The sequence below is a fragment of the Cyprinus carpio genome, chromosome A18, assembly GCF_018340385.1.
Source record: "Cyprinus carpio isolate SPL01 chromosome A18, ASM1834038v1, whole genome shotgun sequence".
NCBI classification, from domain to species: domain Eukaryota; kingdom Metazoa; phylum Chordata; class Actinopteri; order Cypriniformes; family Cyprinidae; genus Cyprinus; species Cyprinus carpio.
The window spans coordinates 7,583,252-7,655,340 of record NC_056589.1 but is presented as its reverse complement, the minus strand read 5'-3'; the positions used below and the strand labels follow the sequence as shown (position 1 = coordinate 7,655,340).

Genomic DNA, 72,089 nt, shown 5'->3' with positions numbered 1-72,089 from the left:
TTTGTTAGTCACTCAGGTTTTAGCATTGCATATAAAAAGAAATCAATTTAATGGTATCACAGCTTTAGGAGTACAATTCAAACTTAGCCAGTTTGCCGATGACACTGCAGAGTTTTTGAAAAACAAATTTGAAGTACCAAAAATAATTAGATACATTGAGGAATTCACTGGTGTTTCAGGCCTTAAAATTAATTTAGATAATTCTGTATTATTTCCCCTTAAAGATTGCTCCTCTTCAGAATTTGAGAATATTCCAGTTAAACATAAATTAACATATTTAGGTGTAATAATTTGTAAACATGAAAAACAAAGGAGTCAGTTAAACTTTGAACCAATTATTGAAAAAAACTAAAAAGAAATTTAATTTGTGGTTATTGAGGGACATCTCGATATTTGAGAGGGTTTTATTGTCAAAGGGGGAAGGTTTATCTAGATCCGTTTATACATCATTGTCGTTAGATGTGCCTCCCAAGATTATTAAAGATCCAGATCAGATTCTTTATTTGGAGGAAAAAACACAATATTTAAAAAAGTAGGTCATTTGTAATCCTAAAGAGCAAGGGGGACTGGAGGTCTTAGATTATAATACTCTCAATGACACTTTTAAAATTAAATGGTTGATAGAGTTTATGAAGAATAGAGATAGTCATTGGAATGTATTTCCTCATTATATATTTAATACTCTTGGAGGCATAGACTTTTTGTTGAAATGTAATTTTTCTGTTGACAAAATTCCTGTTAAATTGTCTGGTTTTCACAGACAAGCCCTGTTAGCATGGAAATTGGTCTATAAGCTAAATTTTTCACCCCACAGCTATTTCATATGGAATAATAAGGACATATTATTTAAAAACAAATCTTTATTCTATCATACTTGGTTCAAGGAAGGTATTCTTTTAGTAAGACAGTTAGTTAATTCCCATGGGTACTTGTTATTGTATACTGAATTTCTTCAGAAATTCCAATTGCCAGTTAAACCAAGAGAATTTGCTATTGTTTTTGATGCAATTCCAAAGAGTGTGATGTTACTTTTAAAAAACTGTAACTTAGAAGAAATCAGCATGGTTAATCCTTTTGGTAACATTTTCATCGAAAATGTTGATGTTTTAAAACAACAGTGTAGCAATAAGATTATAAGGAATGCTCTTTTTGTGTCCTTACCTGCAGCAAGATTTTTTTGGTCTTCTTTATTTGGTAATATCTCTTGGGTTAAAGCATGGAAACTGCCAAATAAGTTTTGTATCAATAACAAAATTAAGGAAGTGTCTTACAAAATAGTACTCCATAATTTATCCTGCTAAGCATGTTTTGGAAAGATTTAAGCTTAATATTTCATATACCTGTGAATTTTGTGGTCAAGAAAAAGAAAATATTTTCCATTTTTTTTTTTTTTTTCATTGTATTTATTCAAGATTATTTTTGAAAGGTTTGGAATTCTATATGAAACTCAGAGATGATTGGCCTCCCAAGTGAGACCCCATGTCGTTCGACATAACGTTTCCGTTACCTCCATCAGGGAACGAGGGTCACATACGTAACCGAGATGTTCTTGTGGCACTGAATTAATAAAGCATAAAAAAAGATGTTTATCGATATGAAATCACATTCAAGAAGTCTCATTCAGCACACATCGTGATATTTGCCATCAGTTTACATGTGCCACAGGTTGGGTGAGTAGTCATAAATACGCTCTTTTAATGCCTGTTATCAAATGTATTCTGCCTTCTTTATTAATCAGATTAGCGCCGTATGTTTAATCGCTTTATTATATCGGTTATCCAAGGATGTCTTTGAGTTTCATTGCATTTAACTAAATGAACACACCTGCTTACTAGGGTGATTAAACACTAACTTATCTGTCACGTGATGTGCTATAGACCTTAGATCAGTTTTATATTCATATCAGGTTCAAAGATGTAAATTGTATTTGTAGTAAAATCATGGTGACCACGACACTTACAATAGTAGGCTAACAAATGAAATTTGAAGTAAAAACCCAGATAACAGGACATTTACCATGCTTTTACCACAGTAACTGTAGTTTTCCTATGGTATAGTAATAGCCCGGTAATCACCAAACTAACTATGGTTGTACCACTGTAATGGTATTTTGTAATGGTTTTGATGTGCTTTTATATGACAGATACCCCAATAATCCCATTTACTGTACCATGCTTGTAATACCTTTTGATGCAAACCCCCCCCACCCCAAAAAAAAGTAAAAAAAAAAAAAAAAAAAAAAAAAATTTTTCCATCTTGCAGTTCATACATATCAGTTTATATCTTAAATATTTTACTCACAGATAATTATTAACATTCTGTATATAATTCTATTTTATAATTTGCACAGCATTTGTTGTTTCTTAAACTTTTGCACTTTCCAAATACCCACACTTGCAGTCTTTGCACTTGACCACTTGATTACTTATTTGATGTATTTCCTGTATTTGTCCCAAGTGTTCAAGTGAGCATGAAGACCACAAGTGTGTGTAGAACTTTTCATTACCTGATGGGACACACTTATAGTGTTGTAAAAATGCAAGTGTTTACAGAGATTTTTTTAGTTTGCATTTTAAAATAAACTTCTAAATGTCTGTTCAATAGTCCCTATAACAGATGACAATTTAAGTTGTGGTGCTTATCATTAAGTGATAAAAAGCAGTTGCAAATGGTGTACAAAATAAATATACTTTTCTGTGCAACACTTTGTTTTACCACCAAATTATTCTTAATATCTAATTATTATTATTAATATTTCATGTATATTGGAAAGATCTCTGCAAAAAGTCTAACGATTTATTCCAAAACATGATGCATGATGGGATACACTAAGCACTGAATAGCGCTCCGGAGCGGTATTGGAGATAGTGTGGGTTTAGTGTGCATTAAGGGCACTGCATTTTGGCATTATTAAGACCGGGGACCGTGTCACGTACACACGCTCTCAAGTGGCCAAGACTGCAAGTGTGGGTATTTGACAGGGTCAAAGTCCCATAATAAATAACTATGCATGTTCATTATGCTTTGACATAAAGCATAATGAACATGCATAGTTATGTAAGCATTTCCCAGTATTTATTGATATGTCAAACTCATTTATTCTATGAAGAATAAAAAGGCAGTTATGCTGTAAACGTTAACGATTTTCAGTATGCAAATGCTTTTATTAAAAACAAAACAGTAAAAACATTATATGTCTTTCAGAGAACACTGGCAAAAGATCAATTGTCTTAAAAATTAAATTGACCAAAAAGTGATACAACACATAATGCAAATGACAAAATAACACCATGACGACATGCATGTCAAGTGTACAGTATCATCTATAAAACTCTATCAGCACAGCATTAAATAAACATTGATTATTCAAACAATGGAAGACAGAAAAAAAGTGTTCAGGAAAAACAAACACCTGCTACATAAAAATGCAAAAATATACCTTTGACAATAGCATCATGAATGCTTCATGACTGGAACTAGGGGATGGCTGTGCATGAATGTGTCCTTTACTAAAACTCCTGATGAGAACTGATGCTTTTTATAATAAAAGCATTAGGAAGACACCAACTAAAGTTTACTGTATGAAGCTTGAAAAAGAGAACACAATGTTTTATCAAAAAAAAAAAAAACTTTTTAAAAAATTAAAAAAAATTTAACTAGTGTTTTCATTACTGGTTCTGTTTACAGTATATGGGTTGCTGGAAGGTCAAAATGTATTCATTGTAAGCTTATAATTAAAACAAAGTTACATCTTCTGCAAAAATCAAACCACTGCAAAGTCTAAACACTGATCCAGGGACCATTTCTGTGTGGGGGGGATAAAGAGTTAAAGAGGTGAGTCCTTGTGCAGGATGGAGAAGGACAGCGTTATCTGCAAGCAATCCTGTAAGACAGAAAGGAAGGAAATTTTATTACATTACATGCAACTTATACTGTGTGTTTTTTTGTTTTGTTTTGTTTTTTTACCATAAAAGCAGCCTCTGTAAAGATGCTGTATAATTAAATGTTAAATGTATCCATTATTAAAAGCAAGTGATTAATAGCAATCTATATTTATTTGAATTCTTTTAAAAATGATTACACGCTAACAGGACTGGTTCTGACAAATTAATCAAAGATTTGATATATCACGTGACACATCAAACTAGCATTTCCACTCTTGGAAACAGATAAATTACGAGGTGCAGAGAAATATTATGTATAGTTGGAACATGAACTGATGGGGCCTATTTGAAGCAATTTATTAAGAAGCAAATGGACAATATAAACTTTCTGACTTTGTGGGGCATCTGACTGCTTTTCAAGAAGAGCGCAACTGATTTAGCAATATTTTGATAGTGTCAGATGAGACTGTTCAGGGGCTTGTACAATATCATCCAAGTGTTAAATTAAATTACTGAATTATTAAGACTTTGATGTGAGAATGTGTTTAGGGTTTTTACTAACGGGGCATTTTTAAGACATTGACCCTGTCCAAATACCCACACTTGTGGTCTTGGCCACTTGAGAGCGTGTGTACATGACACGGTCCCCGGTCTTAATAATGCCAAAGCACAGTGCCCTTAATGCACACTAAACCCACACTATCTCCAATACTGCTCCAGAGCGCTATTCAATGCTTGGTGTATCCCATCATGCATCATGTTTTGGAATAAATCGTTAGACTTTTTGCCGAGATCTCATGAGAGGTCACGGAAACCTTTCCAATGTATGTGAAATATGAATAATAATAATTAGATATTAAGAATAATTTGTTAGTAAAACAAAGTGTTGCACAGAAAAGTATATTTATTTTGTACATCATTTGCAACTGCTTTATATCACTTAATTATAAGCACCACAAATTAAATTGTCATCTGTTATAGGGACTATTGAACAGACATTTAGAAGTTTATTTTAAAATGCAAAGTTGAAACTAAAAAAAATCTCTGTAAACACTTGCATTTTTACAACACTATAAGTGTGTCCCATCAGGTAATGAAAAGTTCTACACACACTTGTGGTCTTCATGCTCACTTGAACACGTGGGACAAATACAGGAAATACATTAAATAAGTAATCAAGTGGTCAAGTGTAAAGACTGCAAGTGTGGGTATTTGGACAGTGCGAAAGTTTAAGAAACAACAAATGCTGTCCAAATTATAACAGCAATGTTTGATAAAAGGGTAAAACTAACACAGATCTACCGCTGCAAACATGTGCCTCCACAGCTTTCTGTCTTGTCCATTTCTGAAGTAATACCTCTCCACAAACACGACTGGACTGACTGCTTCCATTACGTCTTTTCAGCTAAAAAATAAATAAATAAATAAAAAAGGGGAGAGAAAATAAAATAGAATTATATACAGAATGTTAATAATGATCTGTGAGTAAAATATTTAAGATACAAACTGATATGAATGAACTGCAAGATGGAAAAAATAAGGTTTTATTTATTTTATTTATCTATTTATTTTTACATTTTTTGGATTTTACATCAAAAGATATTACAAGCATGGTACAGTAAATGTGATTACTGAGGTATCTGTCATATAAAAGCACATCAAAACTACCATTACAGTGGTACAACCATAGTTAGTTTGGTGATTATTGTGCTATTACTATACCATAGTAAAACTACAGTTACTTTGGTAAAAACATGGTAAATCTCCTGTTTACTGGGTTTTAACTTCAAATTTCATTTGTTCCTATTGTAAGTGTCGTGGTCACCATGATTTTACTACAAATACCATTACAAATACCATTACACTTCCAGCGTTGCTGCTACGATGGCGTTGCTGACGAGCGCTCTGTGCAAACTTTGTTGTTTTTTGTGTTATTTTGTGTTATTCGTGTTACTTCTTATACATACTTTTGCTCAGACAGTACAGACTCTCATACAGTATGATTGACAAACACTACTGGACATCCGATCTAATTTAAACTTCGGTTCGGAAACAACGCCGCCTCGGAACTCCAGCTTCAGCGTCTAGGCGCTCCCACTGTTGCCGGCCTGCGTCCTAAGACAACATCGGAAAAGGAGGAAAGGCAAGCGTGCTGGAATTCCATGCAGATTGTGGAAAATAAGTTTTAATCCTCCTCTCCCTACCATCTTGTTAGCCAACATACAGTCTCTGGATAACAAACTTGACGAACTTAATGCGAGAATCACATACCAGCGGGACATTCGTAACTGCTGCGTTCTGGCTTTCTGTGAGACGTAGTTACACTCAGAAGTACCCGATACGGCCATTACACCGCCTGGATTCTGAGTTTTTCGTCATGACAGATGGCTAAACTCCGGTAAGAGCAGAGGTGGAGGTGTGTGCTTTATGATTAACACTCGTTGAGGCACTTATGTTACAGTTTTATCTACACACTGCTCCCCTGAGATCGAACTGCTCTCCATTAAAGTGTGCCCCTTCTATCTACCGCGGGAGTTTAATTCAATCATTCTCACAGTTGTTTACATCCCGCCTCACGTGGACAAAACTAAAGCATTGGACGAACTGTACAGCGCACCATAAATGGATTAGAAATTGCTCATCCTGACTCTGCTTTCATCGTTGTTGGGGATTTTAACAGGGTTAATATGAGGAAAGTTCTTCCCAAATTCTACCAGCACATAAATTTCCCCACACAAGGTGATCAGACATTAGATCACTGCTATTCAACACTAAAGGACTGTTACAAACCCCTCCCCCGTCCAGCATTCGGCAAAGGTGACCACATTAGCATACTGCTGTTACCAGCCTACTGACAATGCCTCAAACAGGAAAAAACAGTTTCTAAAACAGTTCATAAATGGAGTTAAGATGCCATCTCCACACTGCAGGACTGCTTTGAATCCACAGATTGGCAGATGTTTCAAGATGCAGCAGGAGACAACATACAGGAATACACAGATTCTGAGATATGCTACATTAACAAATGCACAGAGGATGTTGTTCCACCCATTAATGTTATATCATTTCCAAACCAGAAACCATGGGTCAATGGTGAGGTGCGTGCCAAATTAAGAGCACAATCTGCTGCCTTCAACTCTGGGGATCTAACTGCTTACAAGAAGTCCAGGTATGACCTTCAGAGAACCATCAAATCAGCCAAAAGAGACTTTAGGGACAGAGTGGAGTCAGAATATCATGGCTCTGACCCCAAACGCATGTGGAGCAGTTTGCGCTATATCACTAGCCCCTTTCACACTGCACGTCGGAACCGGCAAATTGCCGGAACATTGCCGGGTCGACTTCTGTGTGAAAGCAAACACGTTCCGAGATTGATTCCGTGATTGATCCCGGGTCGGGGACCTAGTAACATTGCCAGGTTCAGTCCCGGAATGAGCGCTGTGTGAACAAAAGCCAGAACTAATGCCGTGTTGTAGTGATGACGCACGTTATCGTACGATTCTTTTAGCGTGTTTTGAAGGCAGATCAACGTTCGCGATGAAACAAATATGTGCAAACTGTAACGAAGCAGAGACCAGTTAGTTCCTTACTTTCCGCGCTGAAGCTGAGATCGTTCACCAGCTTCAGTGAAAGTTAACGTGCCTAGCATTTTCGACTCGTACATTACACGTCACACCCTGATATCATGTGTTTTTACGGGACCTTTACGGGTTGTGTGTGAACGCGCGCACATATTCCGGGTAATCACTGGCAGTGTGAAAGTGCAAAATCTAGCGACCCGGGTACAAATGCCGGGACACATTACCCGTGTATTTGCCGGAATCACAGTGTGAAAGGGGCTACTGACTACAAAGCAAGGAAAAGCAGTGGTGTGTCTTTGTCTGCCTCCTTACCGGATGAGCTCAATACATTCTATGCTCGCTTTGAGACAGAAAACACATTCCCTGCTGTGAAAATACCTGCTGACATTGACACCTGCCCTATGATTCTAACCACACTCGAAGTGAGTAAGGCCTTCGAGAGAGTAAATGGCCGGAAAGCTCCAGGTCCAGATGGCATACACGGACGTGTCGTGTCGTGAGGGCCTGTGCTGTCCAGTTAGCAGATGTCTTCACCAACATCTTCAACCTCTCCTTGAGACTAACAGTGATCCCCACATGCTTCAAACAAACCATCATCATCCCTGTTCCCAAAAAAACAACTGTCTCTTGCCTGAATGACTACCGCCCTGTAGCACTGACATCAGTCATCATGAAGTGCTTTGAACGGCTAGTCAAATCCCACATCTGCTCCTCCCTGCCTGACACCTTGGACCCATTACAATTTGCTTACCGCTCAAATAGATCCACTGATGACGCCATTGCAATAGCCATACACTCTGCCCTGGAACACTTGGAGGGAAGAGACACCTATGTGCGGATGCTTTTCATTGATTACAGCTCTGCATTTAACAGCAGCATCCCTACCAAACTTATAGCCAAACTGAAAGATCTGGGTCTTAACAGTCACTTATGTAACTGGGTCCTGGATTTCCTGACCAGCAGACCCCAGGTGGTTAGAATTGGCAATCACACATCCTCCTCACTTACACTCAGCACTGGCGCCCAACAGGGATGTGTACTCAGTCCTCTCTTGTACTCCCTGTTCACTTATGACTGCTCTGCTAAGCACAGCTCCAACATCATCCTCAAATTTGCTACTCTCACAGCATGGTGTGCTGATAACAATCCCTCTCTAAACGTCAGCAAGACCAAGGAGATGATCATGGACTACAGGAAGTCACAGAGAGAGAGGGTCATGTTCCCATTTACATCAGTGGAGAGGTAGTAGACAGTTAAGAGCTACAAGTTCCTTGGCATTCACATCTCTGAGGATCTTTCCTCACTCTACAATGACATTTTAGACACCGCTCTACCCAAATAATCATATTAGTACCTCAGGACTACTTATGAATACTTATAACTCTTAACACTGTCTAACTTTATTGTATCTGTTACTGCCACTTATTTGTATATAATGCTCTGTCCGTGTCTTTTCTGCCTATGGTCACTGAAGTCACTCAAAATCTCAGTGCCCTCCATGTACGTCTATGTCTTTTATGTCTTGTTATTGTCACTGTATGTCTGAGCCTCGTCACAGGCATTTCAATGCCCAGTTTTCCCCAGTGTTAACTATGCAAATGACAAATAAATGCCTCTTGACTCTTGACTCTTGAAATACAACTTACATCTTTGAACCTGATATGAATATAAAACTGATCCAAGGTCTATAGCACGTCACGTGACAGATAGCGTTTAATCACTCTAGTTAGCAGGTGTGTTCATTTAGTTAAATGCAATGAAACTCAAAGACAGCCTCGGATGACGATATAATACAGCGATTAAACATACAGCGCTAATCTGATTAATAAAGAAGGCAGAATACATTTTATAACAGGAATTAAAAGAGCGTATTTACGACTACTCACCCAACCTGTGGCACATGTAAACTGATGGCAAATATCGCGATGTGTGCTGAATGAGACTTCTTGAACGTGATTTCATAGTGATAAAAATCTCATGCCCTTCGTGTCTGAGTATTGACGCCAAAAGTTTCCCACTGAAAGCAATGTAGAGCTACACATCCCTACTGTGATGCCAAGGGGCACCTTTGGCGTCTTCATTGTGACGCTAGAGGCACTTGACCATGCTTCAGTTTTTGATGCCTTGGGAGTGAGAATGGGTTGTACGAGACATCTCTTCTCTTTATAAAAACATCAACACATGTCTTTTTCTGAAAGTAGTAAGCAGCATTTATATATAGCTTGTGTAAAGTCCAGATTTTGTGAATATTTAAAAAATAAGACAGACACAAAATGGTGGAGTTATCTTTCAGTTCCAGATGTACAACTGTCTTCATGGCATTTGTTTATTAAAAGAAAGGGACAGGGTCTGCCTCATGCACGCCCCGCTGCTGCCTTCTGGCCTGTTCGGCGACACTGAATCAGCTCAATCTTCGACAGGTACCAGGAGGCGCATAAGCAAGCGGTGGCATTCCAAAAGTTCCTCCCTCGTCATTTTGTGGGGCATCTGGATGGGAGATTGCTCCTCCGAATACCAGCTCTTCGTACCACGAGACTCAACAACAGAGCTCTGGGCCAGGGACCAAAACAGATCTTAGGGCAGTTATTGAAGCCAAGAAGTCCTCGGCCAAGAAGTCTTGACACAAGCCTCTTTTGACAGCCTCTATTGGGGTAGAGTGGTGTACACCGCATCACACGGTGCCCGTCTCGCCTCAGTGCCCTTGGGAAGTCAGTCTGCCAACCCTGCCAGAGCTCCAGGGTGCAGCAGATTCCAGTTAATGCTGCTACTTCCGGTTGGCACCGCAGATGGCAGCCATGGTTTGTTGGTACTTGTACTCTTTTTGTTTGTTTGGCCTGTCTTAAGCAATATTTTCCCGACCAGGTTTACTAGGAACAAACTCCTGGACATCAGAAATAGCACACCAGATAACTTTCTGCTGACATTTGAGCATTTAGATGTTTTACTGGACATTTCAGTCAGAGGAGCTGCGTTCCTATACAAGCACTCCAAGAGAGGGAAGCGGACCACTCGTTAAATTCCGACTGCGCTGATTTAGGACGCCGCTGCCGAGCATTCATTTGGCGAATCTCCACTCCCTAGCAAATAAATCAGACAAACTATGACTCCTCACACGCACAAACAAGGACTTTTTAAACTCCGCTGCACTCTGCTTCACAGAAACCTGGCTGAACGGAGCCATACCAGACTGCTCGTTACATCTAACGGGCTTCCAGCTGTTCAGAGCAGACCGAATCATCGGGGAAAACGAGAGGCGGTGGATTATGTTTTTATATCAATGAAGGCTGGTGTACAGACGTGACAGTTTTAAAGATGTGCTGCCCAAACTTGGAAGCTTTCTTCATTAACTGCAAGCCTTTTTATTAACCACGCGAGTTTTCATCATTTATTCTGGTGAGTGTGTACATTCCTTGTGACGTGCGCGTGAGCGCCGCGCTAGAACTGTTGGCTGATCAGATCACACACAGAACAACATTATCCGGAGTCTTTCATTATCATTCTCTGTGATTTTAATAAAGCTAATCTCACCCGTGAACTGCCTAAATATTGACAGAAAATCACACGCCCCACCAGAGACAGCAGTATACTGGACCACTGCTACACTGTTTTAAAGGATGCATACCACTCTGTCACCCGAGCTGCGCTGGGATTCTCTGATCACTGTTTGGTTCACCTTCTACCAGCCTACAGGCAGAAAATCAAATCTGCCAAACCTGTAGTAATTACTGTAAAGAGATGGACTGCTGAAACAACAAGATGTACAGGCCTGCTTTGAACTTACTGATTGGAGTGTTTTTGAGGCTGCAGCTACTGATCTGGATGAGCTTACTGACACCGAGACATCCTACAGCAGTTTCTGTGAGGACATGTGTGTTCCCACCAGGCCATATTTAACCTTTAACAACACCAAAAGTTGGTTCAGTGCAAAATTCAAACAGCTTCACCAGGCCAAAGAGGACACATACAGGAGTGAGGACAAAGACTTATACAAACAGGCCAAATACACACTGAATAGGGAGATAAGAGTGGCAAAGTTAAACTACTCTGAAAAGCTAAAAAAAACAGATTTCAAGTAATGACTACATCAGCGTGGAATGGCCTGAAAGCCATCATCAGCTACAAGACCCCATCCACCAGCACTGAGGCCAGTCAACAACTGTCTGAAGACCTGAACGAGTTCTACTGCAGGTTTGAAAAGCAAAAGCTTGGTCTGACACCCCACACCCACACTGACCATCTCACAGAACAGCCATCAACACCCTCACCCTCCCTCCCCACTATTGTTTCTCAGCCTGTACTCAAGATTTGTTAAGAGGATTTATGCAAAGTCTTCAGGAAGCAGAAGATAAGGAAAGCCAAAGGCCCTGATGGTGTCTCTCCAGCCATTCATGAAGGGACATTCATATTGACTCCATTGTGAAAAAGGCCTAGCAGAGGTTGTACATCCTTCGTCAGCTGAAAAAGTTCAACCTGCCACAGGCGCGGATGACACAGTATTACTCAGCTAATATTGAGTCGGTTCTGCACTCTTCTATAACTGTCTGGTTTGGGTCAGCCAGCAAATCAGATTTAAGAAGACTGCAATGGATTGTTAAGACAGCAGAAAGGATCATTGGTGTGCACCTGCCCAGTCTTCAGGACTTGTACAACTCCAGAGTGAAGAAACGGGCAGGTAACATCATCACGGACACAACCTATTTGCACTTCTCCCCTCAGGCAGATGCTACAGATCTCTGTGCACTAAAACATCTAGTCATAAAAACAGTTTTTCCCCCATGACATCTCCAGCTGAAACAGCTAACATATGAATCATTACCTGTGTTCTGTAATTCTTTTCCGTTAATCATTCTACATCTTTAATTATTGCCTTTCTCAAGTATTATGTAAATACATATGCATATCTCTTTATTTATACGGTTCTAAATAGAGTAAAAATGCACAAATATGTACATAATTCAATCCACTGTTCCAGATTCATACACATTATTTATTGCTAAGTCTTACTAATTTAATTTTATTTTTCTATTTTTTTCTGTTCTCATGTCAGATTTGTATGTATGCATGAATGTACCAGTATGTACCATAATGCATGCACAGTTTGCCTATACAACGCAAATTGTGGGATTTCAATATTGCGTGTAGCTGTTACTTTCTATCACTTTCTCTATTTTACGTGTAAAATTAAAATATGTAATGTAATAATTAGGGGTGTGCCCGAAACCGAATACCTTATTCGGAATGGCACGGATAATGGCTTCAAAAACGAATAATGGATAAGGAATAATTCTGCCTGAATATTCGGCTGAGGCTGGCACACTCTGCTGTTTGCTAGATAACAGTTGAGCCAGGGGATCAGCGCAATATTATACACAGACCTCTAAAGTCACGCAATAATGAGTGTGTGAAGTGAATGAATATAAACTTTATGAACGAAAAGAGCACAAATCAAACACCACATTAGTGTTGCCTCTCTGTGCATCTCTCAGAAATCAGAGCTTGGCGAGAGTAATATCACCTATAATGATACATCATACACAGTCTATTATTTGTATATATTTAAAAGACAATGATTTAAACCGTAGGCTACGAAATGATACATGAATGAATGGAATAAACAGTGCGCTCACCAATCAAACAGCGCGCCTCAGTATCTCAAAAACCAAACCAGTTCTCTCTCTTAAAAGTAGGCTGATAATCAACTTAGATGCAGATAGATTTTCTATGTTTGCTTCTTTATCTTTTGCTGCTTTGCGTGGCACACGCACATTTGTTTAGTAAGTTCAAAAAGACTCGCTTAGAGAATTCTGAGTAATGAAAATGTGCGCCTTGAATTCATTCAGTCGTGTTCAAATGATCACTAAACGTTTGTCATGACGTCTCTACTTATATGATTAATTTATTTTTAGAAATTAATAATTATTTTACTTTAACACAGCATATTTGTTCAGTGATAACTACGGGAAAAAAGTAACTGTACGACACCTGGTTTTATCCGAAAACAGATACTAATAATATTGTGACTGTTACAGATACAAATACTGGCTGTTACATGAAAATTAAAATAGATAATGTCATAATTATAAAGTTTTGACAGTTAACATGTGTTATGTAATTGTTGCATTAGGCTATTAATTAATTAGTTAATTAATAAACATTTATTGATTAAAAACTATTTCATGTCTATTAATTTACAGTAGCATGAACCACGAGTAGTCGAGTAACTCGAGTATTTTTAAAATAAGTAATCGGCTAGCAGAAATCAGTAGTCGTGCAACCCCTAAAGCATACCAATATCGAGTACTTACGTTCGGCCTTGCACTCTCACCACGCACATTTATGAAGTGTATGGATGCTGCTCTGGCTCCACTGCGACTCCAGGGCATCCGCATACTAAATTCTATCGACGATTGGTTTATTTATGCTCAATTGGAGCAGTTGATGGTTTGACATCGAGATGTTGTTCTTGCCCACATGGGAGAGCTGGGTTTGAGACTGAACACCAAGAAAAGTGTGCTTTCTCCATAACAGAGGCAACTTATCTAGGCGTGGTGTGGGATTCTCCTGCTCATATCGAGTCGATCCTCACGTCAGTCAAGAGAGTCAGAGAAGGCCAGTCACTCACTGTAAAGAAGTTTCAGAGACTGCTGGGTCTGATGGCAGCTGCGTCCAGTGTGATACCTTATGGCCTGCTGTACATGAGGCCCCTACAGTTGTGGTTCAGGACCAAAGGATTTTCCCCGAGGGGGAATCCACTTCGAACTATCAAGGCCATGCGGTGATGCCTGATGTGGCATATCAATTGTCTGGACATGCTGGCCATGTTTCGAGCACTGAAACACTTCCTCCCAGACCTAAGAGGTCACCATGTGTTGGTGTACACCGACAACACATTAGTGGTCTCTTACATCAACCACCAGGGAGGTCTGCGTTCACGACCCTTGTACAAGCTGGTGCACCAGATCCTTGTGTGGTTCCAGGACAAACTCCTCTCACTCAGAGCAGGATACATTCCTGGACATCTCAATGTGGGAGCAGACGTCCTGTTGAGACAAGGGGCCGAGTTGATGGACCCCGAGGTGGTGAAGCAGATATGGAGAATGTTTGGCCAGGCTCAGGTGGACCTCTTTGCGACTCAGGAGACATCGCAATGTCCCCTCTGGTTCTCTCTAGTTCATCCAGCTTCCCTGGGACTGTAAGCTATAGTGCAGACTTGGCCGAGCCTTCATCTGTACACTTTTCCCCTGATCACTCTGCTCCCAGGAGTTCTGGCGAGAGTATGCCGGGACGGGGTTCGGATATTATTAGTTGCCCCGTTCTGGTCGGGCCGAGTATGGTTCTCAGATCACGGGAGATTCCAGTCAGGAGAGATCTACTCTCACAGACGCGGGGTACAATAATTCACTCCCGCCTGGAGTTGTGGAAACTATGGGTGTGGCCCCTGAGGGGGCACAGCTCATAGCATCCGGTCTCTCAACCGAGGTTGTTGAGACCATCCTCCAATCCAGAGCTCCCTCAACGAGAAAACTCTTCACCTCATGGTGCAGAGACCGCCAGCTTGACCAAGCTAACTGCCCAGTTGGTATACTTCTGGGGTCTCATTTATAAAACTCTCCGTAGATGTCATCCTAAAAGTGTACGTGACAACATGTTTAACACCGTTAAAGGTACAAGACATCAAGCATATATGAGATACAGACTATAAATGCCATTTGTGCCGTACACAATTTTTATTGCTTAAAAACATCCTGTATTCTTATGAGTTGATCTCATTCTTTTCCACTAGCCAAATAGTATTTCAATTGTTTTAAACAATTCAAATCAAATTTAATTTATGCAGTTTTGCTGATAACAAGATATTTTATATATAGCTATTTTTAACTTATATTTATTGCAGTGTAAATAGAATTGTCTAACTCGTCACATCACTGACAAAGTAGCCTATTTTAAAAAGTAAATGTGCAAATTACTATTTTCTTCAAGTTGCATCCTTCAAATACAGTGGTATTTTTCATAATGTTGTGGAGGTTGTGGTTGTACAGTAAGATATTATCACTGGACCTATTCAAACCAGACAATATATAGACCGTTCCACCTCCCTTCCGGGAACCCGACCAGAAGACCCTTAATTGTATGTGTCCAGTTCGTGTGTCCTTGAGGAAACGAGACGCAGTGTCTCTAAGCCATACTCCCGGCACCCCTTCCAGCTGCACAGCCCTTACTTTTATAGCTTCCTGGTCCCTTATGTCACAACGCCCGTGACATCATGCCCTTGTGTTTCTCTTCCTCCACCTCGCATACGAACTCTCCCGTACCTTACCGCTTATATTTTGTACATTCACATATTTAGAAACAAGTGTCAACAGTTTTGAATTATTGTGTATAAACGATGACAACCGTGTTGCAGTTGTGCTTAACTTTTGCTTTCTAGTGTTTAGGGTTTTGCATCACAAATTTATCACACTGCAAATTGCATTTTAGTGAGTGAGAATGTGTTTAGAGTTTTGCAAAAAGAGTGCATGAGATCTGCAAACAGTGTCTAAACTGCCTGAACTTGTTTAAGGTTTTGCAGAAAGAGTGATTTATTTGACAAATTGGATTAGGCTATTGAGAATTTGGTTCAGAGAATGGGGTTTAGTATCTTAGCAAATGTAAAAAAAAAAAAACTGCAACTAGATCCAAATTAATTACTCATTTCAAATATTCTGTTGATGTCTAAAATATTAGAAAAAAATGCGTCTGCTTAATTACGCTCCTCCGTACAAGTGAATAATATCTATGAAATATGTTACTGTTTTGTTTATTTAAATGAGGAACTATCTTATTTAATACCTTTAAAGATTGGAGTGCCACATGGTTCTGTTTTAGTCCCTCTGCTATGTTCAATATACACACATATTTTTAAATTATCTGAGCAAATGGTCGGGGTACAGATCCACTCTCTCAGTTTAAATCTTGATTAAAGACATCTTTTTTAGCCAAGTATACACAAAATGCATGCAAATATCAGGTTTTATAGAAAGTAATTAAAAGGTTGAACAGAGTTTATGGATAGTAGCTGCTCCCGCTAAGCAGGCAAATTTGTGCATTTTGCTTGTAGTCATTTGAAGTTCAGTGGATTAGAGCTACAGAAAGTCATTGTATATATTTCCACTGCAGTGCAACTGACTGTGGTTAAAGCTATTATATGAGTAGATATGTAGACATATATGATGCACTACTAGACGTGTAATGCAGAACTTTGCTCTATGGTTTAGTTTCGCATCTAGTGAGGCGGCATTTGCTGAGACGAATGATAGTAAGGTGGTTAAATACAGGATGTGAGGTGCATGTGTGTGTGTGTGTGTGTGTGTGTGTGTGTGTGGTTCTACATGTGTTGCATATGTACTTGGCCATTAGTTCAAAACCTGTAATACTGCCCAAAATATGTTTGCTTGTCTGTAGATTGTATTTTTCTCAGTTTGACCAGCCATTTCATATTTTGTTTCTTCTGACCATCTGTAATATGCTTGTTAAATGTGTACTGTGTGTCATAAAGGTCATACCCATAGACACCTAAGCCACTAGCACTGAAACCTTTTGCAAATTTTCCATCAGGTGTAATTTTACACACACTGCTGAAGTGGTTTTTCTTTGTACTCGTACAAAGTGAGAAATCGGACAAACAAAGTCATCTGTTATGATTATGGACTTTGTTTGTTTTCATCAGTTTCCTTTGCTCTTAGTTTGTCTGTCTTGTCCTAGATTTTCAGTGTGGTTTATCAGTCATTTCAGTCTCCTGATAAATTGTTAATTATCTCATTAGTTCCCTTATTTGCCTTGTGTATAAATACTTTCTGTTTGGTTTAGTTTGATTCCGGTTATTGTATGTGTTATATTGGTTGCATTTTTCTGATCTGTGTTTCTGCATGTTTCTAAGTAAAGACTGTTGTTTGGATATTATATATATACTGCAACAAGCCCTGACATCATCTCCCTGTGATAAGCACGCAGTGAACTAAGTATGTACGTAAACAAAACAACAACAAAAAAATGTGTGAACACACCAATATTCTTTCTTATTTCTTACTTAAATTTCAGATTGGTGTGTTTATGCAAATGTGTTTAGACCAGTTTAATCTGTTTTAGGCATTTGCACTGGAATACTACTAATCTAAAAAGAAACCCAATGTATCTCAAATGTGCATCTACACTACAATAATGAAATCAGAATTCAGGTGATTCTTATGTGAAACAATTTATAATCTGAAATAACTGCATTAGCCTCTTCAAAGACAGACAGAAGCAGAGTTGTACATAAAGTAGTTTCCTGCAGTTAAAGATGTTGCATTCTGCTCAGTTGATATCTCTCTAAATGTTTAGTTTACAAGCAATGCAAAGACACTGATTCTTTTATGTAGTAAAAATAGACATGTACAGACATTTTAGGGTTAGTATGATATAAAAGATATATGAGCACATATGAGCTGAATATTTGTACAATATAAGCAGATTTCCTTTCACAGTGCATTATACTTTTTTATTGATATTTTTCAAGATAATAAGGATAATATTTTTGAAAAAGAACAATTATGTTGTAACATCAGAATTACAGTAGGAATATTGCATAATTGTGTTATAGAATGTCCTTTGTTCTTTCTAAGTATAAATTATGTATCTTGTGTATCAGCTTGTGTATTTATGTTCATAGCACACTGAAAAGTTTATACAGAGTTACTTCTTTACTCCCAAACAAGATGTATATACTTATTGCAATGGAAGAAACTTCACAGAAGAAAACATGAATTACTCTACTTTAACAGCAAAATATAACTAAAAACACTACATGTAGTTTTAATATCTACTGATTCTGAAAAACAAATATTTGCCATCACAAGTCCCCATGCTTTAACCAAAAAAAGGCCCAATTATTAAACACAAAGTGTATAATCAGTGTTATAAGTTATTTAGTATTTTATTATTTTAACTTGTTCTTACTAAATGACCTAAAATTGACTTTAATTTAATCTTTATGTAATGTCAACAGTTAGTACATTTCACAATTCAATCAACCTTGCACTGTAAGTTTGATTTTTTTCTAAGTTTATAGAAAACAAGGAAATATGTTCTGTACCTGGTGAAATATTTGTAAAATCCAAGCGTTTTATTGTTAGATATTCTTCAGTACATTTGTGAAAACATTAACACACTGCAGATTAAAGAAAAAATTAAATAAACAAAATAAATAAAATAAAACCAACATCAGTTTGTATTCTAAAATTTAATGTTACATTAACAATATGTGTATTGTATTTTGCTATGGATTCTGAGATTTAATTTCTAGTCTTGAAAGATAATTTACAGTAATGTTTACATGAAAAAAAATGTGCACAGTGACTAAAGTGATAGTCAACAGTCAGTTGGTCAGTGTAATAAAAAATCAACAATAGTGACAAGAAACAGATAATAGTAAACGGAAACTTAAAAGGACAAGCTAAAATAAACCACAAAAAGCAACAGTTGTAAAATAGCAAAAGCATAGATAACATCACAAAGTTGCAACAGTATAATTTAATCATACTTTAATGCTTGCAGGTGCTATACTGCACATCCCACTTTATTATACTCTTCATCTGTAAAAATTCAAAACATTCGTGTAATGCAGACGCTAGTCATTATAATTGCACAGCACAAAATGACTAAATTTATGTGTATATATTATTGTGTTTTACAATATTGTAAGATTGCTTCAATAATTACACAAAATTCACTCATTCATTCACTTATTCATTCATTCAATGCAGACCTACCACTTTCAGAAGAAATTTCATCACACTCTGAGGCAGTCCTGAGTCATTATGGACATTGATTTACAGCATTTGTGTGGAAAAAGTAAATAAGAAAAAGAGAGAGAGAGAAACTAATCAATCATTCATATGTAAGCTGAAATTGCAACAGACAAGAGAAAAGACATGTGAAATCTGTCAGAAGTATGAAAAATAAGAGATGAAAACAACACAAAGATAAAACAGCACAAAGCATATTCATACATAAATTACTGACTTACCAGACAACAGGTTGTATGTCACCAGTACCAGATGTGTAAGGTGTGTCAATTTCTGGAAGACAGATTTGTTAATGTAACATACAAAGTTACAGAAGAGAGAGTAGAGAAATTGGAGTTTTAGAGCTTTTAGTCCATTTCTTTAGCTTTTAGGTTAGCTGTATTGTAGAATTGTGGTATACTGCTAAATGCTTACAAATTAACATTTAGCAGATAAAAATATTTAAAATGTCTATATTTGTAGCAGCTATGTATATAGTCTTTCTGAGGATTCTAATCTTAAACTTTTTTACACAGAAAGTGGGTCATCCAGGTTTGGAATGACATAAGAGTAAGCAAATGGTGACAGAATTGTCATTTTTGGGTGAACTATACCTTTAGAATATGTACCACCATTACTTACATTTATGTACAGAAATATCTAAAACTTTTAAGAATGACTGGACCAGCACAATATCTTATTTGTATAAATTCATTCAATCTGCCTATATATGCCCTACAGATGAAGCTTCATGCTTACATTTTTTCTAAAGACTGTACCAGTTCATATGATATTGCCACATTGTAAAGTAGTCAGATTTTCTCATGAGATCAGGCTGACTTTGCAATTTAGGAAAGTTAATAAACAACATGAGTTAATGGAAATCCATGAGCTCAGCTGTTATGTATAGTGACGACCTACCCAAATCTTTTGTTTTCCAAAGGAAATAATTCAACAGGAAACAAGAACCATACAATAAATACCTTCATAGAACACTTCTGTTCTTGTGAGGTCTGTCTCGTTTTTCGAGGATCTGTTGATTAGGAATGCATTGAAATTGTTCTTAATCTAATATCTGATATATTTTAATTTCTCATTTATTTTAATTTCTACTAAACTTCTCAAACTGACCTTTCGTTGTGGATTCCAAGGCATCCTACCAGAAAGAAAATGAGTTTTAGGATTTTAGGAACAGTTCAACAGTTCAGTGTTTGCAGATCTAGAAAAAGTGGTACCTCGTTTTCGGATCAGTGCCCAGATTCCCAGAAACAGACTGAGGAGCAACACTATGATAGCCCACATTATGACAATTATGATTTTGTCAATGCTGCTATTAGATGTCGCTGTCAGAGAAAAAAACAGAAACACAAAAAGGTCTTATTTTGACAGTTTACTTAATTCTTATATTTTAGTACTGTAGTTACCTACTCTTATGAAAAAAGTGCATTAATTATATTGAATGTGTATACTTGTATATTGTATTTTGAGGTAATATAATAAGAATGAAATAAAAGGCTACCCGAGTTAAAGATAATGACTTTCATGACTGTTTTACAATTAAGAACCCTTAAAAAGTGTGCATTAAGTGTAATTGTTGTGATTGTTTTTTTTTTAAGATTGTTTTAAATCATTGTTTTAATAATCTTTAGTCATGCTTTAATGCACTTACTTTGATGTGTTTAATATTATACTAATGCACATGTAAATAAAAATTTTAAACAAAATTTTATTATAATTTTAAATGTGTTGTTAAATATTACATTTAAAGTTAATATATTTTAAATGTACTAAATTGCATCTTTTTCATTACAAATGTGTAATTACAAATATATGTAAATAAATGACATGCAAGCTTCAATAAAAATCACATTAAAGTGTACTGAAGGCAACACACTTTAACCATATTGCAGACAACAGAATTATGAAATTGCACATCACTTAAGTCTTAATTAAGTAGGTTAAAAACAACTCTAAGTTTCAGCTAATATAATAGCTGCATTTAATATAAACTATAAACATATTTTCATTTAATTGCAATTAACATTCAGTTAAGTGCCTGAAAATATTACATTCAGTTTGCACTCAAGTATATTCTTTTAAAGTACATTATTTCTGTAATAATTACTCTTTTTAAAAGTAAATGTACAACTTCCACTGAACTGATTCAATTATAATTATAAATTGTAAATTGTTTTGTTTTTCCCCTCCCATTCTTACCAGTAATCTTAAGATTGACTTTAATATTTTGATGAAGTGTCATTCCATGGTAAGGGAGTATGTTTAACAATACAACACAACTGTATGTCCCAGCATCTTCAGTCCGGACCTCTCTGAGGGTGAATGTTGTCATCATCTTCTCTGTGTCCCAAATATTAACTTCAACAGGCTTTCCATTTTTGATGAGATAAACCAAAATCATGTTCTCGGACTGGTTTTTGTGTAAAGGATTGGATGCTGAACATTTAAACTCAGCATCACTTCCCACCGGCACCTCAGGCTTACGCAAATGTATCTGTGTATAAATTAAAGATTCTGTGGCGAGAAAGAGAACACTTATGATTAAATGTTGTAGTGTGCCCCTTAATATATTCCAGGACAAATCAATCCAAAAAAAATAAAAAATTATGCAATATCATACATTTCTCTCTCATTAAAGGCAATTTTGAGTCTATTGTGGTTGCACAAGTAAGTAATTCAACATTTTATCTGTGCCCAGGAATCAAACATACTCACAAATGTAAGCAAAAGTATCTTACCGATCACCTTTATGAAGATGTTATTAAGACCATATCCTGTCACTTTGGTTATTTCCAACTGTTCTTCTGAAAACCCACAGCTGTAGTTGCCTGAACGGTTTATATCTATTCTCTCCATTTTAAAGGTGGTGTCTTGTGGATTGAGCTGTTTTTTCCAATCAATAGCTTTGCCATTTTTAAACAGATATAAATAAACTGCCTTTACTGTAAGGCCAAATGTGCTGCAAGTAACCTCCAGTCTTCCACCTTCTGGTACTTCTCTATTTTCACAGAAAATCTTAGCTTGATGAATCGTTTGACCTGAGAAGGAAAGAAGTTCAGGACATTTTCATCCTGATAGGTACAATAGTACATTTACTGAGTTGTTCATTAAGTGTATTAATGGAACATACCTTGACATTTAAGGAATAGATTCACTGAGATATCTAAAAACAATAATCCATTTTTTTTAAACCAACACTACCAGCATTTGTGTAGATTTCATTTATTGATCATTAATGATAGATTTTGTAATTTCAGTACTTACATGCAAAAAGAAGCACACCGACCATGGCTGCTAAGATTTCTATCACTTTCTCTGCACAAAATAATTGAGTTTCTCGTAGCTTGTGACCAATATGCTGTTACGGGTTCTCTGCACTAGTGTGAACAGAATAAGGCAGTGCTTTCACTAAAGTACAATAATAGTCATGCTGTGAAGGCGTTCTGAATGCGGAAACACTGTCAAACAGTGCTAACAGATTTTTTACATACACGGTATTTTACATATATTCGAGTAGAACTACAAATATTTGCACAACAATATTCACCACTCACATTGGATTTTTCTGATGAATAATCATTATTCCTCAACATACATTTCAAAACACTTAAATAGCAAATAGTTAATGTCCTTTTGACTGCTATATGAATCCACTACTGATCCACACACAATTATTCACATTCTATGTTTGTTTTTTGAAAGTGATAATTTCTTACATAGTAACAATAACAGTCATGTGATCTGTAGATAGAGAGTTGTTGCAGAGTGAAACGAAGACAAGAAAATTAAAACAAGGTATACAGTATGTCAGCGTGTGGTATTTTTCACATCCAACACACAAACCACAGTGACTCTTTAACCACATAAATTAATAGTGTGCTAGTAGTTCAGATGCTGTCAAAACAATGTAGTTTTCCAGTAACATGCAAAACTTTCCATGATTAGAAGGATGTTGCAAAATTAAACATTTTAATGTCACTTTTGTATTGCAAATGCAACTTCGCTGAGTGAGCTGAAGCAATAGATAAGTTAGTTGTATTATTATATTTGTTTATTTTTTTTTTATTAATGTTTTTGTCTATTTATTTGTTTCTTAATGGTATTTGCTTAGATCCTAACTTGTGAAGGTATATGGTTTAGCGACACTTAGAGGTCAAAAGCAGCAAATGCACGTTGCTGCATTAATGGTGACAACAACTGCAATTAGGGCTGTCACGATATTAGATTTTTCATATCACGGTTATTGTGGCCATAAGAATTCACGGTATCGATATATCTTGATGTCTATAGAAACCTGGGGGGGGGTCATAGTATCAGTCACATTATTTTTTACTTTGTTTATTGAGTTTTTCTTTTTTACCCAACAGACATAAGGATACTGATAAATGCAGGGCACAAGACTCTGGCTTTCTCCGTCTTCTTTGAAGCTCCTATGAAATAACAAGAGAGAAAATACTGTCAAGTTCAACAGAATAATGAATAAATATTAATGGTAACACTTTACAATAAGATGTAATTTGTTAACATTAATGTATTAACTAACATGAACAATGAACAATACATTTATTATACAAGTTATTAATCTTTGTTAATGTTAATAAAAATAGAGTTGTTCATGTTCATGTTAGTTCACAGTGCATTCATGTTTACAAACACAACTTGTGATTTTAATAATGCATAAGAAAATGCTGAAATTAACATGAACTAAGATTAATAAATGCTGTGGAAATACTGTTTATTATTATTTATGTTATTTATATATGTTAACTAATGAACCTTACTGAAGAATGACCGCAGATGAGGCATTAAGTTCATGGCACTGCGACCAACTTAACATTTTACAGAGTTTAATGTAGCAATGTCGTCGCTCAGTTTTTCAAGATCAGTTTTAATCGTGTAACTTTTAATAGATTTGAACAAAGAAATAAAGTGGTACTATGCACAGGCCGTATTGATTGCAAATACAAAAATAAGACGAGTAAAGAAAATCCAGTATTTATTAAAAATAATCACCCTTTACTTAAATATATGAACACAGAAAACCGCTGTTAACAGGTTAATATAACGTTTCCCATTCTATGACTAGTAAAATAATGGCAACTCCAGTACTGGCGCTGGAGTATTTACATGTGGTGTTATCGTAAAAAAACTGTTCATTTTAAATATTGCGGTGTATCGTCAATACCGGTATATTGTGACACCCCTAACTGCAATGGATTTTTTTTATTTTTTATTATGAGTATTTTAATAGCTTGACAAACTAATTTGTTGAATTGTAGGATTATACCTTTGAGATATTAGGGGAAGTAATGCTGTGGAAGATTATTTGTCTGGATATGCAAGAGAGGGGAAAGAGAAGAGTTTTAAAAAGTTCCTCATGCTCGCTAAACACTCACCCGCAACACTTTCTTCAGGTCAGATGATGCTCAGGCCTACAGCAAATCCAGGGCTAACCTGAGGAGGGGCATCAAAAAGGTCAAGTGCTGCTACAAGCTGAAGGTAGAGGAACACTTTTCCAACTCTGACCCCCAACGCATGTGGCAGGGCATCCAGGTCTTCAGTGACTACAAGTCAAGCAACTGTACTCCAACGGTCACAGACGTCTTCTTCCTTAACGAGCTAAATGACTTTTATGCTCGCTTCAACATTGACAGCAAAGAGATGGCCACCAAGATCACACACTCAGCAGACCACCAAACTCTCAAACTCACCTCCACAGATGTCCACACTGCATTGAGCCGGATCAACACACGTAAGGCTGCTTGCCCGGATGGCATTCCTGGTCGTGTGCTTAGGGCATGTGCAGAGCAGCTTGCAGGGGTCTTCACAGATATTTTCAACCTGTCCCTCACCCAAGCAACTGTGCCGACATGCTTTAAGTCCACATCCACTGTGCCAGTGCCGAAACACTCCTCCTCAATGTGCCTGAATGACTACCGCCCCGTAGCACTCACACCTATTTTCATGAAGTGCTTCGAGAGATTGGTCCTAGCACACCTCAAAGACTACCTCCTACCCACACTGGACCCACACCAATTTGCTTACCGTAGAAATAGGAGGAGAGAGGATGAATTATGTATGGTGATTGATTCTGTATTTACTCACTTGGTTGGATAATAACAAAATATAGTGTAGGTCAAAAGGTTGGAAACATTACTATTTTTAATGTTTTTGAAAGAAGTTTCTTCTGCTCATCAAGCCTGCATTTATTTGATCAAAAATACAGGATTTATTTTTTATATTTTGATATATTATTACAATTTAAAATAATTGATTTTAAATTTATTATACTTTAAATTATCATTTATTTCTGTGATGCAAAGCTGAATTTTTAGGATCATTATCACATGATCCTTTAGAAATCATTCTAATATGATGGGATGATTCATTATCAAAGTTGGAAACAGTTCTGCTGCTTAATATTTTTTCAGAACATGTGATACTTTTTTAGGATACTTTGATGAATAAAAAGTATAAAAAAAAAAAAAAAAAAAAAAAGAAGCTATGTTTTTAAAATATAAATATTTTGTAATAAACAATATACACTACTGGTCAGTAATTTGGGGTCAGTAATTTTTTTTTTTTTCTTTTTTTTATAAAATCAATACTTTTATTCAGCAAGGATGTGTTAAATTGATAAAAAGTGATAGTAAAGAAAATATATTATTAGAATATATATTATTTGAATTTTTTTTTTTTTTTTTAATAAATGCAGTTCTTTTTAACCTTTTTATTCATCAAATATATAGACAGTAGAACTGTTTCCAACACTCATAATAAATCAGAATTTTAGAATGATTTCTAAATGATCATGTGATAGACTGGATGTTACATGTGACACTGAAGGCTAGAGTAATGATGCTGAAAATTCAGCTTTGCATCACAGGAATAATTTTTTTTTAAGTATATTCAAATAGGAAACTATTATTTTAAGTTGTAATCATATTTTACAATATTACTGTTTTTTCTGTCTGTTTTGTTTTTTCTGTAGCAGGCTTGATGAGCAGAAGAGACTTCTTTCAAAAACATTAAAAATAGTAATGTTTCCAAACTTTTGACCTGTACTGTATGTACTTCAGCTCAGCATTTAACACTGTCATTCCCTCCAAGCTGACCACAAAACTTGGAGACCTGGACATTACACCTACCTCTGCAGCTGGATTATGGACTTTCTGACCAACAGACCTCAGCATGTTAGGTCAGGCCACACCTGCTCCACCACCATCACACTCAACATCGGCGTACCATAGGGCTGTGTGCTGAGCCCATTCCTACACTCCCTCTACACCCACGACTGCAATCCTGTGCATGGATCAAACGCCATCATTAAGTTTGCAGATGACACTACGGTGATTGGCCTCATCAGAGACAACAATGAGACTGCCTACAGGGAGGAGGTACAGCACCTGGCCATATGGTGTGCCGACAACAACCTGCTTCTTAACACCAACAAGACAAAGGAGCTCATTGTGGACTTCAGGAAGAAGAAAGGAAGCACGCATGACCCCATCCACATTAACGGGATGGTTGTTGAACGTGTCTCCAGCTTCAGGTTCCTGGGAACCATCTCGGAGGACCTGTCCTGGACCACAAACACCTCTAGCCTGGTCAAGAAGGCTCACCAGTGCCTCTTCTTCCTCAGGACACTGAAGAAGAACCAGCTGTCTTCAGCCATCCTGGTGAACTTTTACCGGTGTGCGATCGAGAGCATCCTGACCAGCTGCATCACAGTCTGGTATGGGAACTGCTCAGTTGCTGACCATAAGGCACTGCAGAGGGTGGTGAAAACCGCCCAATGCATCACAGGGACACCACTTCTTGCTGTTGTGTGAGTACATAGAAAAATGCTGTCTACGTCGAGTTCGCAGCATTCTTAAGGACTCCTCTCACCCTGACCATAGACTGTTTAACCTCCTGCCCTCCGGGAGGCTTTTCAGGTGCCTCCGGACAATGACCAGCAGATTCAGGAACAGCTTGTCCCTACAGCTGTCTCCTTACTGAACTCTGCCCTCTGACACCCCCAACACCCCCCACACCACACACACAGACTTCTCACCCCTCCTCATCACTACATCTGATTAATTACAAACAAGCAAAAAACAATAAACTTGTTATTACTTGCACTATTGTCTGTTCTTCCAGAATACTGAGTAATCCATTTGCACACTGAAATATTTTCTATGCACTTTTACTGTCCATTGCACTAGTGTAAATGATGTTCATATGTTCATAGTCTCTGCTTATACACCCCTACCTGTGGAGAGTTCTACAGATTTAGCTGTTACAGCAATTTGTTGGAGGAGATGATTCGTCAGACAGAACTCAAATCGCTCAAATCGCTACTGACTACTGGTTATTTCAGCACTTACCCTGTCAAACCACCAGATATAGGTGTTATCATTTAACTTTAGTGGATAAAATATGTCCTGGTCACATCTCACCCCAAATTTCTTTCTTTGAGCAATAAAACCAGTGTTATCAGATGATTTGTCTTTGGTTGTCATGGAACCAGGGCCCTGTTCCCCTTTTAGAGGTGATAAGGGCCTTTTGCACCACTTTAGTTCCAGAACTAAATGAACAGTTCTAAAGTACTGGGACAATTTTGCACAAACTGTTTCCCAGTACCATTTAAAGGGTTGCATTCACACCGAGAGAGTGTACTAGGACGTGACGTAAGCCGGTCGACAGCAATGTCATTTGTGCGTGGCATTCAACAACGTTAACAAATGAAGAACAACGTTAACAACAGGAGGATGGAGGAAACTGTGATCAGAGCTGTGTTTTTGTTGTGTCTCACGGGTTTCACAATAATGGACATGGAATGCCGACGTATACCTAAAGTGATTTAAAGAACGGAAAGCAGGACTAAGAATCTCCAACGACAACTGGCAGTGCTACATTTGCTACAAGTGCCTACACTTCAGCGTCCGTATATTTATCACTGTTCGTCATACTTGCAAAATAAGTTGACACAATGTTTACAGTATGTTACACAGCATTTTAAATAATGGCGGGTGAGGGTCTTAAGTCTTTGGTTCTTTTAATTGTGATGATTTTGGCTCACATTTAACAAAACCCCACCAATTCACTATCTCAACAAATTAGAATATGGTGACATCCAATCAGCTAATCAACTCAAAATACCTGCAAAGGTTTCCTGAGCCTTCAAAATGGTGTCTCAGTTTGGTAAACTAGGCTACACAATCATGGGGAAGATTGCTGATCTGAGAGTTCTCCAGAAGACAATCATTGGCACCCTTCACAAGGAGGGTAAGCCACAAACATTCATTGCCAAAGAAGCTGGCTGATCACAGAGTGCTGTATCCAAGCATTTTAACAGAAAGTTGAGTGGAAGGAAAAGTGTGGAAGAAAAAGATGCACAACCAACCGAGAGAACCGCAGCCTTATGAGGATTGTCAAGCAAAATCGATTCAAGAATTTGAGTGAACTTCACAAGGAATGGACTGAGGCTGGGGTCAAGGCATCAAGAGCCACCACACACAGACGTGTCAGGAATTTGGCTACAGTTGTCGTATTCCTCTTGTTAAGCCACTCCTGAACCACAGACAATGTCAGAGGTGTCTTACCTGGGCTAAGGAGAAGAAGAACTGGACTGTTGCCCAGTGGTCCAGTGCTCTCAGATGAGAGCAAGTTTTGTATTTCATTTGGAAACCAAGGTCCTGGAGTCTGGAGGAAGGTTGGAGAAGCCCATAGCCCAAGTTGCTTGAAGTCCAGTGTTAAGTTTCCACAGTCTGTGATGATTTAGGGTGCAATGTCATCTGCTGGTGTTGGTCCATTGTGTTTTTTGAAAAGTCACTGCACACGTTTACCAAGAAATTTTGGAGCACTTCATGCTTCCTTCTGCTGACCAGCTTTTTGAAGATGCTGATTTCATTTTCCAGCAGGATTTGGCACATGCCCACACTGTCAAAAGCACCAAAAGTTGGTTAAATGACCATGGTGTTGGTGTGCTTGACTGGCCAGCAAACTTACCAGACCTGAAGCCCATAGAGAATCTATGGGATATTGTCAAGAGGAAAATGAGAAACAAGAGACCAAAAAATGCAGATGAGCTGAAGGCCACTGTCAAAGAAACCTGGGCTTCCATACCACCACAGCAGTGCCACAAACTGATCACCTCCATGCCCGACGCCAAATTGAGGCAGTAATTAAAGCAAAAGGAGCCCCTACCAAGTATTGAGTACATGTACAGTAAATGAACATACTTTCCCGAAGGTAAACAATTCACTTAAAATTTGAACATTGAATTTATTTAATACATGAGTTTCACAATTTGAGTTGAATTACTGAAATGAAATGACTTCAATATTGGGTATGAGCTAGATTTATTTTATTTATTTTTAAATCATCTATGAATAATATTCCTCGTGATAATTGTGTTGTTGTGGCTGGAGATTTTATTTGTACTCTTGATCATACATTTGATAGAAATCATGATGAACCTCGTCTTAATTTAGCAGAAGCTCTTAAGAAACCAATAATATTCCATTCGCTTGTAGATGTGTGGAGAGAATAATTTCCTAAAAATATACATGGCTGAAAATTAATTCCAATACAATATCAGGGGTTAGATTAGATATGTTCAGAAATGTAGAAGAGGAAGATTTTTTTGATAGTAGAATTAATCCTACATCAATTTCTGATCATTATTATGTCTCTGTTATGGTTACAACAAGTAGTAATTTTATATATCTTATTGGCATTTTAACAGCTTGTTTCAAGATTGTACATTTGTGTATTTATTGTCTTTCTTTTGGAGAGCTTGGAGAGAGAGGAAAACAGCGTTTAAGTCCCTAAGTTAGCTAATTTTTCATTTCAGATAAGTTAGCTGTGGAACATTGGGGAAATTCAATTTCAGTTGTTTTGTCAACAATGCAAAAGAAATCCAGAAGAAAACTGAACAGCTGGAAAAAATGGGACTTGACAAATAATTATTTCTAATGTCTAAAAAACTAATTGAAGGTTTGGGCATTAGTGGGTTCTATCAGTCTGTATTAAGTGAATGGAGTATTTAAAGTTGAAAGAGAATCATTTTGGTCTTGAAGAACCACTTTTTATATAATTCATGGGTGTGTCATCAATATAGTTTACCAAGCATTAAAATCAACACCTTTATTTCATCTGGTGTTTTAAAAGTTGGAGATTTAATTGACACAGAACAAAATAAGTGTTTTTCTGTACAAGAAATCATCAAACAAATGTATGACAGGATAAGGAAAGTATGAGACAACTCTTCTCTTTATAAAAACATCAACACATTTCTTTTTCTGAAAGTAGTAAGCAGCATTTATAAATAGCTTGTGTGAAATCCAGATTTTGTGAATATTTTAAAATCTTTTTCTGAACACAAAATGGTGGAGTTATCTTTCAGTTCCAGTTCTAGTTCCATGAACTGCCTTGATGGCATTTGTTTATTAAAAGTCCATTACCAAAAATACCAGGAGATATACAATAGCTTATCCTGCATTTTGCATTTGCAACAAAGACTTTTTGTTTGTAACCTTAATATATATTCAGTTTGTACATTTTATAATTCGCCAGATACTGGTTTTAATATTTTTTGTAATTGTTATAGAATTATATCTTTTTTTGATCTTTGGAGAAAATTTTGAAAGGGTTTGGTTGGAATTCTTTCAAAAACAATATTCATTAATCTGTGTAAATATTGTAAGTCTCAAAGTGGTGCAAGTGGTCAAACGAAAGTTAACTATTTGGAAAGCGTATCTTAACTGAAAATGAAGGGAAAATAATCAGTATAGTAGAACTGTTTTAAAGCCTTGGTGGAATCCAGAGTTAAAATAGAGTATGAATTGTATAAAATAAATAATGATTCATTGGGATTTGGGAAATCTGATTCATTTTAGTAAATCGATTCATTTGGGCAGTTCTAACAGAATATGTTGACATGAAAAACACATTATTTTTCAAATACTGTACATTATTGTAGGTCCTCTATGCCCCGCCTCTCTCAAATGCTCTTTCAAGCCTGAAAGGGGAGCAGAGTCGCGTGGCAGACACAGTGATGAAGCTCGTTTGTATTTTCAGTACACAACGGACGGTTAAGACAGCTGACTCCACTGTGTGACCCAGTCTCTCTCTCTCTCTTTCTCTCTCTCTCACAGGCGCGCGCACACACATAAGCACACACCACAACGCGCAAAAACTCCGCATTTGAACATTCAAAAGCAAATACTTAAACTAATAACAAAACATACTAACAGTAGCTGATTAAGAAGCACCAGATTGTTGTAGCAAAGTCAGAATTACCTCCTCTCTTAGGCTCACAAAACGGTCGTCCACGGTGCGTTGCTGTTCTGTTGTAAGTTATCTTAAAGCTTCCTTAATGCATCTACTTTCGGAACGCCAAATAAAGTGCTTTTGCTTTCTCCTAGATACACACAGCATCTCCCTGACATGGCTGCTTCAACGCTAACTGCGGTTACTGAAACCATGCCCTTCTTTCTTTGCATGAAGATTTGGGCGGCATTACGCAAACCATGCCTTCTTTCTTTGCATGAATATATATATTATATTGAATGAACCATTTTAGGGGGGGCATGGCAGAGTCTTACCCTTACGAAAAAAAAAGTTTATTCAAGTGTGCTATTAGTATACTTCTTTTAAACTAAAAATAGGAAAGTATGCTTTTAGTTTACTTTTTATGTACTTCTCAGAAATGGGCTTTATGTACTCCTCAGAAATAAAGTTAAAATGACATTTAAGTATACTTGACTTATACTTACAAAAAGTCTAAATATACTTGAACTTTACTTAAGTATACTTAATAAAATAAACTTGAAGTATACTACTTTTTGGTAAGGGTAACTTTAATAAAGAATAACTCTTTGGATTTGAGACTTTAGTCTTTGCAACTTAACAGATCTTCTTTATGCACCAAGAGCTTGTAACACTCCAAAGAGAAAGGAAAAATTGAAATTGCATCATATGACCCCTTTAATATTTAAAAGGAAGTTGTGTATAAATACAAATGTCATTTTTGTAAATGATGATGTTGATGAATTAGTGCTCAATTGGTATTGTTAACAACACTGAATTAAAAAATGTATTTATTATTTGTTATTAATTATCGTCATCAGTTATAAAATGTTTTTATGATATAATGGTTAAATAAAAAGTGTTTAAAGTCAAAAACATCTCTCTTTCTCTTTCTCTCTCTCTGTCATCTATACAGTCATCTTAGATGACTGTTTAAATCTTGCTGAATGAAATCTGACCCTCAACCGGACAACACTAATTCATTCAACACCTAGAATGAATGATACTGTCTCACTCTGGAAGGATTGAGGAGATCAGTAAGATCAGCTGAGAGATTATTCTGTGAGGCTGTAGAATTTATTTATTAATTTGTCTTTTAAAGATGAATTCATGTTTTATTCTGCTCTCAGTGTTAGTTTTGTTATATTACTGTAATATGCCTGTAGGTGGTGTATTTCAGAGCTACATTTCCTTATGTGATGCTGCTTGTGTTGCTGATTTGTTGGTTGACTCTTCCTGGAGCTCTGCAGGGGGTTGTGTTTTACCTGTTCCCTAAACTGGCTTGTCTTTCTCCTACAGTGTGTGTTTTGCCTCTCTCATTGCACTAGGCAGTTACAATCGATACAACAACATCTACAGGTCAGTATTGGTACTATAAAATTATTTTTTTTTAAATACATGAATAAATGAATTTGTCATTGTCATTGTCAGATCTCACAGGACTAGCATTCATAGCTTATCCACAGGCAGTAGCTATGATGCCTCTCCCTCAGTTGTGGGCTGTTTGTTTCTTCATCATGATTATTTTGCTGGGCCTAGATACACAGGTGAGCTACAACTGTCACATACACATACATTTATAAAACCTGTGTGTATATATATATATATACATATATGTGTTTATTTTTTTTATTTTTTTTTCCCCAAAAAATTGCCATTGAAGTAAAGACTGAATCAAATGTAACATATATCACATGTAAACATAAATACTGTATATAGCTTAAATTCACAGTATTTGGACACTTCAGCCACACTTAAAATGTATCAAATTGCAGTGCAACACCATAATCTCTAAAACAACTAATTAAAAAGTAATTAACTTAAGACTTTTTCTAAAGTTACAATCTTCACATCTTTGCATTTAAATACTTTATTTTTTATTTTACTTTTTTTTATATAAATGTAACTCTTACCTGAACTTGTCAGCATGATTTTATTGTGTCACTTGTTTACCCTACAAACATAGCATATGAGTATGCCGTTAAATTGTAAAATTAAGTTTGCATTATAGCTGCAATCAGCGATACAGAGCCAAGCACCAGGTGAATAAAGCGCAGTGTGGAGCCGGAAGAGCAAAAACAGCAGAAATAGAATGTACAGTACATAAAAAACAATAATAATAAAAAAAAGATTCTGTTTAGTTAAAAGTGAAGAATGAACTCAAAATGAACAGAAGTTCAGATGAGAATGAACAAAAACACATTTCTAATACATAAAATACTATTAATATAAGAAGAAGATGCTGTATTATTGATGTTATAGAATGTACCAATATATACAAAGCTTTATAACTAAATCTGTCAGTTGTTTTATTCTGTATATGGTGACCCTTGAGGGTTGCCTTGGAAACAGTTCACGGGATTTCAGTTCCAAACACTTCAAACTGTGTTTGAAGAGAAGAGATGTGAAGAGAAGTTGAGAAGCTTTACAAGACAAGCTGTTCTTCATTTTCAAGACCAAAGATATTTTGCCACTCTCTTTCCAAGAGATTCATCATCAGTAGATTCATAGGATTGAAACAGATTCAGGACATGAAGTAACACTTAATACAGGGTTAATGCAGGGTTTTAGACTATTAAAATAAGTTGCATGCAAAGTATTAATGTATTTTTTTTTTAACTAAGACCACAAAACAACTGATGGGCTCTTAATGCTTAATGAAAAATAGGGTTTTATAATATTAACAGGCAACTCTGTCTCGATTCAAACTGTTCAGGAAAAGACCAAGCAGAGAAACAAATGTGGCATTAAATGTATGATAAAACAAACCAAAGGCCTTTTAATTAAGCTTTTTATTTGCATCTGCATGTAGTGTAATAGTGTATCTGTTGTGGTGATTCTGACTTAAACTTACAGCAAACATACTGCAAGGAAACTTTGAAAGAATCATATGTTCTTAAAATGCATTAGAATTGCATCACATACTGTACTCCTTGTGCTGCTACATGGGAAACACAAATATCGATCATGTCATAGCATGCCATTTCAAACACAAACTTATGATCTGTTTCACCTGGCCATCAAACACACACACGTCTCAGACCATCCCTACTGTATTGCCATTTATTTGGACTTAAGATCATTGCTGTGTACAAACACACCGTTAATATCTATAACAAGAAAATTAAAGCGTTATTGAAGAAGGGGGCAAAATCAGTCACAAAGAAGAACTCTTAAGTTTATAAAACAATCTGGCTCAAGTGGAAACTGCAGACCTTTCCTCATTCTCTGCATTTATTTTAGGGGAAAATATCTGAAAATCTGCTGTACTGAAACATAAAACGTGTTAAACTATAAAGTACTAAACTCTGAAACCCTAATCAAATTAGCCAAAATATTTTATAAAGGAATATGCAATGATGAGGTGCACAATTTTGTGAATTCTGCAAAATCTCTGTGTGGGCCTGATGGCTTTTTTAGACACAAATCACAACTTCTGTTCCACAGAAATACTCAGTAAGTAAATAAAAGGAAATACATCACAGCAACAACAAATAATACATTAGTGTCATGTCAAGAGTATCAAAAAATGTGCCAAAAAGCTTGGTGCAGTAGTAGAGAATTGGGAAAGAAAAGTAAAGATGTTAAAGAATACATTAAGGCTGGCACAAAACACTATTAACCCAAGAAAATTCACAAATACACAGACGTCATGATCTGTGATCAAATGAATGGGAAATACAGCTCACATAAACACTCAAATTTGACCTTTCATCTCAGAGCGAACCCAATTCAGAAGGCTTGAGTAATATGTGTTTTGGTCCATGGTCAAAGATGAAGACGTATAGCAAGCAGATCAATACAATGAGATTAATGAAGTGCGCAGAACTGCATAGAAGAACAAACGCTCCATGGACGTTTACCAAGATCACTGTGAGAATAACTCTCACACAGTTCTTAGTGTCTTTGCATGTGTGGACTTTTCAGGACCTTCTGCACCATCTTTATTTTCTTTAAGTGACAAGGCATCACAGAGGGGATCTCATCACTAATTATTACCAAATTTTTTGCAAAATAACATTCCCAGTCATGTTCTTCAGAAACGCTACATGCTACAAACTGTGACAGCAATTAGAAATTATTCAACTAGTCTCTGATATAAATCAACATAAAGTAGGAAACAGGCTGTCATTTTTGTTTACTCTGTGCTTGACTATTCATGAAGTTTTGCTATCGAAAACATTTGCAAACGGCCACTGAAAACCTGAAGTCGCCACTTGATTTCATCACGGGGCAGGATACCGGTTGCAGATAACATTGTCTGTGACAAAACTAACAAGTTGCAGTCCGTAGCATGTGCATTAAATTCTGTGTAGCTCTCATCAGACACTTTGGGTGATTGCTGATGTAGATGAGTAGAAATGTGACGGATTGGAAGATGGCACGCAGCGCAGTCAAGACGCTGTCCTTGAGCATAGCCCTGAGTTCCCATGTGAAGACTGAATATTGGGGCAATGATAACATCTCTGAAATCATGTTTGAGATGTTCGGGAAAGCATCTTGAAGTCTCCCTTGCTGTTTCTCTGCTTAAAACTTACAGTGCTCAGCAGGTTTCTGGGTGCAGTCTAAAGCAGGCGTCCATGTGTAGAGCTGTCTGGAGGCATTATGGGATCATCTGGTGGACTTCTTCTATAGGCTCTGATTTGTTCAGAAGTTGTGGTGCTATCATTGATACAATCATATTGACCTGTTGACTGCCATTCTGCATCTGGCATTGGAGCTAGAAGAGGAGATGGGGGTGCCACCTCTTCAGTCCCATTAAGTCCATATCCATATACCACAGGAGTATCAGGTTTGGTGCTGGTGGCTGCCTCGACTTCCACCTTTGATTGAGACCCTCCATTGTTGCTGTCTGTAGGTAGGCACTTGAGGCTGGGATAGTGCCCAGACTCAGCCATGACCTGTTGGAGCTTCTCCCAGGCAGCTGGAGCATCAGCACCTGCTTGGGCGGCCTGGAAAAGCAGATGGGCATGTTGACGGAGCTGGGCTATGTCTCGTTCGGTTGCGGCATTTTGCCGCAGCAGATCCTGCGTCCTTAAGGTGATGTCCAGTAGCCCCAACTGGCTCAGAATCTCCACTGTGTTGAGGAAGCGACGGTGCCGTGATGTCCCTTTGAGGTTGTTTGACTCTTTGCCAGAGTCACTATTTGGTTCTGGGCAATGCTTATGGGGCCCTTTTCTGGGCTGGATGAGGTCGTTGGAAGAGGGTGGGGAAAGCGTCTGAGTGCTTGAGATTGATGGAGAGCTCACGTTGAGGGAGGCAGAGGGACTAGATGGGCGGCAAGGGCTCTGGTGCTGGTGAGAGACAGAAAGTGTCTCATGGCCAGCAGACAGCAACCGTGAGAGGGATTGAGAGTGTAACAACAAGTTGTTCTCTGGCTGTTTGTGCAGATGCTGCTTGGCAGCTTGCGTGGTTGTGGAAACCTCATCTCTCTTCTCCTCCGTGCATACTCTCTTACTCAGGCTGTGCTCCTCTGTGTTACTTCCTCTACCGGCTGTAGGTTTCTCTGGGGTTTTCTTACTCGGGTGAGGTGCTATTCGAGGATAGGAGTTTAGGATGGGGAGGTAAGTGTTTTTGTTCTTCTTTACACCTTTGCTTTCGGATCTCTGTGGCTCGGGTTTGAGGATGTGCAACGGGGCACTTTGATTGATGCCAGGTTGTTGTAGCAAGAGAACGTGGGTGGAAGCCTGACTGCCTGTAGCACCTCTATCCCATGACAGAGCTGAAGGAAGGATGTGGTCCTGACCAGACTGCCCAGGCGGGAGAAAGAAAAAGAGGGGGAAAGACAGAATTCCTTCTTGTATAGAGCAGTTTTACATTAAGAAACCATGAGTAATATGTTCCATTTGTAGCATATTTCACAGTAATATCTTATTTTATAGGATGTGTTGTTGTCTGTGGGACTGGCTTCCACTCTTGTGTTCATCACAAGCACTTAGGACCTTCGGACACCTTTAACCACACATCATTCACATCAATGCCACACATCGTTCGGTTTTCTTTTTACCTCTTCTCTCATATTTTCCCTGCCATCTGCCTAATTAAATTTATCTTTGGCTTTGGTTTAAAATATAATAAGCTGCCTTGTCTACTTTCTTCATACAATAAAAAAGGAACCTTGTAAGTGACTTGTAAGTGTTTTGGAGCACAGCCTCTTACTCTTTCCACATGTATTGCCTCACCTGCTTCAACACCACATTCTTAATGATGAATATGGGGGTTAGTTCAGGCGTCTCGGACACCAGCATGTGGCTTCCCTGTAGGGGGCCTTGATCTGCTCCACCCAAACCCTTGCGGACCTGAGGCACATTCACACTGCTCTGCTGGTCATCTGCATACGTCTGCAAGGAGTCTGAGCCAGTGTCTGGGAAAGAAAGAGTAGGTAAGTAGGAGTAAAAAGGGCAGTAGGAGGAGAAAGGGCATTGGATGGAACAGAAAAAAAGTGAAGGAAAAGGCAAGAGGAAGGATGGGAAACAAAAAGAGAAATACAAAACCGAGAGGGATGGCAGTCTCAGTAATGACAATTCAAATGAAGGACCATTCAATGCCGAAACCTTGAAGTTTTAGCACGGATGTTACTTAAGCCTCATAAAACTACACTTTATGGTCAGAAGTACACTTCTAATGAAGACGTTTAACTCTTTCAGCTGCATGTGTTTGCCTTTCAGTTTGGCACACATGTACCGAATGAATATAGTGTTGTTTTAACCACTACGTGTGCTGAACTTCTCTGTGTGTGGAACGTAATTTTAAACTCAGTTTTCCCCCTACGATGGAACAATAATGTTTTTATCAGTATATTTTCTAGTTGCAAACGCATCTGAAAAATAACAAAGGAATAACGAAGCTGCCAGAAAAATGCATGATCCAATTTGCCTGCGTTATATAATTATTATGTGATTCACTACAGGAGTTTTTCCAATTGCCAGAACTTTTGCTCACCATTCGACCACCAGGTGAGATTGATTCAGTGATTTAAAGTACTGTATACAGTATATACTGAATTAAATGGGACTGAAATTCACAGAAACCTGTGCAGGGATTGCTTTGTGTTTTTTTATATATTGTATGTTGGGACAATTGTTGTTCTTAATACACCTTTGAGCAAACTGTATGGTTTGTCATAATAGTAAAAGTAGTGTGAACTGAGTCTCTTAGCTGGCGAATATAACAGTAGGACTGTCAATTGATACTCACCCGAGTAACCAGAGTCTTTCTCAGAGCAGCGCGAATCACGTCCATTTGTTTTCTGTTCTGTGTGTGCTCTTGCTTTAGAGGCCAAAAGGGCCGCGCTGTTGCTTTTGTCTTTAGCATTTTTACTGGCTGGACGGGAGGTGCGTTCCCTCTCTCCTACACACCCTTGGGCATCACCTCTCGGTTCCTTGGGCATCCTAAGCCCTGAAAGCAGAGAGACACAGCTGGGCAGACAGTAGCCTCATGCAGAATATATTTACCCATTTCTAACAAGGGGCATGAAGTTTGTTCTCAAGGTATGTAAGATAAACATTTTTGATCAGCAGCACTAATAAACTGAAGAGTTTAGTTCCAAAATGCCACATTTATGCCAACAAAGGGTGAACTGCGGAAATTTCAATTTCAACTTTTTCTAGGGGAGCATTTTTTTAATTAGGTTTTATTATTTACAAAAAAAAGTGTATTGTGTTCTGTGAGCTGCTTAATTGTTATAAGAACACTTGATCTACAGGAAATGTATGTAAATTTAAAACACAAGACATTGTATCACTAGTCAGTTTTTTGTAACAAGCTTTTTCTGTCATGACAATCACAATGTATTCAGAGATACTGTACAAAATGTAGCCTTTCTCTAAATGACTGTCCACCACAAAGAACACAAAACACTTCTGAATATTAAAAGGGTCATATGACTTTGCTAAAAGGAACATTATTTGGTGTAATGCAATGTGCTTATGCGGTTTAAGGTTCAAAAAACTCATAATTTTCCACATAATGTACATTATTGTTGCTCCTCTATGCCCCGCCTTACTGAAACGCATCGATTTTTACAAAGCTCATCATTCTGAAAAGCGAGGTGTGCTCTGATTGGCCAGCTATCCAGTGTATTGTGATTTGCTGAATGCCTCAAGCTTATGACAGAAATGTTATGCCCCTTACTATACTGTGATGCCGTCTTCACGGCACGAAGAGACAAAACCAGTAAAACCCATTACAAACTAGGCATTGTTTGCATCCTGTGGGGATGTATTTACTGATTATAATGACTTATACTGTCTTTTAAGGCATTGCATTGCATATCGCACCGCGTAAACATAAAACCATGTCTGCATTTGTGATCGGAGAAATGACAAACAACGAGTGCTACGCTACACTGCTCAAAACTCTCATTTGAGTCATCAGTGGCAAATTCTTTAAATATGTAAACATACTTACAGGCTTTGAGTCAGAAGTGCCAGACTGTCCTTGCAAAGTTGGAATTGCTAAACAGTCCTCGTCCTCCGTAAAATGCGCTGCACACATCTGAATATTTGGGTTGAACTGTTCTGGAACAGTGTTGAAATACAACTTAACCACTGATTTCTAGTTGTGTCCTTTTTTGGAAGGCCAAACAAAGTAGTTTCACTTTCACAGTGAAACACACAGCGTCTCCACGACATGGCGGCAGCAGCAACAGCGAGAATAAAAGTTAAGCTTTCTTTCTTTGCATGAACATTTGGGCGGTGTTATGTAAATTAGGGCTGCACAATTAATCAAATTTCTAATTGCGATTACAATTATGGATGCCACAATTACATAATCGTTCAAAGCGGTAATTAAACGTTCAAAGTCCACTTATATTATTATGCGTGCTTAAGATGCGTTTTTTTTCTTTCTACATGTTATCTGAAGGGTTTTTCCCATTATTTTAATTTTAGTTTTAGTATAACATTATAATACCATTCATATTTTTACTTTTTATAATTTAAAGAAGAAACCAATCTGATGTATAGTTGACATTTGAGACTTAATACTATAAAAAAGCACTAAAAGTTTTTCAGTTAGTGTTTTCAGCTTGTTTATTTTCATATAAAATATGGCATGCAGTTGCATGAAACAATGGTATAAACATCATTCAATGTAAATTGTGATAATTGTAATTAATAATCGCAATTACAATTTCAAGTGAATAATCGACAATTATGATTTTTGTCATAATCGTGCAGCCTTAATTATGATTTTTGTCATTATTGTGGTGGATTTGTTGGTTGTTGTTAGAATGAGCTGTTTTAGGAGGGCGTGGTTGACTCTTAACTTTCATAAAGAATCTCTTTGGATTTGAGACTTTAGTCTTTGCAACTTTACAGATCTTCTGTATGCACCAAGAGCTTGTAACACTCCAAAGAGAAAGAGAACATTTTAATTGCATCATATGACCCTTTTAACTGACCATTAAAGTGACTACACACACATGCATTATGTATATATGTACACTCTGAACACACTGAACTCACTGCTAATACACAGTTGTTCATTGCGATCGCCAGTCTGTGCCATGTGTTACATATATGAACCATGTTTTCAACTTAAAAAAAACAATCAGGCTTTTGTATATTCTCATTTACCAACATTTCAGAAATGTAGAGTACATGAAAGTTAAATGGTTTTTCACCACCATGTTAGTGCACATAAAAGGCATTTTATAAAAGGTCAAAAACACTTTAACTACAGACTGGATACAATCAACTCTAAATTGTAATTGGATTTATTCTGCTTGCCACTGTAAAAATACTGATGATACAATCAACTCTAAATTGTAATTGGATTTATTCTGCTTGCCACTGTAAAATACTGATTATTCTGCTTGCCACTGTAAAATACTGATAAATACTGCTATCACTGCTCATTAACACTCATGAGTTCTGGAACATTTGCCATGTGATCTCTTGTCAAAGGCAGACAAATGCCAAATTTTTATAGCCCTAATATATATATATATATATATGTATATATGTATGATATAATACTAGATTTATAGAATATATATAGATACAATAACAATATATAGCATTAATATATACATTATTATAGACATCCATATGTAATATATATATATATGTAATGTATGTATATATATGTATTGTATATAATATATATATTATATATAGTAATATATAGGTATATGAATATATCTATATATGTGTATATATATATATATATATAATATACTATATATATATGTATGTATGTATAATATGTATATGTATATATGTTATATATAATATATATATATATATATGTGTGTGTATATATTATATATATATATATATAATATATATATGTGTGTGTGTGTGTGTGTATATATGTATCTATATGTATGTCAAATATGTTATGTATGTATAATATATATCTTATGTATATATGTATAGATATGTAATATATTTTATGTGTGTATATAGGTATATAGCTATATGTATATATGGTATGTATGTAATGTATAGATGTTATATATATAATATGTTTATATGTATGGATATATATATATATAGATATATATATATACATTCATATACATATCTATACATGTCATACATATATATATATATGTATGTATGTATACATATGTATGTATCTATATATATATATATATATATATATATAATTATATATGGATATATATATATATGTTGTGTATATATATATATATATATATATAGATGTATGTATATTTATATGTATATATGTTGTAGCTATAATTGTGTATATATATATATATATGTGTGTGTCTGTATATTATATTATATATAGCTATATATTATCTATATATATATGTGTGTGTGTGTGTGTATATGTATATATATATATATATGTATGTAGAGTATGTATATATATATCTATGTATATATGTATATATATGTTATGTATATTTAATGTGTATATATCTATGTATGTATATTATAATGTATATGTGTATGATATATGTATATGTATATATATAGATATGTAAAATGTATTGTATGTATGTATGTATGTATGTATATATATAAAAATATATATATGATAATACTAATTATAGTATATAAGATATATATATATATATATTCGCAAAGAATCTTTAATTATTATATTACAGTACCTCATGTAACTGTCTCCAAATATAATACACTATCAGGGGATCTCGGTACCTTTAAACTTTTGAACGGTAGTGTATGAAAAAAAAAAAAAATACAGTGTCCAAACTTACCTACCAAGAACTATGAAATATTTGGTCATTGACTTTAATTATCCTGCCAGGAGGAAGGTTATTTATTTAGACACACACACACACAGGGAGCTCTGAGCCCTCCCTTCCCTTACTGTTATGTAATACTACAACAACAGCCGAGCTCAGTCTCTACTTCCTCCTGTTGACACCAGGTCAAAATAACGTGCTTTTACCATCTGCATAGACAACCTTTACGTGTAAATAAAGATGGAACTTAGATACCCTGTCAGACAGATAAACTATCAGTACAAATGGGCTAAAATAAGCTCCTACAGAGCGAAAGACAGTATTTTTCAGAGTAAGCAAAATATGAAAATGAATATGAATATGGATATGAATATAACATCAGCATTGCCTACCTTAGTAATGTACAACACGGATCCTGGTCCCGAGTATTCGGCTCTTCTTCGTCCAGGGTAGCACACACTCCTAACTCCCTGTCCAGGGACAATCTGTACCTCCCGTCATCTCGCTGATAACGATGATGACCACCCAGCGTGACCGAGCCACATTACTTTTGCCTGCACTTTTTCTGGTCGTCTCCAGCCCCTACTTCAAAATTGCAGACTGACAACTCCACCTGCAGTAAACCCCGCCCCACATTATTGGAACCCGCCCATCTGTGTGGTAAGCACGCCATCGGACCAATAGCGGTAAAAATGTTCCGTCTAATCCCGCCCCAAACCCGAGTGACGCAGGGGAATGAGCGGCATGGCCAATGCTGTGATCAGGCACGTGGAGAGGAGGAACGAGACGGTATGACAGGACTGACACGAAACATAACAAGAGGAGTGCCGAGGTAACGACGCATTAGTGTAACTACATTTGGCTGTCCATGTGTTGGCTATTTTGTAATCCTGACCGCTGACTATCTGTTGAGCCAAATACAGGAAGTATGAGCAGTTAACGCTTAACAGTGCAGGCCAAAGTGTGAATATTGCAGCTTTTATGTTTTATGTAAGTTGGTGTCAGTCAAATCACAAAGGATAGTCAGATTGGATGCTGCTAATTCAACGCCATGTGACCAAAATAAATAAATAAATAAATAAAAATAAATTAAAGTAGGTGTGAGCTGTTAGTGGACACCAAAAGGTTTTAGCTTTGAACCCCGTGTGTTAATAAAGTAGAGTGTATTAGTTTATGTGTTTGTTTTTGGTAGAGACTTAGAGGTTTTAGCTTAATAATGGTGTGAAGTGCTGCTTTAATTACGTTATATTGTTTTTTTTGCCATGAAGTGTTTAATAAATTTTATTGCACGTGTTTACAGTTATAATATTTCAGCTTAATCTGATTCGAACAATTAAAAGGTTCAATAATTATACAATGATCTTACATTAATTTAATTAATGTAGTGGTAAAAATCCATATAAACCGGAGATATAGTTATATCTGGTTGTTACTGTTTAGAACCAATACAGACTGACAAAATCGTTTTTTAGTTATTTATTACTATTGACTATCATTTATGAGTGCGTTTAGATTACAAATTAACATTAAGTGGGGCATGGAACTGATGAATGAAAATGATAAGAATGCAATGTGCGAAACATAATGGCTGTCAAGGAAACATGCGCGTCAGACTGAACTATGGATCAAAACTCCCGAGAAATCAAATCTTCTTGTTCCTCACACGCGCCTCCAAAATGTGCCAGAGCTCGAGCGCTCAGCTGTTCTACTACAGCGCCACGTGGTTCTCGCAGGGCAGAATGACGCAGCGCGCTCTCGTCAGCCAATCAGCAGCGCCGGTGTGTGCGGACATGTGAGGACGAGAGTAGAAGAGCTGCGCGCACATGTTCGGTACTGTGCACAGACGCCCGTTGAAAACTTTGCTCGCTTATCAGGTGACGTCATAAATAGAGTTGCCAAGTCCATATTTTCAGGCGTAATTAATTAAGCCACTTTTAAACCTCTTTCGTGGTTTGAGGGTTTAACATTTCGCACACAATGTAAAATAATGATTTATTAAATGTATCAAATGATTCCATGTTTGACCGGACATGAAGATCTGGCAACCCTGCACATGATGCCCCTGCTGAGAGGGTCATGTGATAATTGGAGTGCACTGAAACATGTGCATGAAAGAAAAGGATAATTGAATACATTGACGTGTGGAAAGGAATAGAATTTCCATTGCAGTTTTTAAAAGCAGTCAGACCAGTTTTAGTTTTCACAATTTCCGTTATGGCAAACTGAGGCCTGACAGCAGATAAAAGAGGTCAAGCACAAATGTAACACTACACCCCTAGTGTTTCAACCATAGACTGTATAAGGGTTTCAACATACAGTGGATTTACAGGATCACATTTGCATGTCTATTAACTAATCGCCTTTAAACCCAGCTATAGTGATGTCATCTTTGCCTGGTAATATATTTTCCAATTTTGAAAACTTGTGTTATATACCTTATGCAATAGACTTACAACCAAAAAAAAGATCTGGCAACCCCGCACATGATGCCCCTGCTGAGAGCTTCATGTGATAATTGGAATGCACTGAAACGTGTATGAAAGAAAATGTGGGGGGTAGTTAATTTAATACATGATGTGTGGAAAGGAATAGAATTTCCAATGCGGTTTTTTCCAAAGCAGACAGATCAGTTTTATATTTTTCACAATCTTAAAATTCCCAAATTTGCAAAAACACTTAAACAGTAAATGTTTCAAAATGCTTTAATTCCATAAGACACCATACTCCAGTATATACACATTTTTCACCATAGCATTGATAAACACTTAAAAGCTACAAAGACATAAATACACAATTTTTTTCTTTATCCTTTTACATCAAGTGACAAGATTACTATAAAAAGTTACAGAAAACAATTCAGTCCAGGTAGAGTAACCAAGACAACAATCCTCCTGACTTGGCCATATTCAGCATTTCTTTCCCTTCTTAGAGTAGTAGTGCTATGCAGCGGTCCTGAACATTTCCAGCCCTATTTTGCCTCATCACGTCTGAGGGCACGACAGGCCCAGTAGGCCAGGGGCAGCTTTCAGGGCAGGGTGCATGCTGACATGGAGGGTTTGTATAGTAGAGAACTTGATGTAAGTGGCACGGGTCTCACGAGCATGTGCTCTCGCTGCTGCCACGGCCATGATCTGCATTATACTGAGGAGAGCTGCTTCACTGCATCAGATATAGTGGGGTGGGGGTGGGTGGGCGACAATAATAAGATTGAGCCATTTCAAATCAACTTCAAGATTCCTGCTTTTTAAATTGTGGATTTAAGAAGCTTAAACTAATGTGAGATAACTTTGGCGCTTATTGTAAACACTTTCTTTACTGGTTACATTAAAAAAAAAAAAAAAAAAAAAAAAGGGTAATTGTGAGTGATTTTCAACAGAATGCAAGTTAAAGCTGGAACACTCAGAATTCTAAAGAAATCAGTCTGTAGCAGTTCTTAAAAAAACAGAACTAAAGAGCTATTTGTCCTGACCTTCCTATATGGATACTACCGGCAATGCACCAGGCCATCTCTCCATCAGAAGGAGCTTCCTGCAGGATCCTGCGGGCCAGAAGGAGGGCAGCACCTGCCAGCTGGGCGGGCAGATACACCACACATTGCCCCTCCAAGAGCGAAAGCTCCAACAGGTATCGTGCCATCCAGACCACCTGAACAGAAATGATTTAAGACCTTTTTTTTTTTTATTCAAGACCACACTGAGACAAATAAAATGGACAGCATAAACATAGGCCACTTTACTTTGTTTAATGTAAAAGTGATATAAAAGGCCACCTAAAGGGATAGTTCACCCAAAAATAATTATATCCTTTACTCCCCGTTACAAACGTTCACGACTGACTTCCTTCTGTTGAACATCGGGTAATTAACGTTCACGACTGACTTCCTTCTGTTGAACAAACAAAAAAAGATCTCGAAAACAGTTGCTGGTAGCCAATTACTTCCATAGAATGAGAAAAAAAATAAAATAAAATTCCATCAACTTTGTTTACCAACATTCCAAAACTGAAAAAAAAAAAAAAAAAAAAAAAAAAAAAAAAAACAACACACAATAACAAAAAACCCACATTCAACTGAAGAAACAGAGGTTTGGAACAACTTGGGGGTGAGTTTCCATTTTGAGGTGAACAATCCCTTTAAGTGTATTTTGAGTGTACACTTTCGTAACCATTTAACTTTAAATGACTTACATTTTAAAACATCTTATAATCATTTGTTGGGCTTTGAAGTACACTTTGTGATATGTTGGCTAACATCCTACATGTTAAGTACTTCATAACTAGTTTTACACTTAATGTTTATATATTTAATATTTTAGTGTACTAAATTTCAACACTACCAATGTGAAATTACAAATAGATTATATACAGAAATGACATTTTAATTATTACATTTGACGGTAAGCTTTAACCCTATTTTAAAAGCTAATTATGAATCTATATACACACACACACACTGGCCACTTTATTAGGTACACCTATTCAATTGCTTGGTAACACAAACTGCTAATCAGTCAATCACATGGCAGCAATGCATTTAGGTGAAGACTTGAAGTTCAAACCGAGCATCAGAATGGGGAAGAAAGGGGATTTAAGTGATTTTGAATGTGGAATGGTTGTTGGTGCCAGACGTGCTGGTCTGAGTATTTCAAAAACTGCTGATCTACTGGGATTTTCACACACAACCATCTCTAGGATTTATAGAGAACAGTCCGAAAAAGAGAAAATATCCAGTGAGCGGCAGTTGTGTGGATGAAAATGCCTCGTTGATGTCATAGGAGAATGGGTAGATTGGTTAGAGATGATAGAAAGGCAACAGTAACTCAAATGACCACTCGTTACAACCAAGGTATGTAGAATACCATCTCTGAATGTACAACACATCGAACCCTGAAGCAGATGGGCTACAGCAGCAAAAGACCACACCGGGTGCCGCTCCTGTCAGCTAAGAATAGGAAATAGAGGCTATAATTCGCACAGGCTCACCAAAATTGGACAATAGAAGACTGGAAAAACAAAACCTTGCCTCGGTCTGCTGCGACATTCAGAGGGTAGGGTCAGAATTTTTAGCATAAAGAACATGAAAGCATGGATCCATCCTGCCTTGTCTCAATGGTTCTGGCTGGTTGTGGTTGTGTAATGGTGTGGGGGATATTTTCTTGGCACACTTTGGGACCCTTTGTACCAACTGAGCATCGTTTAAATGCCACAGCCTACTGTATTGACAAATCTGACCATCAACTTTATGACTACAGTGTACCCATCATGGCTACTTCCAGCAGAATAATGCACAATGTCAAAAGCTCAGATCATCTCAGAATGATTTCTTGAACATGACTATGGGTTCACTTTACTCAAATGGCCTCCACAGTCACCAGATCTCAACCCAATAGAGCAGCTTTAGGATGTGGTGAAACAGGAGATTCGCATCATGGATGTGCAGCTGACAAATCTGCAGCAACTGCATGATGCTATCACGTCAATATGGACCAAAATCTCTGAGGAATGATTCCAACACCTTGTTGAATCTATGCCATGAAGAATTAAGGCAGTTCTGAAGGCAAAAGGGTGTCCAACTCGGTACAAGCAAGGTGTACCTAATAAAGTGGCCAGTGAATGTACTTAAGTTAAATATATATATATTTTTTTTATATAACATTTAATTTCAAATAATGTCCAAAAAAAACATTCAGTTCACACTTAAGTATGTGTACACATACATGTATTTTTTTTTTTATGTAAACATCTGTAATAAAGTACTTTAAGTGTGGTGGGACCTTATTGCTGCAGCGTGCGATGGAAGCAGAGATGAGAAGAAAATGAAGAGGGGGACAGTGATAGAGATCAAACTTGAGCCCAGTTAAAACCCTCCTCTCCATCCGTAGCAGCTGTTTCTTACTGTAGGCATTCTCCATCAGATAGCAGAGCTCTGACACCTGACAAACATCATCATGTTAACAGCGCCAAGTTTAGGTTTCCATTAAACATTTGTTTTAACACTCAAGTACCTCTGGTAACAGACATTCCTCTTTTTTAGCAGCCAGAAAAAGGCAAACCACACCCAGTAACTGCAGGCCAGAGATGGACACTTTGATGAGCCTTAGTGCTCGATTCAACAGGTGAACTGCCAGATACAACGTTTCCTCCGAGAACTGAAACACTTCCTGAGGCGAAAACAAGCATCCATCACAGATTTAAAAAGATTGTGATAGCACCTTATTCTAATAAAAATAAAAAAAGTAGCATAACATACTATACAAATTAAATCAAAAAGTGACAGTATTTTTGTAATGTTACAAAATATTTTTCAAATAAGTGTTCTTTTGCCTCTATTTAAAGAATACTAAAATATTCAGCAAAGCAGTTTTCAACACAAGACACATTATTAAATTAAGCACCAATAAATGATCAAATTAGAATAATTTCTGAAGGACCAAGTGACACTAAAGACTGGAGTAATGGTCAGAAATGGAACAAACAGGTCACACTCATAAATCTGAATATTGCACTTACATGGACTTGAATTAGCCAGTCAACCAAGATAGCTCTCGATGTGTCACTGAAATGCTTGGGCAGGTCAGCGTTTGGGAGAGTGCATAGTAGCTGACTTCTCTGCAAGCAAAAGAAACAAATACATGACCACAGTGATGGGAAGGTCAACGGCACGTTGAATGTCATCCTCACCATCATGTCTGAAAAGATGTCCCATGCATAGGTCTTATCATAGAGGAGCCCCAGCTTACTGATGGCTACTTCCACCTCTCTGCGCAGAAGTCCAGGCATCAGTTCTCGCAGACTAGGTGGACCTGGCAACCTGTTCAGACACTTCAGCAAAGCCTCCTCTTCATAGACATCTAGCATCGTTGCATAAGAATAAATGTGCAATTGAAAGACTATAAAATGTATTATGGATTTCAGAAAACAGTGTAATGTCAGTTTGTAAGGGGGGACACAATGCAGTTCATATGACTTTTTTTTTTTAATTAGGCTTTGCATTGTTTTTAACAGCAGTTATTTAATAGTTTTGTGTAGAACAGCAACACCATGGCACAGTGGTGAGTTTTAGAAAAAAAAAAAAAAAAATTGCCAACTAAAATAATATCTGGCATGATGACCTGAGAAATCAAATTAGCCATTGATTTAAATTGTAGTAGTACAGTTAGAATTCTTCAGCAGTAACTTGAGTTAGACTTAAATATACTAAACCATACTAAATCATGGATTGCTCAAGCAGTGTCAACCAAGTCATATCGGGTTACCTGAAGGCATTGACTCATCCTGCGGAGCGTAATCCATTATGATCCCATCCTCTGCAGAAATGGGAAGCCTTCGAACCTGAAGGAAAACAAATGCTACATCATAAATAACACATAATTTGAAGAAACAGCTGTCTAAGTGGGTGATTTCCTATACATTACACTCAGAGGAGGTGACAAATGGTAGCAAAGTCACACCTTGGCACATAAAGACATAAGAGCTGCAGTTACCCATCGACTCTCCTGTGTGGGTTTGTAGTGCTGCCCCGGACCCAACTCCTCTCCTTCATCAAACACCCTGCGCTCCCTCAGAACACAGGAGTTTGTCCACGTCCGCAGGGGCACTTGTCTGTCATCAGTCTTTTGAAGTACATAATGGTTTAATTTATTTCACAATAAGTTTGTAAAGCATCAAGTAGTCTTTCAATACACATAAAAGACCTACATGAACAGAATCAGTTTTTAGTCCTAAACCCTGGAAGACAATGAGCATGGATTCCTAATAGAAGTAAAATAAAGTCTGCGGGCAACATTACACACAGACTTTCATGTTTTGTTCTGCAACAAAGGAATGTGTATTTTGAAACAGTTGAAATCAGCCGAAGTTCTTATTGAGCAACTTGTATTTTTTTAAAGGATACAACAGTTTTAAAGTTCACATTTGAGAAAGAACACAGACCTTGTTTTACACCAAATAAAAACTGCCATTCTAAGAACGCACTGAAGCTCGGGAAGGAAACCATGGGAATTTGCCTTCAGATCGATCTCATGACTAAATCCACATGGAATCTGAATATTTTAGTTAACCTGAGTATGTGTTAAGTTATCAATAATAATGTAGGAGATACTGGTGAACTTACAAAAAAAATAAAAAAAACTCCTGTTGGTCACATTTTGGCCATTATTCAGTTTACACAGCAGTGTAATAATAATTCTAGCAATAATTTAATTAGTAATTAATAAGTTTAATAATAAGTTTAATTAATAGGTATTAATAATTTAATAGTAATAATTTAATTCTAGAAAGTTGAGAGTTTACAAGCATTCTCACCATATGGAGGTCCAACAGTTGCCTGGAATCACAAAACCCAGTTCGAGCCATGATTCACCAAGACACTGCAGCTACCCGCTCACACTGAATCTGCAGTTTACCATCAGCTAATTAACACCAGTGGCACTAATAAAGCTTACTAATTGACCCTTCACTAAGCCCCGCCTTGTGTCACTCCCTTAGTTTTTTTTTTTCATGAAAGTCACTGGAAGTTCTGTGGGTTTAAGTTGTTTTAAACAGAGTAGGACAGAAATTTTCCAAATATATGGTAAGGGTATGTTTTATTCCCAAATGAACACATAATGTCAGCATAATGTTTCTCCAAGTTAAAATAATTCAATAAACAAGATCATATAATTATGTCTTTTACATACAAAATACATTATAAAATACTGACATTCGAATAAATATACTTATCCCTGCTAGGAGTCATTATTATTGAGCATAAAGGTGTTAAATTATCTAAACTATATCCACCTTTTTCTTGTCGTAAAAATGGGTGCGGCCATTTGTAAATTCTATGGGTCTGGCTTCCGGTCTCTCATCTGCATCCACTCCGTCCAGCTATTTTTAGTTGAACAAAACAGTTCATCTTACTGCTTGATATTGAAAGTTTGTGTCTTATCATATTATTTTAATGTATAATATTAATTATAAACACACTGGTATGTAGTGCAAACAGTTTTACTGTTTACTGCATATTGTTATTCTCCTCGTTATTTACCTATAGCGGCGAATCAACCGGAAGTCTCACCCATAGGCTTACTTCCGCATTGGTCATGTTATTGTTTAAAAGTGTGCATTGTGTTATAGGTATTCTTATCATCACTGATTAATTTCATGTTAATTTCTGCGACAAGAATATGTTTGAATCCTTTGAAAATGTCTGGATTTCTGCATTGATTACATAATTTCACATTTGTAGACAAACACGTTGTCTTGATAGCACGGTCCACTTTATGCCACAGCATTTCTATCGGCTTAAGGTCAGGACCTGTTTTTATACAGTCTATGGTCAGGACACAGGGAGACACATTTATTTTTTATCCAGTCATGAGTAGATTTATTTGTGTGTTTTGGGTCATTGCGGTGTTGCATCACCCAACCCAATATAAAGCTTGAAGATATGATCTGCATTTCTGACATTTCCCTGTAAAATATCGTTTCACTTTAGAATTCATTGCTTTTTCAAGTGAAAGTGACTTTAAAGTGGCCAGGTTCCAGTTCAAGTTCAACTGAAGTCAAGTCAGTCACACAGGCTTAAAATGACATAACCAAAAAAAAAAAATACATTTTGTGAACTATCACTTTAAGGTTATGGTTTAAGGTATGGGTTAATAGTGTAGTTTAGTATAGTGACATAGCCTTAAAAAAAAAAAAAAATTGAGCCACTGCCCACTGGTTAGGGTCTACTGCTCTTCAGCCACCAAAATATTACTTGTTTTTAAATGAATAGTTCTGACTGTTAGACAACAGTAAAAACAGTTTTTTTCCCCAGTGGCATTATGTAGGTGTATATTAATATCCAGACCACTGCTGAAACAGACTCAGTTATCATGGTAAGTGTCTCACTGCTGTGGGAGTAATCATGATCAATAATCACTGTCTCTTAAAATAATTTTACAGATACTGTTAGGGCAAAATATACAGGCATTTCAAATGTTTGAACAATTGAATGTTTAAAGTATAAACATCTTCAATAAAACTAAAAATTGTGAAAATTTTTGAGCCCTAGCCGAATAACACTCTAGTCTTCAAAATCTGCTGTCCACTTGGTTAATTTGACATGCTGTTGGGTTAGTAAAGGAGGCAGACATCATATAGTTTTTGACAAAAGAATTTACTTGCATGAATGTCCTAATAGCAAAGCATATCCCACTGCACTCAGAAGCCCCAAAAAAGAAAAAAAGAAAAAATCAGTTTGCAGAAAAATTTCAAGTTTCCCCCAATGTTTGCATCCCCGGCACTAAAAATAAAAATAAAAAAAATTAAAAAACGCAAACTGAGCATCAATGATGACATTCGTGATTGTTCATCACATTCATAACAGAACAGAACAGTCGATGGTTAAAGTTGCAAAATAATCAAAGCTGATTTGTCCTACAAGTAGGTATATACACATAATAAAAATGGGTGAAAGCACTACAGCAGACCATTTTAGATCTTTGCCTTTAATGTCTCCACCCAAAAGTTTCTTTTAAAAACTGTATTTGAGCATCATTAATGTTGTGAACTAGAGTGTGCATATGTTAGTTTTGTCCGGAGCAATGTATTATTTAACGACACAGGCAAATGGCACCATCTAGCGGTCTCTCTCAGTCAAGACAATAAGAGCGGTTTCAAAACCTAGAGAGATGCTTAAAATAGAGAGCAACTTTTGGGCTTGATGTGTTTAAGACTCGTAGAAGCACTTCTGTTCGGCCCTGCTGTTAGTACCAGTAAGGACCTTTCTGTATGAGTAAGTTTATGGAGGAGGGATGGTAATATATATCATGTTTAAACATGAAAGATCGTCAGATCTCAAGAAAGGAAGCTTTTCATTTCCCCTTGCAAATATATACTGTGACTACCTTATTACACACCCACACATGCACAAATGAACTACACATTCACACAAATGGAAAAATGGACAAAAGAAAGAAACAAAAAAACTTTACTATTGTAATATATATATTTATATATATATTTTATCAAGACAATTTAAGTTCAGGGAGTGGGCGAATGAAGAAAAAAATGTTCCAAATAAAATAAGGAATAAAACAAAAAACTAAATAGTTTGATGTTCCTTAAACATGAAGCATCTTTAAAAAGGCAAAAGAAGAAAACACCTCACACATCTAAGCGGTGCGTTCTGACAGCTTCCGTCTGGAGAAACACACCTACGTTACACATCTGGAGATGAAGTTGAACATTTTCTCTCAAACATCCTAACCATTTTTTTCTGACTACAATAATAAAAAAAAAGAGGAGAAATGAAATAAAGTGTGAAGGCTGCGACAACAATGGTGTAGCACACGTACGTGTTTCCACTGCTTGCTACTTTAACCAGTCGGTCATGCTGATGAAATAACAGGACATTCAAATCGTTTTTTTTTTTTTTTTTTTTTTTTTTTTTTTACAGTTGTTGCCTGTATGTTTGTCTCTAAACTTGAACATCAATGCCTGCAAAACTTTCAAGAGAATGAAAACAACATGATGGACAGTTTCTATGATACAGTAACCCTGGAACAACAAGCCTCTGGGGCTTCAGATGAAAACTGGAAAAACGCTTCTCTATAAAGCCAGTTTCAAGGTTCCTGGTTGTGGAGGAAACCAGTTAACACGCTAGAGCTGTCTTCCTCTCTCTCTTCCCTTTAAAGCACAAACATCTATAGTGTGTGAGTCTCCAAACCCCTAACAATCCCACCCCGTTCTACTCCTTTATGCCCATGTACAAAATTGAAACACAAAAAGACACACAGTTGAAGATGTAGACTGAGAACACACATCCGTCAATGCACGCACACATGCACAGCATTCGGTATGTTACCCAGGCAGAGAAACAGCACTATTCCTTTCTGTGTTACCCCATCATCAGTCCTCCTGCTGTTAAAACACTATTGGTAACAGCTAGTTCCAGAAAGAGCACTTGTACAATTGCAGAAATATGGCTTTAAAACTGTAACAATCAGTGGGAGATAAGTCCAAATAGTTTGATTTCTCTTGTCCCCACAAGATGATTTAGAGTGTGTTTGATATTTGTGTTTACAAGAGGCTTTAGTTCCGTAGTCCAGTGTTTTGAGTGTGAGCAGAGCATGTGTCCTGAAACCTGCTGGTGCTGAGCTGTGTTCTCGATGGTACCTGATTGGTTGAGATTTATTCAGTGATTGATGGATTGTGTTGCAGTGTGTAGTGTCAGGCTACGATTGGCTGGATGAAAGGCCAATCAGAAACCAGGACTGACCAGAGGGTCCCACCTGTTCAGGATCGTTCACAGATGCCGTATTCCCGCCTAGAACCCACTCCTCAGTAGGCTTGGGTTGCTGGTGCACATGTCCTTGTATGAGTTTGCGTTTGTGTATGTGAGGGGCGTCCGTGCTTTGCTGGTAAGGGTGAGAGAGTGGGGAGGGGGGGTGGTCACTCCCGCACACTGGCTGAGTAGGAGAACTGCGAGAAGTGTGTGCGTGTATCTGGACCCTCGGCATCAAGACTGTCATCTGCAAGCAACAGAGACAAAGAACAAATCCTCTTAAATCAAATCATTTATTTCTCTTAAATGAACAGTTCACCCTCAGAGTCATTCAACCTCTAACATCTAAATGTATGGAAGTCCGTTTCCGCCACTGAAAAAAAAAAAAAAAAAAAAAAAAAAAAAAAAAAAAAAAATAAGGTAATTGCGACTTTTTTTCTTACAATTGTGAGATATAAACTCGCAATTGCAAGTTATAAAGTCAGAATTGCAAAAAAAAAATTAAAAAAAAAAATATTTGGAGAAATTAAGTCAGAATTACGAGATATACACAGTTGTGAGTTAAAAAAGTCAGTATTGCATGATATAATCAATTATTGGGATATAATACGATTCCAGACGTGAGCAGACTTTCACGGGAGATTATTAAAACAAAACTATTCATTTCTGTGGATTAAGTTTGGATGGATTAATTGTTCACCACAAGACTAGTAATGTGCGCTAACAAAGTAAACAGGATCCCTAATTCCAAATCCCTAATTCAAACCTGCCATAACAGGTTATATATGTCTTTTTGCGCACAAGCAAGAATGAGATCTGAAAACTATGATAAAGGGGAAGACTTTAAGCGAACAGCTCAAATTTCAGTCTGTGGCCTCCATTAACTTTCACTATAGAGAAGCAGAGCAGCCTCGACATTCTGCTGAATATTTCCTTCCATAGGAAAAAACCATAGGAAAAAAATTATATTAAACAATACTTTTCTCGTTTTATTCATCTGATACGTGCTGTGACTTAAGTAGGTTTGGCCTTTATAATAGCCTAAATGTTGTTTAATGAATGACACAATCTTCATAGTGCTTAGGTTTGTAAATCTTTGATGTAGAGATATTTTAAATTATGGCCTGGTTTCACAGACGGGGCTTAGCTTAAGCCGGGACTAGGCCTTAGTTAAATGAAGGTATTTAAGCAGCGTTTCTAAAAATGCCATAGAAAAAAAAAAAAAACATTAAAGGTGTACTTCTTTAGACAGAACAATGGCACTGACATATTTTAAGATATGTCAGATAGGGCAGGGCGATATGACGATATTATCGTATATCGACGATGTATCATAAGTATCACAATGTTGATGTCAACAGTCAGGTAACAGATGATTATCAACATTATCGGAAAAAAATGACAAATGATAAACCTACATTGCAAAAAATATTTTACATATTAAGCCCTATTAAGTCACCATGAGGTCTTTTTGCATGCAAGAATGAAATAATTTAGTAGGAAGGCTATTCCACATTTGGAAATCAGATCAGATGTGGAAGATCAGGAATCAAATTACTTGTTATAAAATTAAATTTCGATTCTGCTTCTCGATTTATGTATGTGCATTTATTGTGATTTTAAAAGATTCAACTGCAAGAAGACGAAATAGAACTCAATCCTGCACTTGCATGCTGTTTTCTATTAGAGGGGAAACAGCACGGACTGTGCTTTCACAGAAGAGACCACTACTGATCCTTGGCTCTTTACCACAAAGGCAAAAACACAACATTTATCCATTATTTTGATTTTAAATCCAAACATTGTCACTGAAAATGCTTTTTCAGCATTGCATTTTTTATTTTTTTATTTTACACAGTACAGAAATACAATCTTTAAGAGACATGTTTAAAGACAAATACAAGCAACACATTATTCAATGCTTTTACTTTTGCATTTACTTCTAGATTAATATATTAATTTGCTCAAGCAAGTGGCAAAACATTTAAAACTACTTTTCTTATGTTATCACAAACTTAGCATTGACAGAAATAGTCAGCTCTACTGCCTTTCCTTTTTAAAAAAAATATTAATTACAAGCAATCCTGCCATTCATAAAGAACTTTGTTTTTCTTCCTCCGCGAGTGCCATCTTATGGCCTTGTTTATCTAAAAGGGCCCTTTTCCTTTAAACCTAGCCAAAAAGTCACGTGTTGACTGTGAAACACAGTAGACTTTAATAATATGCATGTATGGTGTAATTACTTCATTTTCATGTCAATCCATGTTTATATTTACTGAAAACAATGCACTGTTATTTTAATTCAGCGCTGCAATAGACTCGGTGCGGAAAGGATCTCTACACTACTGCAGAAGCGCTGCCGCTGTCCTGACATTCTATCTTACCCATCAGATGTTCCTACCAGGGTTTACTTCGCACATTCGCACACCAATATTGCATCCTTTTTCTCATACTGAACAACGATATTTAAATGTATCTGCATTTCTGTAAGGGTAGGTTTAGAGTTGGGGTAGGTGTAGATTTTCATAAAACACAAATTAATAGGTAAAAAAAATATTTATTGTTGGTTTCCTGTAGCTGTATCCCTTCTAGCTACAAACGTGAATATTACGCATAATTACAAAAAAAAAAAGAAATTTAAATTAACCCTGCTAGATAAGTTATTTTTATTTTGTTAAAAATGGGCCAAAAGAGACTAGGGAATTCATATTAATCGTTTAACCGTTAACCGCAAGTAAAAATTTTGACCAATTAATACTAGGTAGGCTATTTATTAAGTTTTTTGTCCCCACATATATATATATTTTTTTTGTTTTGTTTGCTGCCTGAATATTACTACACATATTCAACATCTAGTGTACATCCATAATGTCTATATTAATTTTCAAGTGTTTGTGCGGCGTGTGGAAGCTGAAAAGGCACGTGCTTATACTGCATGACAGTTAACAAGGAGGCACCGGTGCGATCGCTTGCACTTAAAATACTCAAGAATAATTATATCGTTCGAATCTGTTAAGGGTTTGTATTTGTTTGTGTACACTCACAATAACAACAAAACGTTGTGTGCTTTAAAATAATGAAATCAAACAGGATACTATTTCTGCCATCTCAGTTCCTATAAAATTGAGCACATCAAAAATGAACCGAAACTCTATTGCCTCACAGACATGAGAAATCTATAGACGGTTTAATCGGGCGCACGCGCCTGGCCTGAAGTTAACTTCCGCTCTGTGTTTGTTTATCAGTCTGGCTTTAGGGCCATCTTCAAACAGTTAAAGTTAAGGTGGTGAGTAGACAGAAGTTGGGCTCAGGTGGTTGTGCTGTGGGATGTGTTTCCCATACATTTATTTATTTGTGGCGCTCACAATATCAAAACTGACCGATTTTCCAAAAGGCTTCGTTGAATAAACATGAGCACGTACTGCACGTTTAAAAATCAAAATGAAGTGCGGGTGTTTTTATATCACTGTATTTCTGAAGGAAGACTATCTTTAGAAAATGTTCTGTCATTTTCATTTCATCTTGCATGTAATGTCTGATAAAGCAGCATTTGTAAGCTCAGCACTGCTTTGTGTTCAGCTGATACCAGGAAAACCTATATTTTTCCAGCTTTAAAGCACCTCCTGTTGGCAAAGAATGATTTTGCATTTTCAGTAAGTCTGATTTACGCAGCAAATATATTTTGGTTGTTATCAAAAACAATCTACTCTAGAGGGACTACTTAGCTGTTGTTATTGATTCTATTTGGAAGTCTACCGGAAGTTAAGTTAGGGCCACAAAAGTGCGCATGCACAGTAACATTTGTTTATGTTGTTGCCGTTGAAACTGTCTACAGAACGCAAAATGTCTTAATAATGAACCAATTCAAACAGAATACAAATAAAAACTATCAACAGGCTGCATGAGCTCCAGACTATACCCCCAGCACGTAGAATGTTACTTTTTTAAAATAAAACAATTTGTGGATTGAGGTAGGCCTGCTATTGACAGGAAAAAAAATATGCCATTTCTTCAAAGCTTCAGAAGGATTCAGTGAGTTTTCGTTCAATTTTCGTTTGATTTATTTAAGAGAAAAATATTTAGTGTAGGTCTATTTATTTTATTCGTTTTATTTATATTATTCCGGGGTTTTTTTTCCTATTGTCAGAAACGCTGCAGGTGCATGAAAAACTGACGATGTGTCAGTCTGACCAGGTTCTGTTGTTGATCTGTTCTGTATGCTGCTGTTTGCTCATGTTAAAATAACCCTGTGAAATGTTTTTGTATATTTAAAGGGTCAGACACTCAATTCTATTTTAGAATTCTATTTTTATTCAATGCCAATTTAAAATTCTGATCTTATCAGTTAACGGTTTATGTTCAGATAACGAGCAGCGGTTGTCAGTTGGGAAAATTAATCAATATTAATATCCCTACTCCGAACTAGTAGGCTATACCAGAAAGAAGAAGAAGAAAAAAAAAAAAAAAAAAAACACCTTAAAGTTTTTGCTCAGATTTCGTTTTTAATCCCTGCATGATTTTGGGCACATGATAAATATCAAAAAGAAAGAGAAACATTGGAAAATAGGCACATTTTATTCAAGAAATTACTATATGACATCATGGCTCGATGGGGGCGGGGCTTAGGTAGATGATATTATCGGATATCGCAATATTTTTTTAAGGCGATTATTGATAAAATATTTTTGACATATCACCCAGCCCTAATGTAAGAACAAGATATTTTCAGTTGAGACAGCTCAAACATGCATTTTATTCTGGGACTAGCCTTAAGCCTCGTCTTTGAAATCGGAGGTACATGTAATAATAACAGCATCATGCAACACTTACACCAATGCTCTTAACAACGCATTTTTGATCCAGTGCAACTTATACTTGTGCAACTTATTTGGAACAGTTTTGAGGGCTAAAATATTTGCTGTCATTTTCCACAAAGTGACTTGTTAATCATTTTCTCAGACACACACCTCGCAAGCAGACAGGCAAGGAGGAAGAACTGAGGTACTCACATTGGTCAGGTGGTGTGACAGTAATGGTCTGTGCAGTGAACTCGTCGTCAAAGTAGCGTGTGTCTGTCTCTGAGGTCACTTGCGGCTTGAAGGGTGGGATGAGCTGCATAAAACCACACGCAGAGATCAGCATAAATGACTGTTCACTGTTAAATGTCTAAAGAAGTAAAAAATAAGCATGTTGTGTTTGAGGGTAAATGTCTTCCGATCACACTGCATCAATCATGCTGACACAATATTAAAGCATGAACGCAAACGATATTTGAGAGCATCTGTCGAAGACATTAACAGTGAACATTCTCTAATACGTGTGATGATTACATCTCATGAATCGGTTTCCACTGACTTAAACTCTTACCTTCTTTTGAAGGACATCTTGCCAGTTCATGGAACTGAAGAACTTGTGTGTCATCACTTCTTTGGCATCATCAGGACCTCCTCCAAGCCTTAAAAACACAAAATTCACATTACTAAAACATACACAAGAGCTCCCCCACTGTCATAACAGAAGTAGAAACAGATGCTCCTCTTACCTCTGTTTGGGGTCTTTCTTGAGCAGGCCGGCCAGCAAGGCCTTTGCCTCGGGCGAGAGGTTTCTAGGGAAGCGAATCTCCTCCATTAAAATGAGCTCAAACAGACGTTCATGGTCCTGGTTATAGAATGGCAGCCGACCACACATCATTTCATACATGACCACTCCCAGACCCCACCAATCCACTGCACGGCCATAATCATTGTCTTCTAATACCTACAGTAAAGAACGTAGAGCAGATGAAAATGAAGTAGATCATTTAGAGATGGCAATAAAGAAAGAGAAAACAAGAAGCTTAAACAAGAAATTATATCAAAGTTCTTACATCTAGTGCTTAGAGACATCACTAAACTGCTTTTGTAAACAATTTTACTTTAATAATGTGGCGTATTTCTGAGTGACAAGAACATTAAATGTGAAGAAAAAAAAGTCAATAACCAGGTTCACCTTTTAGTGTACCCCCACGTATCCTAATGGTGTCTCAACCTTATTTGGAAATTGTTATAAATGTTGTTACAATAACCAGCATTAAATTACTGTTTTAAACACTACTGAATACTTTAGATTTTATAAAGGCAAAATATATTAAAAAAAGTAACAAACCATAATGAGTTATTTGGCTATCAGTGACCAAACCTTACAAAGATTCAATTTTCTTTCTTCTGTGGAACAACATGCACTAAATGTGGACAATATGAATACACAAGGAACATACAAAGAATAATGGACTGATATTTTTGGTTTACAAAGCATCTTTTTTCTGTTAGCCAAAAGAAAAATCCAGCCAAATTATATTAAAGGGGTCATGAACTGAGAAATCAAAATTCCCTTGATCTTGTGACATGTACAAGGTCATTGTACTATAAAAACATCCTGTAAGTTTCAGAACTCAAAACTTTCTTGTTAAAAAAGAGTTTATATTGAAGCCAGTCTGCCAAAATGAAAGGTTGTGGAATGTACCACTTTATGACGCAATAGTGTGGCTAAAGACTGCCTCCTAGAAAATGATCAAGTTCAGTGCCAAGCTGTGAAAAACAGTCTTTTCATTGCCTTCCTTCTGATCCCAACATCAGGAAAGAGTGATCAGTGGATGAACTTTATTTTTAATGAAGTTCCAGACCGCATCAGTAAGAACTTGGCCATTTGTTCACTTCATTTTAGCACGGATTCATTTACAAACAAGGCACAATTTGATGTAGGATTTTCAGAAAGACTAAAACTAAAAGACGATGCTGTGCCAAATATATATAAAACGTAACTGTTTTTATTAAGTGGTCACTATTACTTTGTCTATTTTTTCAGATCGTTTGATATGTACTGAGTATTTATATTTTTTTTTAAATAAATCACAGCAGCATCCATCTGTGAAGGATGCAGGCTGTCAAACATTTTTGGCAATCGTACCAGTGGGCGTTTACTTCTGAGCCTACAATCCACCACGCTTATATTAAAACAGGACAGAAAATAGCATATTACTTCTAATTTTTTTTATGTAAAACATTAGAAATTGACCTCAGAGGAAAGTACAAAACAAAAAAAGGCTGTTCATGACCCCTTTAAACAAACCTTTTGCCTTTAAGACAATTACATTAACTTACAAATTACATACAAACTTAACAGAACATAGTTTCAAGCCTTTGATCTTTTAGCTTTCTGCTTCATAGGACTTGCTTTTTTATTTTTAAATATTCTTAAACTTTCATCTAGTACTTCTTGACATTTAGCACTTTTGTGTAATATTGCAAAGATGCTTTGTAGCTTCTGCTCTTCTTTCAATGTGATGAAGTTTAAAACACACAAACAACAAGATGGTTTCCTGCTTTAAAAAAACAGTGTGGGATTTCATTATAATTGGTCAGAAAATTAAAAAATCAGAGCTGGGCCTCATTCACAGGGTTTTTTCCACATTTAATCTATTAAACTACGATCCAAAAATTGATTGAAAAAACACATTCATGGAGTGAGTAGGCAGTACCTCAGGAGCAAGGTACTCTGGGGTCCCACAGAATGTCTTCATGGTGGCCTCATTAGTAATGCCCTCTTTACACAGGCCAAAGTCTGTGATTTTAATATGACCATCTTTGTCCAGCATCAGATTCTCCAGCTGCAGAGACAAACGCAATTCAAACAGAATTAGGAAATCGTGTTTTGCCATTTGTGGAAAAAAGGAACACAGATTTCATGTCTTTGTGGTCTATGACACAATTTACAAAAACAATTCAAAGTATTTTCACAATAATGACACAGAACATTAAACACAGAAAACCTTTAGGTCCCTGTAGACGACGTCTTTAGAGTGCAGATATTCCAATGCTGAAACAATTTCAGCCCCATAGAAGCGAGCTCTATCTTCCGTAAACACACGCTCTCGAGACAAGTGGAAGAACAGCTGGAAACACGTAAAAAGGAGACAAAACAGAATTTGAAAAGAGACAGAATGTGAAGGCTTTTCTAGTTTGTTTTTGTAAGGAGCGACGAGATGTGCGAACCTCGCCTCCATTTGCGTACTCCATGACAAAACACAATCGGTCTCGTGTCTGGAAGGCGTATTTTAGTGTCTGTAGAGAGATTGAAAACAATGTGAACAAATCTACAACCAAGATAATTGTGCAACAAAAAACCCCTGATGGAGATGGACGTACTGTAAGGAACGGATGCCGTGTGTTCTGCAACACTCTGCTTTCTGTGACTGTGTGTGCAACCTCGTCCTGGAATAGACAAAAAAGGACACACCACTGTGTAATGAGTCTCACACAAGTCATTCAGGAGCATTTTAAACTTCTGATTCGTGTGCTGCCCACCTTAGCAATGATGACCTCTTTGCGTAGGATCTTCATGGCATAGTACATGCCAGTAGCCTTTTCCTTTACTAGAATCACCTTTCCAAAAGTGCCTTTACCCAGCAGCTTTAAGTAGTCAAAGTCACTCATTGTCTAAATAAGAAAAAAAATTAGTCATGAAGTTTTTTGTATTAGAATTAAATCTGCTCAGTCATAAAATCTCAACATTTAAAAAAAAAAAAAAAAAGCCTTTTATAAATAAAACCTACTTTTAAATTTTATATATCAAGCAGATCGGATCAATCAGAACATGGCGCGTTTACACTTGGCAACATCAACTGACTTTTCTATCTGGATAACCGATCGGATCTGTCTTTCCTGCGCAATATTTAAATAAGTCTGCAGAGAATGGCCAGGTGGAAAGGCAACCTGAAGTGGTGGGTTTTCTTCTGTAAAGCATTTTCAGTCGCGGGACATTTTACAAATCAAAGATAAGTGTAGGAGTCTCACTAGTCTCCACACAGGTGTTCTATGTCTTTTTTTCTGACAGTTTGCGAGAGATGAGGCAGCGTTTTGCGTGATGTCGACCTGCGAATGCAGATATGATGGCTTGATTGCGTTTACATTACACTGAGATTTGATCACAATGCGTCCTCGACTACCCCTGGACCAGGACACGCTGATCGGATAACATTCCGATAAGAAGTGTGTTTACACTTGTCTTTTCAATGTATATGTGGACAACATCAGAATACAAGTCGCATGTTAATGCCAAGTGTAAACGCAGCCATTGACACAGCTGTGTCAGAAACTGGTTCCTTCAGACAATGGACAACTGAGATTGTTTCTTATGGAGAAGTGAAATGATGCCCAAACAACTAGAACGTGGCTACACCTTGAGTTAAGGCACTTACCACTTTGGTGCGGGACTTTGCGATGGCAGCCTCCATCCCCTCCAAGCTGTTGTCTCCAGGGGAGCCAAAGTTGATGTCCATTGGCTCCTCCTCTTCCCGGGACTTGAGCCCATTGGCAACATCCTGGATTGCACGTATCCACTCCTCTCTGCATTGATATCCAAGATAAAATCTTATTCATTAAATCCAAGAAAAACATTAAAAAATAAACAAGTTTTGGTTCCTCTTGTTATTTTCTATGTTCTCACACTGGTCACATGTACATGATTGCCATCCTTTGAAAGAATTGGGCTCTTTAGTCACATAATGACCTTAACACAATTCCTGTTTCCACTGAAATGTTTTTCAACTCCCTTACGATTCAATTTAAGCAACAGGCAGTGAGTAATAACCTGTTTTGGTTGGCAAAAATCTGTTTAATACAACTAAATCTGCTTTTCCAGTAAATACCATTCAGCATCTGCTTCTTTATCTCTCTTTCTTCCACTCATTCATTCACAACAAGGACACTGATTGCAGCAGGACCCTTCATCTCATCTCCTCACCTTTCAGCATTGCTGTCCACATGGAAGGTGCGCTCAATAACAGTGGTCCACTGCAAGCAGCGGATGACAAACGTGTTTTGCCGAGGTCGTTCAGTCTTCATCAGCTGACACTCTGTGAAGGATATTAAAGTTTTGAAAAGTTGTATTTCAGATTTAAATTTGTCAAAAGTTTCTAAACTTTATATATTAAGTCAACTGCTATTTGATGAACTCTTGCTTTCTTAATTGGGAGATGATTCTTGACCGAATACACTAGTATCCAGGTTTAGGAGGTTTAAACAAACAAAAACATCCAACATTGATCAGAATGGTCTGATTTTAGCTTTGTGAATGAGAAGCAAAAGTCACTCTCTGACAGCAGGTGGCACTAATGGAACAGCAGGTATTGATAGGCTGCTGCCCCTTTAAGACCAAATGCACTGATCCAATATAATGATGCACAGGAGATTTCATTCTCCACTGTATACGTTCATTTAAGACATAATCGACTGTGTAAGTATGAGAATACTTGCAGATAATGAATATTTTGAGATCATTTTGTGTGTACGTGTTCATTCAGAAGCAAAGATACACGAAAGAGGAATCAAATCTGTGTATGCACATTGTCTGAAACCCGGCTCTCTGTGCGCGCTTTGAATGAGTGCACTCAGAAACCAGCGAGCTAGCTCCGAATGCGCGTGAATTCTGTGTATGCACATTGTCTGAAACGCGGCTCTCTGTGCGCGCTTTGAATGAGGTATCCGATCCGATATATTAACGATACATGTGCGGCATTTTGCGATGCAATACGATACGATTCACACCCATATCACGATACGATGCGATAATTCAGCACTAGCTAATTAGATCAAGTTTATGTGGTTATGTGAAAGAGGATGCGGTGCCATTGAATTAGTTTGATTATTTATTAACCAAGTAAAACCAATACTTTTTTACAAACTGGCTTTTCTCTCAGAGCCCGAGTGTCGGTTTACAGTAGAGGGCCATTTTAGAACACATGGCATGGCACATATTATTTAAGTATTTCCAAGATAAACAGAACGTATAAGTGCAATATATACTAAAAAAAAATATTTGCACTCTTTCAACAGAAAGAAGGCTTACCATTGCACAACAAGAATTGTGATTTCACTTTTCAACTATGAAAATAAGTTTTACAAAGATTTGGAGGCAGGGGATGCTGGGGCACTGGCAGACGCTTCCACAACAACACCGTGGCGCCGCTTCAAGTGATATATCAGATTAGTCGTACTGGCCGGTTTTTTTTTTTTTTTTTACAGATGCGCGGCACATTTTACAAATTGCATCTGTCTTGTCAAGTCGTCCGTCTTTCTTGTAAAATCCATAGTGTTCCCAAACTTTAGATTTAAAATTCAGTGGAGGATAAATTATCTCGGCGTCCGACATGTTTGTTTTGCTTACTCTTCGCGCTTTCTGACAACTTTGGGCGCATAAATTATGCGCAAAAAACAGGTTGACAACACTTGTTAATAAATAAAGATACATATCGGTTAATCGTATCGATACATATCGGTTAATCTTCCCATCCCTAGCGTGAATGTTTTAAAACGCTTGAATGTTTAAATCGCCAAGACTTAGAAATAAGTGCAAACGATCAACTACAATCCGTTTTACCCCCACAAGTGAGTGAACAATGCAAATCAAGTTAGGAATTTTATATCACTCTTCAAGATAGCCCGTTGAGCAGGGTGGTGATACATTTTGGTAGCCCGACTGGAAAAAACAATAGCCCTGGGACGTCAGGCTAGCGGTTTTGCAAGCCCTGATTTAGGTGCTAGGTGATGGGAAAAGTGATCCTTAAAATCTCTAAATAAGCTGAAACAAAGATTCAATGTTGCCAGATATAAATCAATATATATAAAAAATAAAAAAAAAACCTTGCTGATATTGTCCAATATCCTATTTGGTGCAGTTATCTTTATCATGCATCCCTTGCCTTAATAATAGCCCATAGCTCAAAAACTAAACTACCTCCAAGGAAACCCTTTGTGAGCATACTAAACACAATCTGGTTAGTGTGAAGAGATACAGTAAAATGTGGCAGACCTGCAACAGAGAAGTTATTGAGAGGCGGCTGATTGTGGTCTGACGTCTCTGGCTTCTCCTTGTAGCCGATGAAAGAGCCATCACTCTTTAGGATGAAATATCGGGGCCTCCAAGTCTTAATGTATTCACCTGCAGACAGGAGGAGGAAGAGATACAAGGAAGTAGATGGCAGGGGGAAGAAAGTGGGGATAAATCAAAAAGTCAGTGTTTACGATATAAAAATATGATAGACTGTTGCAAAGAATGGGTGAGTAAGCAATCTCACCTCTCTTGTGGAGCCAGCCCTCTCTGACGATGCTGACCTCGTTCATGCTGGGTTAGGGGTGTGTGGGGCGTAGGGCAGGGGGAGGGGGAGCGTTGAGTCTCGGGTCCGGCAGATGTTCAGTATTACAGAGCCAGACTCACCTGGGATCATGCAAATAACCCAATGTTAACCACAATAAAGTATAACACAGGAAGCACCACAGACTAAGGAGTTTTACATTTCTGTCGCTTATTTTTAGCAAACACTGTGCATGAACAAAACAAGTACAATGCCAACATTAGACGCCCACTGAGTTTCGATGTATTGGCAAAAAGGCTTTTTCATAATATCTTTTTGCGTGCGTGTTCAACAGACTAAAGAAAAAAAATTAGGTTTGGAACGGTGAATAAATGAGAACTTTCAATTTGGGTGAATGATTCCTTTAATAAAAGCATTCTGTGTGTGAATTTATTATCATCATTTATTGCAGCACACAAATGAAAATTTTCCACAAATGGTCACCTAACCAAAGCTGCAGGAATGCCACCTGTTTAGAAATGTTTGTCATGTAAACTTGACATAAATGCAGCATTCAGCACTCTGCAACAGATAAGCCGCAATTTCACATTTAACAGATGAGGGACAGCTGAAATTCACTTGTTCACATCTTACTGAATAAAACAGAGACTCCCGTGCACGATCCAATACCAAGCTCTAACTGGGCGCAGGAGGAAAGAAATGAACGAACAGATCATGAAAATGAGGTAAGTGCTATAGACATTTTATGGAAAATTTCAGTGGTATTAGACACTGCATGAATGAATCGAAAGTGCTGAGTCATTTTTCACAAACAAGTTTCTTTACATGTGGGATAAAAGTGCTGATGGAGGATCAGGGTCTCGATCTTGGTGGATGATGATGGATATAATCTGTGTTCATTTTTCTGTCTTGGACATCTTTAAGAAGACAATGCAATCTGTGTGTAATATATGAGTGGACCATTGACCACGTTTTATTATAAAATGGCTTATGTAAACAATGCAAATATTAACCTCACGTCTGTCTTGAGACCTGGAACATACATCCAATCCAGTTCAAGAAGACAAGACAGATACCCGAAGATACATTATCAGACTTTTAAAGATGTCTCATTATTTGATGAATAATTTACTGTAGCCATAACGGATTCGAAATATCAGAATTTATTATATGATATTATATTCATTGTGTGTTTAAAATAATTAAATGATTATTGATGACCGTGATTGTTTTTATGCTGTATTTGTTTTAAAGCCATTTACCTCAATTGATTTGCACGACATCAGCTACAAAAAGGAACAAATACAAATTTTCTTCTTTTTTATGTTCCTGTGGAACTTAATTTGAATTTAGAAACATGTTTAATTGATGTGTTGTGCTTAGATAAATAAAGTGTGTGCTAAAAAGTTATCTGGTGGAAGAAAGACCAAAATAACCATGAAACCTGCATTCCCTGTCCTTTTGCAAATAAGAATGAAGGTTTTGTGGTTATTTTGGTCTTTTACTCTGAAAATATACATATAATGCAAATTATTATTTTTTTTTTTATCACAATACATGTGAAGAGAATAACACGCACGTAATGAAGACGGGACAAGGATGAGCCTCATTTACCAAAAAGTGTTTTTAAACCATTTCTGACAGGAAATGCGACAACACTATTCTATGATCACCATGGAGATGCCAATTAGACTGCAGTAAAGCCAGTCTGAGCCACAGGTGAACGTGCCACTTTGTACGGCGAACAAGACAAGACACCTGCTGTTTTCAGAAGCGACATTAGAAAGCACAAGCTTTTGCTGCAACGCTTGATAACTAGGGGACAGAAATGTTCATCAACTTGAAGAAAATGTAAGCGTAATTTGTACATGTATCAGCTGATGTACTGTTACGCAAAAGAAAGTCATACAGGTCTGGAACAACATGAGGGTGAATAACTTTTTCAATATGAGTTGAACTATTGAAATATTGTCCTTTTATCTGTTATTGCCCTTAGCATCAAAATAATTACTCTGTTGTATTAATATGTTAATATTGATGCAAAAAAAATGCTTAAAGCAAGGTATTAGTTAAATCCACTTGAGTAGCTGTAAAATATTAAAGATAATAGTTACTGTCAGTTCAAAGCTGTTTTTTTTTCTTACTGCTATTGAAAATTAGTAAATTGTTTTAAGGATCAATCTTATCAAATTATGTTACAATTAAGCTTAAAAGAAGAAAAAATGGCAGAGTGCTAAGAAAAATAGACCATACATTCTTAAAAAAAAATGAATTTATTAAATTCATCTGAGAATCAAATTTCAGATTGTTATAGAATATTTAAACTTTTTTCATGACCAGAAAATGTTTTAAGATTTTTGTTGGTTTGTTGTAGAGTGGCCGAAGTCCAAAAAGCCCAGTTCCAACTCCTAATTTTTTGGTACCTTGATACAGCTCTGGTCCTTTCTTTAATGTTAATCTGTTTGATTTTCTGCTTATTTTCTATCAGTGATCTCTTAATAAATAATAACGCCTCTCCTTAACAAGAAACACGATTCGAAGTAGTGTCTTTCAAAAATGTAGTACAAACAGCAAAATGTATGTCATGGTTTCACGCTCAGTATTAAGTGTTTGTTTAAATCACTAAACCAATACAATAGAAATCAATAATCTTGCCTTAGCAAACAGCAAAAAAAGCTGTTTTTCTGTGGGATTTGGGTGATGTGAGTATATGATCAGTCTGTGCCAGAGGAGTATCCTGGCATAGCAGTGCCTCTGGCACAGATCTGGCATGTTGTCCTATCACCATGGGCACAACACTGGATTATCCCTGCAAAGTAAAATACCCACCTTGTGACGCCCCTACTAGTCCATTACACAACTGCTTAACACATGCACAGGCAGTAAAAACACACTGATCGTCTCTATCGCTGGCATATATAAGTGCATCTAGTGTGCGTGTATCAGTCGGTCAGTGGTCTGTCTGCCTGTTCCTCTTTTTCAACAACAATTCTCTTGCACACACACACGCACTTTGAAGTCCACAGTAGAAAGACAAACAAGAGCTGTGACCATTTCAACAAACTAATGATTACACACTTTCTGTACCGAGTGGAATAATTCCAGACGGAGAAGTCCTGAATCTGACCCCTCTCAACCTCAATAACCTTCAGGCCTCATTTACACACATGCACAACCCTGACAGATGCTTTATTTGATAACTGTCAAACATCTGACTACTTTTACCTTAAACAAAGTTTCAATATTTTAAACACGTCTACAGAATTGCACTGAACTCCACGTGGAACAGCATGTCACCTCTATTAATAAAACCAAAAACAAAGTGGCATCAAGTTTGATCGATCATACAGCATGCACAGTGAGTTCGTCCTATAGATCCACATGCATCATGCATTTGTACAGCGTGTAAAGGGCCTGATCGATAATATACTCTCATTTCCACTAATTCAGCTGTTCTATTTTTTAACTTAATAGTCTGAGATCTCCGTCAAGACACAATGATGCACTTACAATAGATCAGCAAGCAAGGACCCCGCGGGAGATATAAGCATAAGCGCCAAATGGGTTTAAATTAATCTTTAAGCGTGCTTTTATTTAGTAAACAGATTTGTACAGAAAAACGGAGTGTCAAACATGACGGGAGAGGCGATTTATCTGTACGGGAAACCTAAGAAACGCATATTAATAAACAGATGTGTCTGGTAATGTATCCGAAAGCGCAACAAAACATAACATTTAAGTGCAATTTAAATGCAGAGACTCGGGCTAGGCTAAACATCACGCTAGCCATCAATCATCGGTGCACGTTTTAGTCCCTTACCTCCACTTTTATTCTCCTGCGATGTGTTGGTTACCTGAAATGTAAAAATCCCCAAAAGCCCATGTAAGTGGAGTAAACCAAGGGTGTTTGGAGACGTGAAATGTGTGTTTAATCCTCTCGCGAGCTGCTGTGTTTTGAGCTCTGCCAATGACCACCCAGCTGCCCCAAAAATAACAACACCCAACCGCCCGAATATCCTCAAAACAGCCCCTCAGTGGCCCAAAACTCGAACCCGGTCGCCCAAACTCATCCCACAAGACTTATTTGACGCATTTAAGGTTTTTAATAACCTCGCCGTGGCCGTCCTGTAGGTCTGTGAGCGATATTACGGTGGCGATGGTATCGCGGATAGGCCTCCGTCTAGCGACTCAACGGGAGCACAAACAGGAAATGACCTCAGCGCACGCTCGGCGCGACGTCACGGGCAACGTCCGAAATTTGAAAAGGCCCGTTTTTTTGTGCTGCTGTTTGTCAATAATGCAATGATAGATAGCGAGGTTATGATTTTATAATAAAATCATAAATGTCCGGATTGTTTCGTCGGTTGCTATTTCAATATCGTAACACATATGTACGTTTACAGAATAAGCTCCCTCTACAGGTTCTCTGCCACAGTTCCTCTGCAAAAAAGTAAAAAAAAAAAAATTCTATGGTACCTTATCGTGGTACTGTATGGTGTTAATGATACCATCATCGTTCCATGGTACCACCCCAGTATTTTTGTAAGGGTTAAATAAATACATCACAACAGATATGTTAAACACCAAATATATGAGATAGAAAATAATAGAATTCCAATGTTTTTATTTGTTTTTCCTGCAAGTTAGGTATCACTCGACTGATTCCTTAGTTCAGAACCAAAATAATAAAATAAAAAAAAACTTATTTAAAAGAAGTACCTGCTTAAAAAGTATGTGATTTCAGAATGATGCAGCCATGAGTGATTCGTTGAATCATTCATTCAGCCGAATTGTTCCAAAAACACTGATTCATTCACGAACAAACGCCACTACTAGTTTGGGAACCCCCGCATGCCATAATAAACATGATAACAAGGACATTACGTGCCCATTACAAGTCTTTCAGGTTTGAACATTTTTTTTTATCCAGACTTCCAGAATAA

The 72,089-nt window shown here is 37.1% G+C and overlaps 4 protein-coding genes across 6 annotated transcripts; all 4 read right to left on the bottom strand.

Annotated features, from left to right (window-relative positions):
- Positions 1-18,621: 18,621 nt before the first annotated feature.
- LOC122148555 lies at positions 18,622-23,214 on the bottom strand. Its single transcript, XM_042774937.1, has 9 exons — positions 22,415-23,214; positions 22,023-22,322; positions 21,484-21,798; positions 20,502-20,609; positions 20,398-20,422; positions 20,250-20,299; positions 19,509-19,560; positions 19,252-19,289; positions 18,622-19,074 (listed from the first exon to the last, which is right to left on the bottom strand). Exons 2-9 carry the CDS (start codon positions 22,138-22,140, stop codon positions 19,040-19,042), a joined length of 741 nt encoding a protein of 246 aa, XP_042630871.1. The 5' UTR covers positions 22,141-22,322; positions 22,415-23,214; the 3' UTR covers positions 18,622-19,039.
- An 11,140-nt stretch (positions 23,215-34,354) lies between these two features.
- Positions 34,355-43,378, bottom strand: LOC109087903 (CLOCK-interacting pacemaker-like). Of its 2 annotated transcripts, XM_042774933.1 has the most exons (5): positions 43,159-43,378; positions 42,671-42,719; positions 38,779-38,979; positions 37,765-37,945; positions 34,355-37,341 (listed from the first exon to the last, which is right to left on the bottom strand). In XM_042774933.1, exons 3-5 carry the CDS (start codon positions 38,969-38,971, stop codon positions 36,147-36,149), a joined length of 1,569 nt encoding a protein of 522 aa, XP_042630867.1. In that variant the 5' UTR covers positions 38,972-38,979; positions 42,671-42,719; positions 43,159-43,378; the 3' UTR covers positions 34,355-36,146. The 2 variants fall into 2 exon arrangements, with proteins under 2 accessions (XP_042630867.1, XP_042630866.1); XM_042774932.1 differs by lacking the exon at positions 42,671-42,719.
- A 2,076-nt stretch (positions 43,379-45,454) lies between these two features.
- LOC109087909 (cyclin-P-like) lies at positions 45,455-51,223 on the bottom strand. Of its 2 annotated transcripts, none has more exons than XM_042774931.1 (9): positions 51,068-51,223; positions 50,215-50,376; positions 50,020-50,095; positions 49,445-49,614; positions 49,274-49,372; positions 48,769-48,924; positions 48,538-48,696; positions 46,236-46,411; positions 45,455-45,925 (listed from the first exon to the last, which is right to left on the bottom strand). In XM_042774931.1, exons 1-9 carry the CDS (start codon positions 51,116-51,118, stop codon positions 45,748-45,750), a joined length of 1,227 nt encoding a protein of 408 aa, XP_042630865.1. In that variant the 5' UTR covers positions 51,119-51,223; the 3' UTR covers positions 45,455-45,747. The 2 variants fall into 2 exon arrangements, with proteins under 2 accessions (XP_042630865.1, XP_018957642.1); XM_019102097.2 differs by having other exon boundaries at positions 50,248-50,376.
- A 1,665-nt stretch (positions 51,224-52,888) lies between these two features.
- LOC109087888 (RAC-beta serine/threonine-protein kinase) lies at positions 52,889-71,375 on the bottom strand. Its single transcript, XM_042774924.1, has 14 exons — positions 70,967-71,375; positions 67,129-67,268; positions 66,864-66,992; positions 64,797-64,908; positions 64,252-64,399; positions 63,359-63,490; positions 63,200-63,265; positions 63,047-63,115; positions 62,824-62,946; positions 62,533-62,661; positions 60,559-60,773; positions 60,384-60,471; positions 60,026-60,128; positions 52,889-55,263 (listed from the first exon to the last, which is right to left on the bottom strand). The coding sequence occupies exons 2-14, from the start codon at positions 67,172-67,174 to the stop codon at positions 55,184-55,186; spliced, it is 1,440 nt and encodes a 479-aa protein (XP_042630858.1). The 5' UTR covers positions 67,175-67,268; positions 70,967-71,375; the 3' UTR covers positions 52,889-55,183.
- Between the last annotated feature and the right edge of the window lie 714 nt (positions 71,376-72,089).

Excerpts from the sequence above, each read along its gene's own strand:
- LOC109087909 (XM_042774931.1), bottom strand. The coding sequence starts at position 51,118 with ATGGCTCGAACTGGGTTTTGTGATTCCAGGCAACTGTTGGACCTCCAT. Across the intron at positions 49,615-50,019 it reads GGATGAGTCAATGCCTTCAG|ATGTCTATGAAGAGGAGGCT; the intron begins GTAACCCGATAT and ends CAACGATGCTAG. Across the intron at positions 48,925-49,273 it reads ACTGGCTAATTCAAGTCCAT|GAAGTGTTTCAGTTCTCGGA; the intron begins GTAAGTGCAATA and ends TTTTCGCCTCAG.
- LOC109087888 (XM_042774924.1), bottom strand. The coding sequence starts at position 67,174 with ATGAACGAGGTCAGCATCGTCAGAGAGGGCTGGCTCCACAAGAGAG. Across the intron at positions 64,909-66,863 it reads CAATAACTTCTCTGTTGCAG|AGTGTCAGCTGATGAAGACT; the intron begins GTCTGCCACATT and ends TATCCTTCACAG. Across the intron at positions 63,266-63,358 it reads AAGAGGTCATCATTGCTAAG|GACGAGGTTGCACACACAGT; the intron begins GTGGGCAGCACA and ends TGTCTATTCCAG.
- LOC122148555 (XM_042774937.1), bottom strand. The coding sequence starts at position 22,140 with ATGGAGAGAATAGATATAAACCGTTCAGGCAACTACAGCTGTGGGTTT. Across the intron at positions 20,300-20,397 it reads CTTGGAATCCACAACGAAAG|ATCCTCGAAAAACGAGACAG; the intron begins GTCAGTTTGAGA and ends CCTAATCAACAG. Across the intron at positions 19,561-20,249 it reads AACAGAAGTGTTCTATGAAG|AAATTGACACACCTTACACA; the intron begins GTATTTATTGTA and ends TCTGTCTTCCAG.
- LOC109087903 (XM_042774933.1), bottom strand. The coding sequence starts at position 38,971 with ATGCCCAAGGAACCGAGAGGTGATGCCCAAGGGTGTGTAGGAGAGAGG. Across the intron at positions 37,946-38,778 it reads GAAAGACTCTGGTTACTCGG|ACACTGGCTCAGACTCCTTG; the intron begins GTGAGTATCAAT and ends TTTCTTTCCCAG. Across the intron at positions 37,342-37,764 it reads AAGAATGTGGTGTTGAAGCA|GCCTGGGCAGTCTGGTCAGG; the intron begins GGTGAGGCAATA and ends TTTCTTTCTCCC.